General features: G+C 45.0%; 1 protein-coding gene and 1 non-coding gene across 2 annotated transcripts; both read right to left on the bottom strand.

Moving 5' to 3' along the window:
* Positions 1-27,761: 27,761 nt before the first annotated feature.
* Positions 27,762-30,368, bottom strand: MC3R (melanocortin 3 receptor). The gene has a single exon (XM_014832946.3). It carries the CDS (start codon positions 30,142-30,144, stop codon positions 29,173-29,175), a length of 972 nt encoding a protein of 323 aa, XP_014688432.1. The 5' UTR covers positions 30,145-30,368; the 3' UTR covers positions 27,762-29,172.
* An 11,891-nt stretch (positions 30,369-42,259) lies between these two features.
* Positions 42,260-42,362, bottom strand: LOC123277474 (U6 spliceosomal RNA). Its single transcript, XR_006514425.1, has one exon. It is a non-coding gene; the product is annotated as a U6 spliceosomal RNA (small nuclear RNA).
* Between the last annotated feature and the right edge of the window lie 29,727 nt (positions 42,363-72,089).

Here is a 72,089-nt window from a genome sequence, read left to right as displayed (position 1 = left end):
TCATCCTACCATGTGTAACCTGAGAAATAAGGCAGTTTATTGAGATGGAGAGAAACCAAATTTCTATGACAATGTCTGAATTACCAAATTGAACCTAAAGCCAGATCTACCCTTTTCAGTTACACAGCAATAAAAATCGCTTTGTACTTTAGCTGATTTCTTCCTCTGACTTGTAACCAAAAAGAATCCTAATAGATAGATAACATGTGCTAAGTTATTGAGGTAAAATACTCTGAATTTTTATAGCTTGTACAAATAAAACCATAATGGAGATGTAGCTGGATAATCTTTTGAGATGTTGAGTTTATAATTTTTTTCTTCCCTTTTTTCTCCCATTCAGATAGGGAGGCGGTTGTGTGTACTCTGTGGGCGGTCTGTGGTCCTGTGGGAAGCAGGGGTTGCCTGAAGGACGCTTTTCTCTCCGGAATTCTCTTTTCAAAGCCTAAGTTAGCCAGAGGTCCCAAATTGTCCTTCAAAGGGCCCGTTGTAGCCTGGAAGGCATTTTAAGTTGACCTGAATAGTATTTAAAAAATTGGACAATTTCACCTAAACATCTGGATTTCTGAGATCTCCAGGAAAATCAGATTGTCTGGCAACTCTGGTCCTAAAATTCTGATATGGCAACTGTTGGCTGGTGCCATGTAGCAGCTCCCTTCTTTGGATGGACCATGAGATCTCCAGTTTGCCACAGCCTCACCACTCCCTTTTGCCTTATACCCTGCTGATTTCACTCATTTACGTGCCTTCCTGGTCCCTGAAGCCATTTGCCTTCATGGCTTCTGGCCTAAGTCCATGAAGAAGAATGGGGTTTGAGAGAGAAGGAATGACGATGGGAGGAGTATTAAAAGGGATGAAAGAATTTCCCCAGATTTAAGAAGAAATTCCATAGCCTCCAGCAAGAGAAAGAAATCTTTGGGTCTCAGTGGGATCCTGAGCCTTGCTCCCTGGAAAAACCCCAAATATGGCAGGACGTTACAGAGCATCTGAGAGAGGATGGCCACTCCAGGGAGAGTACATGCCAGGCAGGGGCCATCGTGTCCCCAGAGGTTCCTGGCTCTGTGCTTGGCATGGGAGAAGCAGAGCGAGTGAACCTGGAGGCAGTGAACACCAGGAATGGTCTCAGCTGCTGCTACTGTGCACAGACGCCCAGACTCCGGGCAGCTTCCCAGTTGGTGCTAGAAAGTTCCTAGCACCTGTGCAGGGCTCTAAAGGAGCAAGTAACGGATGTGATTTTCCTGAACCACTAAGAGTAACCGGGGCTCAATTTCTTACCAGTGCAACAGAATGAGGGCTTGGATTCAAAATTCATATACGGCAAATAAAGAGAGACTGCACAATGTGTTTTGCATATCTGAATTTTTGGAGGGTGAGAATCACTCTGGAAATTAAAATAATCCCTTTCTGGGCCAGGTTTGAGCGTCAGACTTGTGTTGAGATCTTGGTTCTTCCAGTACCAAGCTATACAGTGTGGGCTGGTTTTTAATCCTGCTGTGACTCAGTCCCCTCGTTTGTCATCTGGAGTTTGTAGTACCTGGTGTGTGGTAATTCTGAGGGTTAAATGACACAATGAAACTGAAAGCACTTAGCTTAATTTTTTTGGCTTTTTTTTGGTGAGGAAGATTGGCCCTGAGCTAACCTCTGTTGCCAATCTTCCTCTTTTTGCTTGAGGAAGATTGTTGCTGAGCTAACATCGGTGCCTATCTTCCTCTATTTTATGTTGGGTCCTGCCACAGCACGGCTTGCTGAGTGGTGTGTAGGTCCACGCCTGGGATACAAACCTGCAAACCCTGGGCTGCTGAAGCAGAGCGTATGAATTCAACCACCACGCCACCGGGCTGGCCCCTCAGCACAATTTTTAAAATAAAAATTGCATATATTTAAAGTGTGTAATGTGATATTTTGTTTTATGTATACATTGTGAAACAATTATTGTAGTCAAGCTAATACATATCCATCACCTCACATAGTTACAATTTTTTTCCGGTGAAAACACTTAAGACCTACTCTCAGCAAATTTCAAGTATACAATACAATATTATTAACTATAGTCAGTGATCTGTACATTAGGTCTCTAGAACTTATTCATTCTCTGTAACTGAAACTTAGTGCCCTTTGGCCAACATCTCATTTTCCCAAACCCTAGCCCCCGGCAGCCACCATTCTACTCTTTGCTTCTGAGTTTGACTGTTTTAGATTCCACATATAAATGAGATCAAACAGAATTCGTCTTCCTGTGTCTGGCTTATTTCACTTAGCATAACGCCCTTGAGGTATATTTGGGTTGTTGCAAATGGTAGGATTCCCTTCTTCTTGAAGGCTGAATAATTTTCCATACTCATATACACATTTTGATGACATAATTATCTCACAGTGACATTTTTCCAGTTTGCATTGTTTTCAGTTAATATTTGAGTTTCTCTATGTTGCTGCACAGTCTTCATAATTATCACAGTAATATTTGCACAGTGCTTCTCTGAATAGATATAATAGTAATAATAATAATCGTTAAAGTGATGGAATTACTCCTCTTAGTCTTAAGCAATGAGCGAGGCACTTTAAATATATCATCTCCATTTAATCTTTAAAATACTTCTGGTTCATTTTCATTGTATTTATTTTTAGAATTACCGTCCTTTGTGGCATGTGAGAGAGGATATCCTGCTGGTGTTTCTTCAGCACTTCTCTATCTCTGGCTCATCTCCCTTTGACAGGCAACGGCGTCTAGCTAGAATTTAATAACGCTGCTCATTCCTATTTTATTTTTGGGTTACTGTCCTCTCGGAACGTACATGGGTAGACATTTCCGCTACTCGCTAATGTCTGATTCTCTTCTGCTTCTGAACACACAGGATGATTGCATTCCTCTGTCCTCTTGAAGTTAAGCGTGGTCATATGACCTGCTTTGGCCAAGGGAATGTGAGCAGAGTCATAGTTGTCACTTAGAGGTGAAAGCGTTCAATTAGCGGTGCTCAGCTCTCCAGTTGGCGATTATATAGTCATATGTTGATTCGAGGCATAGGCGGATGCAGCCTGGAGTTCAGGTCTGCTGCACTGCGCGCAGTTGCCTGGACTGTGGTGGACTTGGGCAATCATGACATGAATTTCTGATGTGTAATGTCACTGAGAATTGAGGATTGTTCGTTTCTGCCACAAAACCCAGCACATCCTGAGTAATACAGCAAATGATAGTGTTTTTGCATGTTTAGGATAGATATCCATTTCCCATGAAAAATATTTATTTAAATTTAAAAAGATATCCTATTAAAAATATTAGGACACCAATTTTAGGACAAACTGTAAACCAATTTGGTGATCACCATGAAGATGATTAAAAAATAACTGACATTTGGGAAAGACAGGTTTAATGTAAATAGCAGACAGTATAGAACGCCTGAGGAAGTCTTGGCTTAGGCGAGACATGGGTTATCTTCAAGTGATTTTTGTATGTTGTGCTTAAGCTGGGTTGGGTGTGTGGGAGGCAGTTGGTGTAAACAATGACGGGGAGAAAAGTGTCTGAGTCTGGTGACAGGTTTAAGGAAAGAAGAGAAGCTGCAGGTGAAGTCTGATGGAATGTGATTTCATTGAAAATACTGAGGAATGGGCTAGATGGATGGGCATAGAGATAAATATGACTCTTTTGGCAAATGCTTCCAGACAGCCACCCACTGGGCTTTTCTATTATTCAAAATTGTACTTGATGTAGTTTTTTTACATGCATTTGGATGCCATTTTCAAAATGGCCTCCCCCATGTGCAGAACGCAGGCAGGGTCTCGAGTGCCTGGCTGGCGGAACTGAACACGACCATAGTGACAAGTGTAAACTTTTTAAATGAGAAAGTGAAGATTTATCCAAACATTCTGGATATAGGCAACGTGGGACGATATTAAGCAAAATGACCCACAAGGGGCTCTGTTCTTTTCCCCCTTGCCCGGTAACTGTTTTGCGTGAATCATTCCTGCTTGCGTAGGTTTTAGACAAGTTGCCATAGGTAATTTTTACATAATATTTATAAAACCTTCCTGTAATTGTGACTCATGGTCATGCTTCTGCTCAGAAACTTGTCAAAGCTGAGCATTTCAGGGAGAAAAATGCCTGAGTGATGTTGAAGGCTTTCAGGGAATTCAGTTAGAGGAGGCAGGACGAGCAAGGCCGTCATTTGCTGCAAATGCCCTTAGTCACTGAAGCCCCAGTGACAGAGGCTAATTACATTTCTTTCGTATTTCTCCTTCATATTTTGGAATTAAAAAGCAATAACATATACACGCTTGTGAAAATATTCAAATATTACACAAATGCATAAAACAAAAAGTACAAGTTTCCTTACCTCCTCCCACTCCCACCCCAACATTCCTACTCTGTAGATGAGACGACTCTTAACTCTTTGGTGTGTATCCTTCTAGGCTTTTCTATACGAACACATACACGTTTTATATATTTAGCTGATTACAATTACATTTTTCCTAAAGTAATACATAGTTGATATGGAAAATACACAGAAGCATTTTTTTAAACAGACATATTGTTAGCTTTTTTTCTTGTGTATTTACCCTTAAAAAAAAATTGTATCAGGGGCTGGCCCCATGGCATAGTGGTTAAGTGCTGTGTGTTTCACTTTGGTGGCCCAGGCTTGAGGGCTCAGATCCAGGGTGTGGACCTACACCACTCATCAGCCATGCTGTGGAGGCAACCCATATATACAGTGGAGGAAGATTGGCACAGATATTAGCTCAGGGCTAATCTTCCTCAAGCAAAAAAAAAAAAAAGTGATATCATAAAATGGCCCTATAGACTATAATACTATTATTATCATTTTCAGATAAAGACAGTTGGGCTTAACTCACCTGAGGTCACACAGCCTACAAGTGGCATAGCTGGAATTTGGATCCAGACTCATCTGATTTCAAAGCCTGTGTTGTTGACAACTACACCAGACTGTTGCCCTTTCTATGTCCACAAACTGATCCACTCCATTTTTAAAGGCTGCAGCGAATTATCTGGTATAAGAAATGCAGATCAAAACCACTATGAGATATCACCTCACATCTGTTACGATGGTTATTATTTTAAAAAACCAAAAGATAACCAGTGTTGGCGAGGACGTGGAGAAAAGGGAAGCCTTGTGTGCTATTGGCAGGAATGTAAATTGGTATAGCCACTATGGAAAACAGTATGGAGCTCCTCAAAAAATTGAAAATAGAGCTATCATATGATTCAGCAATTCCACTTTTGGGTATTTATTCAAAGGAATTGAAATCAAAATCTTGAGATATCTGCACTCCTATGTTCTTTAGAGCATTGTTCACAATAGCCAAGATGCAGAAACAATCTAAGTGTCCACTGACAGATGAATGGGTAAGAAAATGAAGAAAACGTGATAGATATATTATATACATTATAATATATATTTTATATATATGATACAATATTATTCAGCCTTAAAAAAGAAGAAAAGATTGCCATTTGCAACAACATGGATGGGCCTGGAGGACGTTATGCTAAGTGAAATAAGCCAGACATGGAAAGACGAATACTGTATGATCTTATTTACATGTGGAATCTAAAATAGTCAAAGTCAGGGAAGCAGAGAGTAGAATGGTGCCTGCCATGGGCTGGAGCAAGGGGGAAATGGAGCAATGATGATGAGAAGGTACAAGTTTCAGTTATACAGGATGGGTAAGTTCTAGAGATCTCAGGCACTGCACAGTGCCTATAGCTAACAAGATGTATTGTGTCCTTGAAATTTGGTGCAGGGTGGATCTTATGTAAGGGTTCTTATCACACACACACACACACAATAATAATGAAGGGAGTGAGAGGAAACTGTGGGAGGTGATGGATATGTTTATGACCTTGATGATGGTGATAGTTTCACGGATATATACTTATCCCCAAACTCTTGGAGTTGTATACATTAAATATGTACAGCTTTTTACATGTCAATCATTCTTCAATCAAGTGGTTTAAAAAAAATAGAAAGGCTCTCTTGTTGATGGTTTTTAGTTTAACTTAAAGTGAATGTTTGGCGGCTTCAGTTTCTGTATCTTGTTTGAAGAGCTATTGTGTCCTGATGCCAGGTGTTCAGGGTAAGACACCTCAGCTACTGCTAGTAGATTGGCCTCAGTTTCCTACAGAGCCTTGTGTTCGGCTCTCCCTTGGGAAAGTGACGATGACAACTTGCACGGTGATCTTCATGTTGGAGAGTGTGGTTTGTGACCACCTGATCCCGACATTGGTTTTCTCTTCACCTCTTTCATCCTCCCTTTTCCATCAATCCCACTACGGCTGCATCTGCTGATGGGAGGAAGGTGTTTTTAACAACATGCCCCCGACATCCTGAGGGCTGCGATCACCAGCAGCTGCGTCTAACTCGAGACGGCCTGGAGAATGTCATCGCATCACTCTCCACTTTGTTTCCGTCATGGTGACTGTATAATTTATTGTGCAAATTGGGACACTTTTAAACATCGATGCACGACTGTCATCTCATTTTAATCTAGTCTTTCATCTAATGTAATCCATATTTCAGTCGTGTCAATCAACCCAATACCGCCCCCTAGAGCCTTTCCCCCTTCACCACAGGAGTCAGCCTACAATCCCACGTGGCCTTTAGGTTCGCTGCCTCTTTAGTGTCCTTTAGTCGGGAACATTTCCTCAGCCTTTCTTTGTCTTTCAGGAGTTGATGTTTTGAATAAATTAGGCCCCCTGCTTCCACAAAGTGGTCACCTTTTTTGGGTTTGTTGCTATTTTCTCATGGTTAGATTCAGGTTTTTCATTCCCAGTCGGGTTATTCCACAAGTGAAGTCGGGTCCTCCTGCGGGCATCTGTCTGCAGACACGCCGTGTCCGTCCCCTCCCTTAAGAGATGCTGATTTTATCACCCCGTCTAGTTGTGGTCTGATTCCTCCACTGTATAGGAACTATTTTTTTTCTTGTATCTAAGAGGCAAGTGGGGTGGAGACACCTTAAAATCACAGAAATGTCCCTTTCTTCATCTACATTTCCCCTTAGACTTTACATTCTTTAGTGATTTTTGCCTGAACCAGGCTTTTCTTTGAAGGTTGCAAAATGGTGATTTTTGCAAATCTGCCTCTTCCTCCACATTTACCAGTAGGCAGTTAACATTCTCCTGTAAATAAGAACCCCTTCTTTATTTTTAAAAATTTATTTATCTATCTCTCTATTTCTTATCAGTATGGACTCATAGATTCCCATCTTTTCCAGTGGTTTATAATTCATTACTATCCTTAATCATTCTGGTGCTCAAATTGTCCTAGATTTGGCCAACGAGAATTCCTTCTTCTGACATTCCCCATCATTGTTTCCAGCACGTCCTTATTTTCTGGCCTAGCAAGATGTTCCAGATTGATCTGGTACCTTCCCTGCTCCAGGCCTGAAATCAGTCACTTCTCTGCGGAGCTCTGGCTCCTTTTTGTGGGAATGGTTTGAGAGACCAAGATTTGGGCTCGAGATGTGTGAATTGCTTCTGGGCTGTTTTTGCTTCTAGGTCCTTTCAGCAGATACACATACGCACGCGCGCACACACACACCCACACACGCTTTAGAAATCATGAGTTCATATGGATACCTCCAATTCCAGTGCGCCCCATATAGTTCTTCCTTGACTCCCCTCATTTGTATTTATGCTTCAAACTGGGACACTTTCTAGAGTGAAAGGGGGTGCTATTAATAATTACACTGGTACAGAAGGGAAAACTGAGATGATCCGAGAGAAACAGACGTGTGGTCACCTTAGTTCACTGACTCAAGCTCTGCCTTGGCCATTAACATGCCCTGTAACCTTGTTGAAGTTCCTTAGATGTTCCTGAGGCTCAGTTCCTTGTCTTTAAAATGGGAGTATCATCTTACCCTTTGTAATTCATTTCGGGAGGCTCAGGACAAGAAAAATGTAAATGGCCCTTTTAAAACTTGTCTTTTGCAAAAGTGCCCACCAACATTAGGAATTCTCATGCTCTGTCCCCTGGGCCACCATTGTAGCTGCCCAGTGGTCTCCCTGCATTGGCTCTCGGTCCTCCTACAGTCCATTTTCCCAGAAGTTCTTCACAAAACCCTCCAATGGCTTCCCATTGTCAGACTGTCACCTAAGTCCCTTTCCACCATCTACATGGCTCCGCGTGGTCTGGCCTCTGCCTCCCCTCAAGGGCCACTTGTCCGTACACCTCACCCTCCTGCGTCATGCTCTAGCCCAACTGGCCTCCTCTCCCTTTCACCTGAAGGCCCTTTTCACATCAGGATCTTCGCACAGCTGGCTCCTTCCCTTCTCTGTGGTCTCATCTTAAAAGTCACTTGCTCAGAAGGGCCCTTCCTGATCTCCTCGTTAAAGTGGTTGTTGCAGCTTGCTTATCTGGCTCAAGGGAGCTGATTGTTAAATTTTCAAGAATCTTGCAAGCTGTTTATCAAGTATAGTCATTAATAAAAATAAATAAACATGATTAAGCAAATTGTATTGAAAACAAAGGTAATAAATACTCAAGACATTGCTTCTCAATTATTTTACCATATTTTAACATTATCTGTGCTCTTGAGGTTCTGTACATCTCCTCTCTGTATGGGGGAACTCCCGTCTAATGGTGGATGGCGGCACATCTCTTCCTGAGTCCATGTTCCATGGTACCATGCTGGTACCTTGAAATCAACCATGGCGGGAGTATTTACACCAAAGAAATGGGCAAACACTCTAAATTGGGCAGCCTCCCCATCCTCCCCCAAGAGAGTTGGCTGTTAAACATTTACCCTCACCCCAGTCACTGTCAATGATATCATCTGGTTTGTTTCCACCATAACTCTTATCACAATAGGCAACGTCTTGTGTATTTACTTGGTTGTGTAACATTGATGAGAGCCAGGGCCCTCCTCTGTCGTCCTTGTGCTCTATTCCCTGCACTTAGCACAGTAATTGGTGTGGGTAAGTGCTCAAAAAATTGTTTGTTTGATGCAAGTACTAGGAGCTGTGTGTAATAAATGCTAAAGGCATTCAGGAGGCATTGATGACCTGGTGCAGTCCACGCAGGCTTCCTGTAGGAGGGGGCCTTTCAGCAGAAAAATCAGTTCTTAATTAAGAAAGAGAATGGAGTTCAAAACTATTTTTATAGTTCCAAATCACCTCCAAGATTGGGGGAAACGAGTTCTGCTGGGAAGCACAGACTGTTTGAAAATGTATTTTGGTTTTCAAGGCAGATTTGACTTTTTACTACCTCCTACAAGAGGAATTGGATGTGTTAAGCAGCCGGATTTTCACCTTGCATTAAAACACAAATACCAATAATTATAAATAGAAATTCCTTTTAAAATATGCCCTTTTAATGCACCTATTGAGCTGTCACTTTCTTTTATAGCACATAAAAACACTTTGTCCATTTCATTTTAAATGGTAAGGAACACCGTGGGGGTTACTAAATGAGTCATTAACTTGCTTCTTACAGGGTCTGGAGCCACGAATGTGGCACCTGATAGATGTTTCTATCAGTGCTTATAAAAGAAAACATGCTGATAGCTGTTGTGATCCATTAGCAGAGTGGAGGCATTTTTGTGTTAAAACCATAAGGTAGTTCTCAGCTGTATTTGTCTTAGCGCTTTCACCCACAGTGGTTTACTCTGTGCCCTGCAGTGTGGGAAAACCACAGGCTTAGGATGCAGAAAGATCTGGATTCAGATCCTGACTCCAGTTTGCTGGGTGGCCCTGGGGTATCTACCTAAGCTTTCAGAGGCTCAGTTTCTCACCTATTGAAGGTAGGAAGTAACAACTATCATGCAGAATTGTGGGCATTTGGCGAGATGTACACTTAAGGCTTCCCATCCAGTGCCCAGAGATTCCCTTCCGCCTTTCCCTCTTCTCTTTAAGGTTATCGGCTCCTGCTGCATTCCGAGTTTTTATTGTTATTGTTTGGTTACCAAGCAATGTGAGTTACAAAAGCATCTTGTTCCCACGTTTTCTCAGGGCCCCGAAAAGGACAGTCAGGCAGAGGAGTTCTGAGTTTTCTCCTGCTAGATAATAATCTGCCCCCAGATCTACTTGGTTCCACTGGTCTTTTATTCATTCAACAGTTTTTATCTAGTGCCTTTCTCGGCCAGGCTCTGCACCAGGCCGTGGGATACAAGGGGGAACAAGGCCGCCAGGTCTGTACTCAGTGGGGTGTACCAGCTAGGGTTCCTGGTGTCTGGGCTGGGTATTTTCTGTTTGCCCTCCAGATCCAGCTTCACCTCTTTCCACCTGCTCCCTGCCCTTGAAGCCTGGCCACATCACACGCTCCCTTGGTCTCTGTGTCTGATGGGTCTCAGCCACTGTGTCACTGCTAAGAGATAAGAGAGAGAGAGATGAGTGAGGCTGAAGGTGGGAATTCTTCTGGCTGCCTCTTTGTGTCCGCGTCCTCCAATAGAAGGCCACAGCTCTTTCTAAGTCAGCTTCCTCTAACTCCTCTCTCCTCCAATTTTGACCATTTGCTCTTCATGGTCTCTGGGTTTAGGGCCTTGAGTTGTTGCACCATCATTTGTGGTTCCCCCACATCTATACTTATGAATAATACCTTTGTGAATAAATCTTACTTGAATTATCTTAATTTGAATGGTCCATCTGTTTTCTGCTGGGGGCCCGGCTCAGCTGAAAATAGTAAACAGTCACTGTAGCCTTGAAGTACATCACCAGAGTAGAATTGCCCACACTCAAAACATTCGTCGGGTTTTTTTCTGTATGAAATCCATGATGGCGTCTATTGAGGGATGAATTACAGTTAAGGGTTTCTCCACGCTCATTACATCCAAGAGGATTTTTTTTCAGTATGAGATCTTTGATGTACAATGATGCTTATTTTTTTAAAAAAGATTTCCCACAGTGATTACATTCAGATGACTTCTCCCCTTATGAATTTTATGACACCCAATGAGATGTGAACTTCTAGCTGCAGGCTTTCCCACTTTGACTGCCTCCATAGGGCTTCTCACTCGGTATGGATTCTTTTCTTGGGTAGGAGATGAGGTACCATTGACTTTTCCCCTCAGATTCATTGCTTTCATAGCAGTGGTCTGCACTAGGGTTCGTACAGTGTAGGATGGAGGTTGACTTTGCGTTAAGGCTTTCACACATGATGGCACTCATGAGGTTTCACTCCCATATGGAGGAGCTGTGGCCGAACCATCTTCCGTCTTTATTTCTGTCAGATGACTTCGTTCTTTTACACTTTCCTTCATGTTGAATCAAGTCTGGATTACATTTCAAATTCATCCTAAATAAGTCACATCGATGGGAATTTTATTTCTTGGAGAAATAAGTGGGGAGGTTAAACCAACATTTTTTCCAACATTATCACACTCACTGTGGGTCACCTCGGTCTGGGGTTTCCTATAAGCAGGCGTCACTTGGGTATAAAGACTTGCCTGTTTTCCTATTGCTGGTTTGTCAGGTCATCATCTTTCCATATTTTTTTCCCCCAGATAGAATATAATAAACTGTTCTTTGTGAATCTTTCTACTTTATGTAAGGAATAAACACATCTTCAAAAATATTTTTCCATGGGATTTCTCTTTGGTTTTAGTTTTCTTTTTAGTATTACAAATATCCTCTCTCTCGGGTTGTGGGAAGGAACCTGCTGATGAGTACCTCCTTGGCATTTCTCCCTCCTGCATCCATGGCTTTCCTCCTTGTTCCAACTCACAGTTCACATCTGCTTTGTTGTCTTGCTGCCTGTGGAGACTAGGATCCATGACACTCTAGCATCAGTGTCTCTGAGCTGTTCCCGCTGCCCCCAAGGGAAATCTATAGCCCTTTTGTGAATGTTGCTGATGCCTGGTACTTGGTCTTTCAAAGTCTTATTGGGAAAGAGGAGAGAAAGTGCAGCCGGCTCATCCAACATTTTGGTTGAACCCCCTATCGTTATATAGTCTCCTACGCTCTCGGGAATGGGAGACATCATGGAAGTTGTCTTTTCTTTGGGCATGAGGATCAAGGAAAGATTCAGGCCCCAAGTTCTTGAGATACTTCTTGGGAGTCTAGGCTGTCTCCTGAAATCCTGTTGTAGGTCTCAGGGCAGAGGCGTCTTCTCTCCAGACAGACTCCTGCTCCTGACCTCATAAGAGTCATGGTTTTTTCTCTTGGGCTGGGACCGCCACTCCCTTCAGGCCCTGAGCCTAGCAGAGGAGTTTTCCCTTGTACCTCACTCCACAGCCCACCCCGTGCGTGTGTTCTGCAGTGCTCTCCTGCAACGAGGCCGGGAAAGAGATGGCCCTTAGGCATATTTTCTATCTTCTGACTTATTGCAGGTGAAGATGTTGCTAAACTTTCTGCCACTATACAACATGGCTTGTCTTCTCTTCAGCCTTCAGTAATGCTTTTTTCACAGTTCTTCCAGACTCTTCCTCCTTGAAGCCTTTCTGGCCTTCACTTGCCACCTGGTCCCAAAGCTAATACCATAGGTTTTGGGTTTTGTTATGGAAGCGTTCTGCTTCCAGGGACCGATTCTGACCCAGATTATCTACTGCTGTGTAACGGATCACCCCAATTATTAATGAGAGAAAACAACACTTTAGTACCATATCTCATGATGGCTTGGGTTGGCTCGGCATCCTTGGGTGGATCTTCTGCTGGTCTCACTTTGGGTTTCTCATGCAGTTGCTGTCAGATGGGAGCCGGAGCTGGAGTCAGAGAGGCTTGGTTGGACTGGAATGTCCAAAATGGTTTCTCCTCAGTGGTCTTCCTTGTGGTCTCTCCAGCAGGGTAGTCAGACTTTTTACTTGGCATCTGAGTTCCGAAGAGCACAAAAGCAGAAGCTGGAAGGCTCTCCTAGGTCTTAGGACTGGAACTGGCACAGCATCACTTTCTCCAGATTCTACTGGTTAAACTGAGTCACAGGACCAGCCTGGATTCAAGGGTGATGGCAGTTCACAAAGGCATGAGGACCAGGAGCCAGGGCTCTTTGGAGCTGTCTTTGAAGATGAGCGACAGTATGAGAAGGCTTACAATGAACAAATGGCTGTCCTGTGACCCTTTGCTCCTCGCTTTCAAGTTCTCACAGAAACACTCACTTTTAAGTTTTTTTAACTTTCCCCCTTGGCATTTATTTCCGTGTTTCTAAATCCCATGCCTTATATTACAATTTTTGATTTTTTATTAGATGTTATCTATGGACTTCCCACTGTGGAAGATGAGGATTTAACTCTCTTATTGTTCTTCATGACCCCATTACAAAATAGTTGTCACAAATTTTAACGAAAACTTTATTCAGTGTGTGTATTATTATGATTATATTAATATTATTCACATTGGAAGGACATACTGTGCCTTTCTGTACAATTTTTCTCTCTGAGGTAAATAATCGTCTCTTTTTATTTGCTTACTTTTCTACGTACTTCCACAAATGCCCCCCAAAACTCTCTGGTAGAACCATGATACCCCTTCTTAACACTGTCAATCAAGCCCATTAGGTAATCTAGGTCTTGGGCAGCTTGTGCTGCAGTAAGAAACAAGCCCAACACTTCCGTGGTTTACAACAGTCTGTATTTCTTCCCTTCTGTGTTCAAGAGTCTGTTTAATCTCTCTTTGGGAGGTGACACCTCCTATTCTCTTTAGAGCAGGTCTCACCCAGGCCACTCCTGGTCCTCCCCCATCTAAGTGGGTCCTGGATGATCTGTCTTTGCTCTTTTGGATATGCCCAGATCCCATGGCGGGCACCCAGTTTAGGTGACTAACCAGGGATCTCTGTTGCATAAATCTGTCCCTGCACAGGGACACTCAGCCTGCTTGCACCTAGGTCACTCCGCCCCCCCTTGCACCTGCTGATTGGGCTTGAGCAGAATTCTGTCTTTGATAGGTTGTATTTGATAGGTTGTGAATGTTGTGTGACTTCAGATGTCACATAACCTTGGTGGCTTTTTGTCTACTTTAGGGAGAGGTCATGATACCTCAAGGATACGCAGTAAGGATCAGGGAGAAAATCATTGCCTCATTATGCAGACACCGTAGACAGTGGAGTTGGAAGCCACGTGGGCCCATCAATACAATTTCATATGATATTCAAAACAAGATGAACAAAGCAAAGTCCTCTCTTGGCCATCTCAGGAGTAATTATTCTAATTAGCACAGTGCATATCTTTTTAGACCTTTTTTACTAGTTTTCATAGTCATAAAACATACAGAAGCACTCAGTTTTCATTTGTGTGTATGTGTTTAACATAAATATGATAATACTGTAGATCTTATTCTGCAGCTTGATTTTTTTTCACTTATCTTGTTCTTTCCGTGTTCGTTCACATTTGTTACTGAAGACTATCGGGTATTTCATAGCACTCATATGCCACAGTTTATTCAAGCTCTCCCTTGTGGTTCATATGTAAGTTTCTTCCAAATTTTCACTGCTATGAGCATGGCTCATTTCCTGTGTGTCTCTTTGCACACATGGATGAGTATTTCTCTAGGGTAGATACAAAGGTAGCCACACTTACATTTTAACAGATGGAGCCACACTCTCCTCCCAGAATGCTTTATCAGTTCAAACTACCACCCACAGAGGGTCCCTGTGACCCTGTGCTGGCAACGTTGGATGTTGTCCATCTTTTCAGTTTTGGCCAATCTGATGGGTAGAAACAGTGTTTTGTTGTACTTTGTTTAGTGGTTTAAAAATTTTTCAAAAATCTGGTACAAACTTTTCTTTGCATGAAACGTAATGTTTCACAATGGGCAGAATGGCAGGGGTTAGGAGCCAAGATTGGAGCGAGGACGCCCGCTCTTCTGGTCCTCCATTCACTCACTCAGTTTTCTTATCTGTCCATGGAGACACTGACAGTAACTTACCTTCTGAATTGCTGTGAGTATGACATGAGTTACGACACACAAAGTCCTCAGGACACTCCTGGCAGGTAGTCAGTGCTATGTAGGTGTTAGGTCTAGTTTCAGCCCAGCAGGTAGGAGAGAATTGGTGCAGAGATGGGGCTCTGATGAGCTCACTTTTGTGGGCCCCGGAGCGCCTCAGAACTCAGCTTAAGAGCCAACGATGAAGCTCAACTTTTTCACTTTACAGACAGAGAAACTGAGACCCCACAAAGGTCATTCACCTGCCCAAGTCCACGCAGCCCGATGCTGCCTGATCCAGGACAAGAACACAGCCTTCCGTTCCTAGTTCTGCGTTCTGTCTCCCCTCATTCCTGCACCCCTCAACTCAGCCAGTTTCGTTTGCCGATAAATCCCAGGAGAAGAACCTTTGCCTCTAATAAATGAAGAAATTCAGCAAAAGCTTTCAGAGAAAAGCACAAAAATGGAGACTTGCTAAACAAAAGCCCAGGGATCCCCAAGGATGGCTCCCATACAAGCTACAGGTGGATCCTGAGAGTGGCGTTAGCTCTTTCAGGCCGTACGTTTTGCTTGGGCAGCTGTCTTTGGGCGCTCGACAAGAGGGAGGAGCTGCAGGTTCCAAATGACAAACGGACAGTGTGTCTCAGATTTAGCGTCTTTGCTCTTAAAGGACTTGCGTACCTGGCTCGGGTGGGTCTGTTCCCTTCACAGCATGCACAGGATGTGGGGAAGGGAGCTGCTGGGCCGCAGAGCAGCTTTTGAAATCAATCAAAACACTGAAGACAGAACTTCACTGGCTTAATGGCTAATGGCTTGTGTGACAGTTTCACTGGGAGGACAGCCTGACCTTTCATTTTGGAGGATGTATCATTATTAAGATTTTTTTTTCCCCAGGCAGCAACAATCACTTCTTGTCCCATTTAATTAATTATTTTATCTTTTTTTTTGGTGTTCTGGACATGTAATCATTATCTGGTCATAGAAATGTAAAGCCAGACAGATTTTGGTCTTTTTCTCTTCAGAAGTTCAGATTTACCCATTAAAGGGTGTGTATATCTTGTTAGAATTGCTCTTGGATATCAGGCAACCATTGTAGACTTTGAGGTTTGGTAATTTTCTTTTTTAAACGAACGTTAGTTTTCCCTTTTTAAAATGGTTTAAAATTTCAAATCCTTTAACAGTTTATTTTTTTTTATTATTGATTAAGATATTTTCTTACGAATTGCGTTATTGTGCTGTAGTGGAAACAGATCAGGTTCCAGCTCCGACCTGGGCGTTCGTGCTGGCGTTGCCACTTTCTAGCTGTGTGACTCTGGCTAAGCTACTTACCTCTCTGAGCCTCACTGTCAGCACCGATGAAGTGAGGATGATTTCTACGTTGTTTTGAAGATGAAATAAAATTAAAGGAGAAAATGACATCATCGTTTCAGATCTGCGTGGATACTTTTAGCATAGTGACTGGCGCAGAGTCAGTTCCTAGTAGGAGTGGCCACTTTGGATGATGTTTTGGGTGATGGTTAGTGGGCAGTAGACTCGGTCTAAGTGCCCCACCATGTGATCCTTTAACACAAGCTTTTTACTAAGGACGACGGAGGTTTCCTGGACCCGTTTTCAATCAGTGGTTGATTCTTAGAACTTGTGTCATTAAGAAAAGGGTAAAAGCGTGCATATGTATGTGATGGATAAAAGCTAGACTATTGGTGGTGAACACGATGCAGTTTATGCAGAAACTGGTATATAGTAATGCACCCCTGAAATTTACACAGTGTTATAAGCCAATGTGACCTCAATAAAATAATTAAAAAAAAAAAGAGTGTGACCATTCTCTAGTGGCCTGTCTTTGGCATGGTGGCTTACCCATTTTACGCCTCAGTTTTCTTATCTGTGAAAGGGGGACGATAAACAGTTCCTACTTTCAGGGTGTGAGTGGGATGAAATAAGCATTAAGTTAGATAAATTAGTGCATTTAAAGCACTTGGAACAGAGCCTGGAAAGCTCTCAGTAAATATTAACTCTGTGTCACTGTGATCATCACTGTGTGCCATGGTCCCTGACTTCACAGCCTGGCACAACACAGGTGCTTTAGAAATTGTCAATATTAGCGCTAAGAGGCACTTCCTGAGCCAAGTGCTAGCCCTTTGCAAAGGTAGAGTGTATGTTAATATTTCTTTTCAGCAAGGGAAGCTGCCAGTGGGTCTCTACATAGATAAAAAGTTACAGATGCTCTTTGCAGATCCTCTGAGCTATACCAGTGTGAGGTAAGGAGGTGTCCCCTGCTCAAGGGAAAATGACAAAGCGCAGTTTTTCTTGGACTTAGCAAGGCTGCCCCGACATTTGCAATGTAGAGCTTGGGGGAAGGAGGACTGACCAGCACAAGAAGCCCTGGAAACTTCTGGAAGGGAAAAGATTGCTCACACGACTACTTCTCCCTGGGATTTAACTGAGGAAGACCTGCCGTCTGCATGGATTGGGGCTCCCACAAAGATCCAGGAGCAGGGAAGGGAAAAGTCCCAGGAAGTGAAATAGTTGTGGTGGTAGGGTTGCCATATTTAGTAAATAAAAATATATCTCATTCGAATCATCTCATTTGTTCCCTAGGTAGCATTGTAAGATGAACTAAATGACAATTTTTCATTTTAACTATGTCTCATTCATATTTGAGGTATGCTAATATTGAAAAATTATAGGTTGTTTATCTGAAATTCAAATTGAACTGGACATCCTCTATTTTCGCTGGCAACCTACATAGCAGAGGAGTGAGAGAACCCCTGGGGTTGGGTCTGACGCGGAACTGGGAGTAGATTGAAGTGGTGGGCTTAGGTTGCTGTAAAGCAGACGAAGCTGTGGAGGTCTACGCCCTGGGAATCTGCAGCTTGAGTCAGGTTAAGTGATCTGGTCCATGGTGTAGTGGGGGTTTGGATGGCTTTGGGGTGTGGTGTGGTGTTGGGGAGTGGGGTTCCACATTGTGGTTATCCCTGGTCTTAAAGAGCATACATCTAATCTGTTCTTGGTGATAGGTATAAACAGACTGACCCCTCCCTCTCTGAAACCAATAAACTATAATGTATTGGAGTATGTTCTGGGGGTTGTCTGGACATCCTGCTAATACAGGTGACTGCTTACTGAACACTGCATTCTGGGACAGCATGCCCAGCATCTCATTTGCCCATTTCTTTTGCAGGTTTACCTTTTTAAACAAATTTATTGAGATACAATTTACATACCATAAAGTTTACCCATTTTAATGTACTGTCAATGATTTTTAGTAACGTTACTGAGTTGTGCAATGAGCTGTTTTTACTCACAACACTCCTGACACCAAATGTATGGGATTTTTCCCCACACCAACCAATTTTCCAACTCTCTGGACACCATCTGGGTGTCCTACAATCCAATTCTATTCTGATACTAACTACCCAGAGTTAGTGCAGACCCCACAGATTGAAAGGTTCAGTCCCACAAGACTGCCCACCAGTCACAAGTCTCAGGTCATCACCTGTGCTTCTGACTGACCAGCTATAAATTGGGGGTTCCCATAACCCCCACCTCAGGTTAGATAAGTCACTGGGACGGCTCACAGAACTCAAGAAAACACTTTACTTACTTACTGTTATCGGTTTATTATAGAGGAAACAACTTAGGAACTGCCAGGTGGAAGAGATGCACAGGGCAAGGGATGTGGGAAGGAGCAGGCGGCTTCCATGCCCTCTCCAGGTCTACTACCCTCCCAGCTCCTTGATGTGTTCACCAACCTGGAAGTGCCCCGGACTCCATTGTTTTCATGGAGGTTCCACTGCATTGACTTGCTTGAGTAAATCATTGGTCATTGGTGATTAACTCGACCTCCAGGCCCTTTCCCCTTCTTGGGGGCCAAAGTTGGGGCTGACAGTTCCGACCCTCTAACCATGTCCTTAGTCTTTCCGGCCACCAGCTCCCTTCCTGAAGCTATCGCAGGGCCCCCCCACCAGCTCATCTCATTAGCGTGCAAAAATCACTCATCACTCTAGAGATTCCAAGGGTTTTAGGAGCCTGTACTAGGAACCTGGGAAAAAGACCAAATACTGATTTTTTAAAATTATATCACATACAGTCACACCACAATCCAGTTTTAGGGTGTCCCTGTCACCGCAATAAGATCTCTTGTGCCTATTTACAGTTAATCCCTGTTCCCAGCCCCAGCTGCAGGCAACCAATAACCTACTTTCCATCTCTATGCCTTTTCTAGGTATTTCTCATGCATGGAATCATACAAAATCTAGTCTTTTGTGTCTGGCTTCTTTCACTTAGCATAATGTTTTTGAGATCATCCTGTTGTAAATGCAGTTCTTTCCTTTTATGACTGAGTAATATTTCATTGTATGGATACGCCACATTTTGTTTATCCTTCTTCAGTCAATGGACATTGGCTTTTTCCACTTTTTGGCTATTTTGAATAATGCTGCTAGAACATTTGCACGAATAACGTATTTATTTTTAATAATAATCTGTGTGTGTGAGTTGGGGTGGAGAAAGAGAGTTTCAAAATGGAAGTGATATTTGAGGAAATGATCCACTAATTTTTACTTGAAACTGCTGTTTGAAAAGTTAAAATACTGTTTACTTATATTTCTTTCTGATTCATAACACACACCCACTTGATTAGTTCTGAGAAGTACTGTGGCTCAGAAAAATCAAAGCTTCCCTCTAGTGGCATTGTGAAACCAAGGACAAGACTAGGGATGAGGAACAAACCATTTAGCAAACTAGCTTAGGTAAGGCCTTGAGTGTTAGAAACAAAGAACCAGAAAACCAGGCTTGTAGGACCACCCACTTCAAAACCAAGTATCTTTTCTATCATGTATATTTGTGTTTTTGCATAGAATCTTTTAAGGATAGTTCAGGAGCTTAAAATGAATGTACTGAAGAGTTACCTAGAAATGACCAGGTATATTTTAAGGGAAGCAAAAGAACGCCCAAATGTGACAAGAATGAGTAGAATATGCAAATCAAGCCTACCAAGGAGCCGTATTACAAGGATTTGGGGCAAGGCAGTAGACTGAGGAGGGAGAAATGGACAGTGACTGATTTGCCTGCCTTGTTTTGGAACAGCACCCAATTCTCTTGAGTGGGGCCTCGCCTCCATCTCTCGTGGTCCATGTGGCTTGGGTGTGGCTGATGCCCCCGTCCTGGGTCCAAGGTGGGAGTTTTATCTCGGCCTGAGCCAATGCGCTGCCCGTAGCGGTTGGTTCAGAGACTGCATATGATTTAAGTTAGTTGGCCTGAAGTTCGTTTTCTTCTTTCTTCGTTGGTGGGATATGGGTAGGGAGACTACGGGGAAAGTGAAGCTGGTTTTCTACCGGTGTTGGAGAGCTGATAGAAGTCTAAGGCTGTTGGGTCCACCATGTGAAAAAAACCTGCCCAAGAAAGAAGCCAAAGGAGAGGAAATTAGTCTGAAGAGACAGGGATTTCTGCTGACATCATTTCAGTACCTAGATAAATTCCTCCCTCATTGTTTTTCTTTGCTTAAGCCAGTTTGAGATGGATTTTTGTTGCTTGCAATTGAAAAAGTCTTGACTGTTCTCGTGTTTGGAATAAATTGAGGTCATCAAAATTTGATTTAAAAAAATCAGAGTGACATGCTGTCTCCTGTTTCTAAGTGTTGGGAGCCAATCCTTCCCTTTCCACGGCTCCCCGCTGAGCTCTGGAACACGCCGGACAAGCCGTTGGCCTTCACCCTGGGTGGCTGCTTGCTTGCTTCTCTCTCCTGTCGGGGAAATGAGCTGAGATTGGGAAGGAGGTCTTGAGCAAGTTAAAATCTGCTTGGTGAAGTGTTCCTTATTGCCTCCTTAGCCTTCCTGCCCCCTCAGGGCTGCTGGTGAGAACAAGAGCCTCATTCATGTTACAGATGAGAAAACTAAGGCACAGAAAGGCCAAGCGATTGGGTCAAGGAGACAGTGAAGCGGTCACCCTGCCTGGAGCTGTCTGTTCCTTTCCCTGCTCTTTCATTTTGAAAGGGAATCCAGACCTTGCTTGTCCAAGGTCTTTACCTGCCCACTAGGCTTCCTAAGGACAGGGCTGTCTTGTTCATTGTTGCATCCCCAGCACCTGGCGCGGTCTCTGGTCCATATTAAAAACTCAACAGATATTTGTGATGACAGAAGAGAAGAAGGCTCCGACCTGGAGAAGAGGAGAGGTGGGCTCTGATGAGAGTACGCACTTTATGTGCTGACGGGGATAGTTGAAGCCTAGCATCAAATAGGCAATACCAAAGTTGACAACTGCTAAATTGGCTTGGGATTTTAGGTAAGATAGAAGAGAAAGAGGATGAGGTCTTATTCTGACAAGAAAATGCATAGGAATGACTACCACATACCGAGTAGATCTTTGCACTTTTCATCTGTGGCTCACCGTTATCCTGAAGCTAGCTATTATTTCCATAGATGGAATTTCACACATGGAAAACTCTAGGCTTGGAGGGGTGGGCATCACCCAGCACTGACAGTGTTCTGCTCCTGACCTGACTGATTCCAAATATCCATAGCCTCACGTCAGAGCTTTAAAAACCAATCCCAGCTATGGGGCTGCGCTGCTTACCAATGAAATCCAATTTTCTGAACGGGAGGACCTGGAATCAGAATTTTTAAAGTTTCTCAGGTGCCTCCAGATTTGAGAACCACTGCTCTAAGTGCTTCTGGCTCACCTAGGACCGGCAATGATGGTTCCAGAAGTCTTCATCAGCCTTACTAACCTTTCTCTCTCCCGAGGCTCCATGCCTTCCTTGCTTCTCAGCCTGTTTTGCGCTGTTCGGAGTTTCCTGCTGGGACTTCGTATTGATGGAATCGTCTCGGTCGCGGGTGACTGGGGGACTCAGAGGGTGGCCTGTCTGCTGGGTGATTCACGCCCAAGTCTGCAATGTCGATAACTCACCTGCTTGTTTCATTTCATCCCAAGTAAGTGGCTGCTGTGTGGAGAGGCTGCCTGTGCCAGAAGCAGGAAATGGAAAGCAATTCCTTAAGAAGAAAAACTCAAGAGGATTTCATCTCCTTGCAACTCCTTTTTATTTCTTGGGCTTTTCCTTTGGCCTCTTGTGATGGAGTAAATGTAATTGCTTTGCCGGGAAGTCACAGTAACCACAACTTTCAGCGGGGGAAAATTGTCTTGTCCTCAGTTTTGATGTTTTGGTCATGGGAGGCCTCTCTGCGCCATGTGTGGTTCTCAGACCAGTGGCATTGGCATCAACGTGGCACCTGTCAGAAATGCAGAGGCCCGGGCCCTGCCTCAGCCCTGTGAATCAGAATCTGCATTTTGACAAGACCTTCAGAGTGGTTTGGGTGCACGTCCTGTTTGAGAAGCCCCAGAACATAATAAGGTGACCCACTAAAATACTTTAATGGTAATACTAGCAAATAGGGATAATGTTAATGGGGCCCAGGCACTATGCTCACAAGTCCTTTATGTGTTATTGAAACCTCTCAACAAGCCTTAACCTAGGTGCTAGTGTGACTCCCATTTTTCTTGGTGAGGAAACAGAAACAAACTACTGGTGTTAGGGAGAGGCAGTGGGAAGCAGGGTCCGGGACTGAATTCAGGTCTTGTCTGCGTCTAAAGTTCATGACCATGGGCTCTGTGCTACGATGTTAATCCATCTGAATGAATTAAAGATGAGGTCCCAAGTTGCTCACCTTTGTTCCTTTGCTCACTGCTCAGACGTCTTCTGTGTGTCTGCTTTGGACCAGGCCCCAGGATGGACTTGGAGAGGAATAAGATGGAGCTCGCCACCTCACAGCACTCCCAGTTTGGAGGGGTTGCGAGAAGAGGGGAGGGGAGGAGCAGCAGACATAAATGAATATTGAACCTCTCCCGCTCCCTACAGGACCCTGGGTTTATACCCTGGGCCAGCTTTGAGGTGGCACTCAGCACTTATTGCTCCTCTGAAGGGTAAATCCACTGCTCCAAGCACCAGTGACCACATATATGTTAGATTTTGTCCCCACTAGACTTCTGGACCCTCCTTGTTCCCTCTGCAGAGACTCAGCTCTCTGCCAGCTTGTCTACAGGCCCCGGAGATCCAGCCACCTACTGAGATTCTCGGAGCATCTAACCGACAAAGGTGTGTCTTTCTCTCAGGAAAGCTGCCGAGAGAACCCAGGTTGTGTTAAGATCATTGTACTCTATAGTTAGGAGAGTATGCGAGAAGTGCTCCATACAGGTCCATCTAAAGATGGAGGGGTCATCTAAAGAGGAGGGGGTGAGTGGCTCACCACGCTGGAAGCGTTGGCTTTGCCGTCCAGTTTTCTGCTTTCCTTTTCATACCTTAATTAGAAACGTTTCCATGGAGTTCTGCCCTTAGTATAATAGGACAGCAGATCCGAAGTTTCCTTGAATCATCTACTCCAGTGGTTTGTTTTTGTTTTTAGCTAATTCTTTTTGCAAATCTAATCTTACGTGTAAACCCAATACGCAAGCCAGCTCACAACAGAGCCGGTCTCGCCGAGCTTGGAGTCCTTTGCTCTTCTGGTCTCGGCCCCTCCATTCTCCCCCATCCACCTGGCTTCTCCTCTCGCCTTTCCCACAGCCCACATTGGCCTCTGTACTTGTCAGAACACAGTTGCTTACAAATGACAGTAGTATCTCTGGAACAGAAAGCCCAGGTTTAGGGTCAGCTTCAGGCATAGCTGGACGCAGGCACTCAAGTGATAACGGCAGGAATGTTCTCTCTTTCTTCTGCCTGCTGGCTTCATCCTCAGACGGACTGGTCCCTCCCTCCCACAGCCCCAGGCAGATGGTACCCAGATGTCCAGGGGAAGGAAGGCCTCTTTCTCAGGAGCTCAAGTAGAGGAATCGAGCCTTCCTGGGCTGCCTTGGGTCACCAATGTGGCTGCTGTGCCCAAAACGTGAAGGACCCCAGTTGGTCAGGTGTGGGCCAGATACATGCCTTGTGGCTGGTGTTGAGCTGAACCTTAGCGATGAGGAAGTAGTCACCTGGGACCACCATGGACAGGAACAAGGGTAGAAAACCACCCACTGAGCCAGCTCTGCCGGTCGCACAGATGTGTGACTGAAGCCCAGAGACCACGATGGACTTGCTCAGGGCCACACGAGCCTTGAGCTGTGCCTGGTCCCAGGCTTTCCTGAATTTGAGCTCAGAGTTTCCTCCATTTTGCCCTTTAATCTTTTCAGGGTGGGGCAAACAGCGGTGCCTTTCCTAATAAGCAGAGTGCTCCAAAGCAGCTCTCATGTCACTCACCCTGAAGGACCATCTGTGCCATTGTTCTCGTGTTCCCTCTGATGCCGAGTGAGTGTGCCAAGCTTTTCAAAACAGCACGTGTCACGGCAGAAACAGGATAAACATGAGGAAGGCTCTTTCCCCCTACAATTAAAAACGAACAAAGAAAACATTGCCAGGACTGTGCACGTGTCTATTGCTAAGGTCAGACCTGTGCTCTGTAAAGTGTTTAGAGAAATGAGCTAATTATCCAGATATGTCATGGGCAATGCATTTCTTTGGTTTGCAAACTCACATATTAACTGCTTCTCCACTTCCACTCAGCGTCTGGCTCTGGGGCTGACATGCTTTCTGTATGGCCTGATGAACAACATGGCGAAAAGGAGAATTTGTAAGAACTTGTCTGTATGTTTATTAAACTTCAGTTAAGAAGTACACAGATAATAAAGCTTGAGGAATTTTCACAATTGACAAATAGACTGTTTCCAACACTCTAGAGAGCCCCCCCTCATGCCAAAAAAGAAGAACTTAATTATGAAATAAAATCGCAGGTTAGTGGCTGCCACATTTCTGCTTGGTTTATGAGAATTTACGTTCGTTGTGCAGCAAGTAGATGATGCAGGATTCGAACACAGGTCTGCCTGATCTCAGAGACTGGAAAACAGAATCAGGCAGCAATACTGGGAGCAGGGTTTTCTTACGTCTGTGCAGTTCATGCAAACTCCTGTGTCAGAGGTCCATGCTTATATTTGTTGAGTTTGCTGGCTCCCTGTCTGCCTTGGTATTTTCAGTTAACTCGCAGCCTGGTAGAAAAGAGAGAGAAATTAACAGAAAAATTAAGCAATGTGGTAAATTCTCTGTTGGGGAAGCCTGTGGGGCTGGAGAGCTTTGCTGAAGGCCGTTTAGCCCTGGGAAGCATTGCTGGCGCCATGGTGCCCTGTGGCAGAGGGCTGGCTCTGTGGACGGCGTGGACTGTGGAGCCGGACTGTAGCTTAGGTCCCGGCTCTGCCTCTCACATCCTGAGTCGCCTGAGTCAAGATGACCAACCTGCTTCATGATCCAAAGCTTCCTTTTCTATAGGACATGATGTGAAATTGCCTACCTCATTGAGTTTTAGTGAGAATTCAGTGAGTTAATAAATCAAAGTGCTCAGCACCTGTCTGGCACATAGTAATCCCAAGCCATACCTTTCGTTACTATTATTTTTATCGATTTGGCTCTCAGATAAGTATTCTTAGATGAGAAAGGTTGAGTTCTTTGGTGGAAAGTTTTGTTTTGCTTCTGCATTTCATCATTTGGTTCTTTCTAATTTCTGGATTTCCATTGGTTCTTTGATGGCCCAACATAATTGCAGGTGCCTGACATCCTGACGGGAAATGGCGATGGGAGAGAAATGGAAGCTCCTGGGGGTGTTGGTTGTTGTTATTCTTGAGAAGTAGCCAGTGCCTGTTGGTTTCGGTGGTTCCCCGGGGTTGGTGTGCATCCTGAGAGCTGTGGAGTTGGAGAACTTCAGATGCCTGGCATCACCTCTGATCTACCGATCATAAGTTTCGGAGAACAGGTTGCTTTTTCTCACACTCCACATTCAGTACTGATATTAGCCAAATTTGAGGATCACCAGTGTATTCTATTCTCTTTGGTTAGACTTGAACGCATATTTAAGTGTATTAATAAAGTCACTTATTTATTCAACATGTACTTATTATTGGCAAGTTTTACACGCTAGGTACTGCTTTTTAGTGGGAGAGATGATAATTAAACAAATAAATTAACAAGAAAATATAAAATAGCAATAAAATCTGTGATAAAACAATATTTCATGTGAATGACTTGGGAAAGCGTAGTCAAGGAAGTCATCTTTGAGGATTAGGCTGGAACCTGAATGATAAGAAGGTGACAATCATGGGAAGATATGTGGGAAGAGATTTCAGGCAGAGGAAACAGCAGGTGCAAAGGCCCTGGCACAGGAATGAGTATGGTGAGTTTGAGTCCAGTAGGGGAAGAGTATGGGTGAGGAGGGTAGTGTTGGGGCCTTACCAGAAGAGATCAGATCATTAGGGTTTTGTAGGGCTGGGTAAGGACGTGGAATTTTATTCAAAGCCACTGAAGAGTTTTAAGCAGGAGTGTGATATGATCTGATTTATATTTGTAAATGATTGCGCTGGCTGCTGTGTGGAAAATGGATTTTAGTGGAGGGGAGGATGGGTAAATGTTTTCAGCCAAGGGCGCTCGAGTGTGCTGTAGCCGCCAGCCCTACAGAAAAACACCAAGATTAAGTTCAAACGTTCACCTTAAATAAGGACAACAGGCAACAATTTCTAGGAACCCAGGGAGTCAACCATGGCCGTGATTCTGCCCTGGGCAAGGGGGAAAGAGTGAACGTAACTTAACAACTCAATTAAAATCACGACATGCTTTTATTTCCAAAAATTAAGCATTTTCAAACCTGACTGTCCAGCTGCTTAAAGCGTTCAGCGGGTTCCCACGTGAACATCTGGGAAAGTGGTCGTGGAGAAGACAGTGTCAACCTACCACTCACAGTTGTTCCCCCCAGAAGTGGATCCCAGGGCTCCCCACAGACTTCGGAAAAGTATAGCCAGTAAGTGATTAATTGTGCTTCTTGGTTTTTATGACATCTCTGTCATGAACATCTGGACTCATGAGCTGTAGGAATATGCGTTAAAATCTCCCTCCACGGCAGCACCTGCCTCTGGTGTCGTCGGGTCACGGCTCAACTAGCCATCCTGCTTCCACGAGGGGTGCTAAGGCATCCGGGTTGGACTTAGGGGTGAGCGTTGGGCAGCCTGAGTTTGAATCTCTGCTTCTCCTTGTAGCTGAGTTTTCAAAGGCAAGCTCCTTAATTTCTCTGAGTTTCAGACACCTCGTCTGTAGAATAAGGACGATCATAGTGTCTACCTCATGGGGTTATTGTTAAGGATCCAAGAAGTGAATGCCTGTAAAGTACTTAGCACAGTTCCTGGCATGGGCTCAGCACTCCACACAGACGCAGACGAGTACTTTTGGCTTTGATTACACTCATTTGAGCATCCTCCATACCCTTGCTATTTAAAAGGTGGTTCCCAGACCAGCAGCCGCATCCCCTAGGGGATTGTTCTGGTCAGAAATGCAGAACCTTAGGCTTCACTCCAGACCCGCTAAATCAGATTTTGCCCTTGAACAGGATCCAGTTGATTCCTGTGGGCGTTTCTGTTGGGAGCACTGCTCTAAGCTGGAGTGTCTACAGGGAGGAGAGCTGGGGCAGCTTTGATTATGGAAACTTTTTGGCAGCATCATGGTGGTGCAAAAAGACATCAACACCTGGACACAAAACATCCTGTGACCCTAGCTATCTGGGCATTCTTGGACAACCACAAGACCCCTCTGGGACTGTTTCTTCATCTGTAAAATGACTCATCTATTTCAAAGAATTTGTTTCCCCGTTTTCCATATTTACTTGCCAAGTGGCAATGGATGAGACCTATTATTTGGCATCACGATTAAAATAATGGAGAGTGACAGTGGTCCAGGAACTACAGCTTAGTATTTTTGGAAACTAAATGGGAGAGTTTTATAGTTTGGCTAAAAGGCATTGCCCTAGAAAAGACTAGCACTGTGGTCAAAAGGGATGTTTATGCCATTTATAAAATTGTCAGAATTGCAGTGTAACATAACGTACGATGACCATGTGCAGAAGTCACCAGCACGGCTCCAGGGTGTGTATTTTAATGTGACACACGTTTAGCAGCCGCAAAAGCCTTTTATTATTTCCAAGCATCACAATCAAAGCAAGAAACACATGATATTGCTTACACTGGCAGGATATCTTCAAATACAAAAAAACTCCAATATATTCCAGCACAGGAAAAATACGCAATTGTACACCAAAGACAGAGCAACACAATTGTACACCAAAGACAGAGCATAACACAAGAATTCATGAAAAGGGGAATTCAGTGGCAGCCGGAAAGCACAACCTGAGGTTATATAGGGCAGGAAAGGGTCTGATGGGTACATACAGCACATAGCCATCGAAAGCACTAGTCAACAAATCTCGCCCTAGGCTCACAGGAATGAATTGCCTTCGGATAAGGTACAGACGTTGGTAACAGGGTCACCCCAACTTTCACACCATGTCCAGGAAAAGGAGCAGCGAGCCAAAAACATTGTCTTTCATAAATTATACTCAGAAAATCATGTGATAGAGACACAGTTACTATGAGCAAAACAGCTTCAAAGAAAGCCACACGCAGCTCCACAATTTCTCAAACTCTCTGAAATGATGGTCAAGCAATTTCTTGAGACGGATGCCCTCCCACCTATGATTCCCTCTCTTGTTTTAAAGACAGAAAAGGAGTAATAAGAAAAATACTTTTTTTTTTAAATAGGGAAATTTATACTTTAAAATAACAGAGTATCAAGATACTTTGTACACACTTCTGTTGCGATTTTCCAAAGCACTTTATCCCTCTTTCATTAGAATTTTGAAGGCTACCTCAAATTTAATGCATAAAACCACAACAACAACAGCAAAAATAGAAGTGGGGTACGTTCCCAGGCTATTTTCAGGGGGAGGTTGGTTGGGGGTGTGGGTTGAAGTGGGGCAAACAGCAAGCACTGCTTCTTTCACGGAGTCCCTTGTTCTCAGGAAACTGCTTTACTGTAAATAGAGTAATAGAAGAGAAACTCAATCCCTTATGAAATAGGGGCACAGGCGCCTGAGCAGCTGGCAGTTGGAGGTTGGTAGGTGTAACAGGTTTTCTTGGGGGAGCTTCGAACCAGCCTACTGTTCACGAGAATCCTTCAGTCAGCTCTGACCCGAAGCGTGAAGACGTGGTGGGAAGCAGGTGAGCAGGCAGGCACTGCAAACCCTGGGAGTGTGATAATGAATGCAGATGCCACCCAGAGTGGCCCTCGCTGAGTTCTGACAGTGACTATTTGGGAAATCAGAGTTTTTGACTTACCCACATTGGAATCCTTTCAGAGAGCCTGTTACATACCATTTTCCCTTTCAAAAGGCTTTGCAAGCTTGAAAACAAAAGATGTACAATCATGGCTGTTAACACATTTTTATGTCTTCTAAGTACTTTTTTTCCCCTTCTTCTTTCTAAACACCTTGGCTGCACGGTGGGCCCAAAGTGATGAGACCGATTGCCATTTCCCCGGCCCTGGCATCCTAGCCCAAGTTCATGCCATGGCAGCTGCAGAGAATCTCCTTAAACGTGTTGCGCAGTTCCAGGCTGCGGAAGGCGTAGATGAGGGGGTCGATGACGGAGTTGCACATGATGAGGACCAGATAGGTGTTGAAGTGGGCGGTGTAGCAGACGCAGTAGGGGTTCCTGGGGCAGGTTATGATGAGGATGAGGTGGAGGAAGAAGGGGGCCCAGCAGAAGATGAATACCCCCAGCAGGATGGTGATGGTGACAGCCCCCTTCATGCATGAGTGCTGTTGTGGGGCCGCTCCATCAGCAGGGGGCAGTGCTGCGATGCGCTTGACGTGCAGCCGCGCAAAGAGGAACATGTGCATGTAGAGAGTACCCATGAGGAGCAGCATGGCGAAGAACATGGTGATGAGACACACGATGACCATCTTGCTCTCAGAGTAGATGATGAACACCACGCCACAGATGCCGCAGCACACCCAGATGGCCACGATCAAGGCGAGGGCCTTCCTCACGGTCATGATGCTGTGGTAGCGGAGCGCATAGAAGATGGTGACGTACCTGTCCACGGCGATGGCCAAGAGGTTGCAGATGGAGGCCACCAGGGAGATGCAGATCATAGAGTCGAAGATGTTGTCCATGTGCTGGATGAACCGGTCCTCGAAGGTCAGGTAGTTGCTGTTGACGATGGCGATCATGATGGTCTCCAGGGCATTGGACACGCTCACCAGCATGTCGGCCACGGCCAGGCTGCAGAGGAAGAAGTACATGGGAGAGTGCAGGTTGCCATTCTTGACCACAGCCAGGATGACCAGGATATTTTCCATCAGGCTGATGATGCCCAGCGCCAGGAAGACCTCCGGCTTGATGAAGACCTGCTCGCAGAACCCGCTGCTGCTCTGGTTGCTGAAGGAAGAGGCTGCAAGGTGCTCTGAGCTGTTGGGCAGTGTTGGCTGAGCAGAGAGCAGACAGCACGAGGCATTCATCGCTAACAGACTGGCTGATCTGAACTGGGGCTCCAGCAGGGTCCAGGGGATGCTGCTGCTGCTTACAGAAAAGAAAAAAAATCTCCCTCCAGATGCTGATTTGGATGCTACCAGTCTTTACTTAGATTTCATTTTCCCCAGAATAAAAGGAGGGAGAGAGAGAGAGAGAGAGAGAGAAGGCATCTTGGTGACATACAGAGAACTTTCCTCTGCTTCTCCAGGACAAGCGATTTCGTAGATATTCTTATCAGCTTTCTTCCTTCTCACTCTCACTCTCTCTTACCCCCTCACAGCCCCACATGGGAATAGAAAACCTACCACTGGTTGCTGCAGTTATAGCTGTTTTCATGGCAAGACAGGGGATGTGGTACCTGTTGTTAGAAGTGAGGGGTGAACCCTCAGCTTTTATACATTGGCTGCAGGCAAACAACTCCTACTCAATCTTCAGCGCAGCGAAATGACCACTGAGGATCGGCTGCCTCTCTGACTGACAGCAGGTACCGGCTCTTGGAGCTTGGCAGGGAGATTAAGAAGCAGTCTGGTGCCCTCTGCAGGCCAGACTGCTCATCTGTTTGCTGGCTTGGCTGAGCAGTTTTTTGTCATAGAAACTGTTGCAGGCATCCATTCTTCCGTTTATTCGTTCATTTATTTATTTATTTTTTTTGGTAGCAAATGTCTATTGGGCACCTACTGTGTGTCAGGTCTCTGCTGGGTGCAGGAAATATAGTGGTGAGCAAGAATGACACACCGTCCCTGTTTCCTCCAAACTCAGAGTCTGGGATGGGAGTGAGAAATTAGGCAATTACATTACAGTGTGATGAATGCTTGAATCAGGGAAGGTCAGGGAGCTGGCAGAGCATAGGGGGCCCTAATCTGGATGGTCATGGAAAGTGCCTGGAGGAAGGAGCATCTAAAATTTGACCTAAAGGAAGAGGAGGCAATATCCAGTGGTGAGGTGGGGGGGCTGGGGCTGAAGGGGTTGAAGAGGATTCCAGACAGAGGGGACAACATACTCACAACCGGGAGGCAAAAAATAGTGGCTCTCCACCTTGGCTGGCTGTGGGAGTCATCCAGAGAATGTGGGTGTAGGGGTCCCTCCTGCCTCCTGAATCAGAAGCGCCCAGGGGCAGGACCTGGCCAGTGTGTTTTCAATTTCTGGCAGTGAGCTGGGGCATAGCCAGGGTTGAGATCTACTGACAGGGAAGCTTGGTGTTTTTGAGGAACTGAAAGTAGTTTGCTCTGGCCAGAGTGTGGAGCTGGGAGGCACTTTGAGAAATGAGACTGCAAAGGTGGTTTTTTTGTTTTGTTTTTTTAAAAAAGGGAGAAGTGCCTGGTTCCTGAAGGATGATATCAGCCGTATGTGGGAGTTTGGACTGTCTCCTGAGGGCAGTGCAGGGCTGTGGAAGGAAGGGTTTTAGACACGGCAGGGACGAGATGGGGTCTGTATTTTAGAAAGATCCCTGGTTGCAGGGTGAGGACTGGTTTAGGAGGGGATGAGCGAGGAGCCAGGAGACCAGGGCTGCGCAGACAGTTGCCTGGGCGAGGAGGCAGCCATGGGGCGTGGGAGGAGTGGACAGAGGTAGTTAGGAGGTGGGATCATGGAGATCGGACTGGGGGGTGACACTGAGGAGATCATGGAGACTGGGTGGATATGGGACTGTGGAAGAGGGAACAGCCGGGGAGCACTTCCATTTCCTTCTTAAGTAAAGGGAGGATGGAGACGCCATTTGAGCTGGAAAATGTAAAAGGTAGAATTTACCAGTTGATTTGAATCCTTGGTTCATGTCAGGTTTGATGCTGCACACAAGGATCATATAAACTCTGGAAACACTAAGTCCCCTTGCACCACCGCACCCCCCCCCCCCACATATTCCAGATGGATTAATGATCCATCTAACTATCATATCACTTTGTGAGTGTGTGAGTGTGTGTGTGTATGAGGTGAAAGAAATATGCATAAGGAAATAGAAGAAAATTTAAAATATTTATAAAACGCTTGAGTGGAGAGATCTTAACAAGATGGGCAATCCAAAATTTAGTATGGAGAAAAGCACCAGAGCAAAGTCAAAAGGCAAACAAGAAGAAAACATTCGCCATAAACAAAGGTTACTATTTCTTATATACAAAGAATACTTCCACATTAATTAGAAAAGGATGAATTACCTCTTAGAGAGTTGGGCAAAAGATATGAATAGAAATTCACTGAAGAGGAAATTCAAATGGATAATGAACATATGAGATGTTCAACCTTCTGAGGAGTCAGGGAGATGCAAATCAAAGGGAGACTTCAATACCGGTTTTTCCAGTTAGATTGGCAAGAATTAAAAAGATCGCAAATTCAGGAGAGAATGTTGAGAGAAGAATATTCAAATGCACTCTTCGTGTTTCTGAATAGTTTCAACATTTGGCCGTTTCTAGTAAAATAAAACATGCCCCTGGGTATGGATCTCAGTCTGTGAACTGAGTGGCATGAGAAATACCACTTCTATTTATTTTCAACAGAGCAACTTAATTTCTGATGCTAAACCAGCATCTTCTAGGTTGGGGAAAAATGCAATCTTAATCCTTTTGGGGGCTTCTCCTCCTCACCCTTAGGGTCACATCCAGAGCTGTATTTTAACTGTGTTGGTCTGTGGTTTCAGGGACACTGGTCTTATCTGCAAAGCTAGATTATAAGGCAGGGACCGTTCACTATCTGCTGGGTTTTTCTCCGCTCTGTGCTTGGCTTGGGCTGAGCACGGACTATCTTTCTTTGCTTCCATCCTCTGGTTATGTGCATCCTTCAGAGAGAGCAGATGGGGCCTGGTACTTCAAACTGGCATCCTCAGAGGTACCCTTGTTGCTAATAAGTGTTGATTTAGTCTTCTCTAAACACTACTTCCCACCTTCCTAGGGGAGCTGTACAGCAGCATGGCTTTTTAGTTGAATCTTCTATGAATGAATTGGCTTTGTTAATAACAATTGCAAGACATGACAGCCTCCGTCAGTATTTCCTTATGTTGTGGGCACATGGAGGGGTGCCTGTTTTGAATCTGTTATAATAAACTGTAAACAAGGAGATTCTTGTCCTAAGAGATAATCCATTTGGGGTTCTCTGTGCCCAAAAAGTGCTTCCTCAACTTTGGGGCTGGAATGTTCCCCTTAGCCTTCAAGACCCAGCTCAAATGTGAACTATATTTTACAGCTTTCCTTGAATTTCATGCGGCGGTTTATTCTTCTTTCAACCACTCCCCCCTCCACAAACCGACAGAGTTCAGCACTCCGTCCCCACTCTCATGACACATAGAATGTTACATAATTAGAAGTCATCCCATGCCACTAAAAAGGGACAGCATTGGCCAGAGGTCATATTAGAAACAATGATTCAATTTTATCATTAATCCTAATTGTTTCTGAGGAGGAGATGCCTCTGATGCCTGTGTCCCCACCCCCCAGCCCACTTCTGATTTCAGCCACCTCCTGCTGGACAGTTCCCTGCGAGCTCAGTTTCAAGTCACCCTGCCAGGTCCCTGTCCAGGGCTCCACCCACATGGTGCCCCAGGATCTTCCCTGGTGTAGAGGTGGGGTAGTGGCCCTCCTAGCCTGATCAAGTTCTGCTTGGAAGTGAGGGGGAGTGAACACCACCCTGGGCAACCCTCAGCTAAGGAGAGCTGGAGTCCATGGGTACATTCTCCTGCCTCCTGTCCTTCAGGGGAACGACCTGAGATGCCTCGTATGCTGCCCAGATGTCTTGGGACATTGAGCCCTCATCCGGTACAGCAGCAACCTTATAAAGTATCTTTTCCTCCTCACTCATCTCATTCTTCCTTCTCCCACAGGCCTGTTTCCTGGGTCATGTCCCAAATAAGTCACCTGCTTCCAGGTCCCTGTCACAGGTTCAGCTTGTGGGGAGAGGCTCCAAACCAGGCACACAGAACACCTGCTGTGTGCCAGGTGTCGCTGGGCGTGCTCCTTCCCTCGCTTGATAATTTACCCCAGGAAGGCAGGACTGTTGGTTGCCCACCCAATACCTATTCTCCCCTTCTTCCTCCCTAATGAACTCCTGATTTATTGGAGACAGCAGCATGCCCAGCTAAAACACTCATTTCCCAGCCTCCTTTGCAGAAAATGTGACCCAATTCTGGCCAATGGGATGTAAGTCTTGTGTGGGACTTCCAGGGAGGTGACTTAAGTAGCCCAACTGGCAGACTCAACTAGTACAACTAGTCTTTTACTCTTGGCAGTTTTTCCCATTTGCTGCCTGGAATGATGACATGAAGGCTGGAGCTCTATCTCCTATTTTGTAAGTCTGAGGACAAGGGCCAGATCCTATGAATGGGGGAGCTGAAACCTGGATGGGGCCTGAATCCCCAATGACTTTATGAAGGGGCAGTCAAAACCCTGAACTGCTTGCCTGTAGGTTTCTAGTCATGTGAGAGAAAAATAACCCTTTATTTATTTAAGTTCTAGTAATGTGAGGTTTTCTGTTCCACACAGCTGAATGAAATCCCTAAAACGAGACTATATTTAGTCATCTCTGATTTTTGTCAGAAACATATCAGGTGCTTGATAAATGTTTGAAAGGAAGAAACGCTTAGCCTTTTCTTTTTCTACTCCAGACAATCATAATCGTATAAGACCCAGACAGGCTCTACTTTTTAGGTACTATTAGGACATGACTCCATTTGTCTGTAATTTTATCCATAATTTTCTCTCCTATCAGAACATATGCTGCTTGCGGTTAGGACCTGTCCTCATCTGTATACGCCAGTATATGGCACAATCGATAGCCTTGAAGTATTATTACAGTAGAGCCACTTTGGGACATAGTTGGCAATTTTTTAAAAAGTTAAACATAAATTTACCATGTGACCCTTATAATTCCTCTCCTAGATATCTATCCAAGAGAAATGAAATATATATTCACATAAATACTTGAATGTGAATGTTCATAGCGACATTATTCATAAAAGCCAAACAGTGGAGACAACCGAATGTCCATCAGCTGGTGACCAGATGGACAAAATGTAGTCTGTCTACACAATGGGACACTGTTCAACAATAGGAAGGAGTGACACACTGACACACGCACAACATGAATGAACCTCAAAAACATTATGCTAAGTGAAAGAAGTCAGACACAAAAGACTACATTCTGTATCCTTCTACTTAGATGAAGTGTCCAGAGAAGGCAAGTCTATGAAGACAGCAAGTAGATTAGTGGTTGCCTAGAGCTGGGGGTGGCAATGGGGATTAACCATACGTGGGCACAGCTGGGGTGATGAAAATGTTTGAAAACTGGATTATGGTGATGATTGCACAACTCGATAAACTTATTAAAAATCATTCATTTGTACACTTAAAATGGGTGAATTTTATGGTATATGAGTATACTCTAACAAGTTAAAAATATCGTTGCAATAGTGTTCCCTGTGTCTCCAATGGATTACAGTCATGTCAAGAATTGCTAACGATGGATCCCTTCACAGTGCTGACTGAAACGATCTTTTCGGAAAGCACATAATGTTCACACTCGTGAAAGACACATTACATGACCCCCATTTCCAGCCTTCGGGCTCTTCCTTATCCCCTAGAAGTTCCAAGAACCACCTAAAGCTAATGGCTCTTCTTACTCTAGGTGGGCAACTTGGGGTCCATTACTGAGCTTCTCTTTCAGCTGTCATAGGCATCTTTGATTACATCCTTAACTTGGACTGACATTTTATTTTTATAATCACTAGCTTCGACTTTATTCCCTTTCTTTGAAGCCTCTCTTATAATTTTTATTCTGTTGCTTGCTCTCACCACCCATCCAAGAAAAAGTTTCTATTTTCTTTTATTTTCGTTTTCTGTTCTGGGAGACAGAGATGTTAATTAAACGCTATTTAAAAATTTTCTTCCTTTACCTTTTTGAGGCTACCATCTTGAAATTATTGGAAGAAGGGATTGTGCCACAGTCTCGGGGGCTTCCTGATAAATTCTGTCCGTCCTAAATGGACATTAATCAAGTAAACCATTTGCAAAGCTCAAGCCGCTTAATGGATTTCCCCCCTCTCAATCACTCAATGGATTTGTTGTGTCCTTAAAATGCTGCTGTCTGGGAAAAGGGTGGGATGAAGTCTTGAGCTACAAATGCTTATGTCCCTTTCATCGAAAACCTCACTGCTTTTTGGTTTCATATATTCTTGCAGCTCCTCCCAACTCTCTCCCTCCCGTCACAGCTAAAGTTCTGGAAAGAATTGTCCATACTGGTTTTCTCCATCCTTTTCCATCTTACTCTTCAACCCATTCACTCTTGGCTTCCGCCTCAGTCGCTCCATGAGAACAGGTTTTGCAAAGGGCCTGCACCATCTTTAAACTGGCCCCTTTGTCATTAGACCCAGTGCACATTTTCAACCCTTGTCTGAATCCATCTGGCACGGTCGACCGCTCCTTGCTTCTGGATCCCTCTTCTGCTCCCGGCTCTGATTGCACCACATTCTCCTGGTTTCTTTCCTATTCCTGTGGCCTCTTGTCCTGCTGTTCAAGCTCCTTCTCCTCTACTGCCACTAAATATTGAGGCTCCTCACTGCTGACCCTGACTGCCTTCTCTTCTCGCTCAGTCTTGTCTCCCCAGGTGGTCTCATCCTGCCACCACTCCACTGTCCAGCTGTATACATTGCCTCCAAATTTACGCCTCTAGTGCAGCCTTCTCGGAGCTCCAGACCACTTCTCTAACTGACATCTCCTCGCCGGTGGCTCGCACTTGCATGTCCAGTACTGAGTTTGTGTTCTGCTCCCTCAGAGCTGCTCACCTTCCAGTGTTTCTGTCCCTGTGAATGGCCTCACTATCGAGCCAAGTGTGCCAACCAGAAACCGTCCATTGTCTCTGCATCCCCAGCAACCATCTCCCTTTCTTCTGGTACTAGCGTCTCTAGCTTCCTTTCTTTTTCTCACGCCATGCGGTTGGAGTAGGCATGTGCCCCATGCCTGATGTTTTAGAGATGCTCTGCCCAATATGGTGGCCAATATCCACCTGTGGCTATTTTAATTTAAATGAATTAATATTAAATAAAATTTAATTTTCACATCCTCGGCTGCACTTGCCACATTTCCAGTGCTCGGTGCCCACATGTGGCTATGGGCATCCATATTGGACAGCACAGATATAGAACACTTCCGTCACTGCAGAAAGTTCTATCAGACAGCCCGAGTCTAAAGCATTCGACCTCTCTAGCCGTAGCGATGGGCCAGGTGCCCATTTGGGAACCAAAGTTGTGCTGATGAAGGCCCTGACCAGGAAGTCCCTGTGGGAGTAAGTGATCGGAGGAGGAGGGTCAGCCCGAGCATGAAGCCAAACAGGAAAGCGTGGAGCAGAGGAACAGAAAGAGAGAGATTCGCGTCTCCTTTGAGTGTTTGATGCAGCCGTGTCTGAAACTGACACTCCTTAACTTGTCAGTCACATGTGTCAATAAGTCCCACCGCCCCAATTTTTTTTCGTATTGCTTAAGAGAGTTTGAATTGTCCATCTGACGTTTGCAGCTGGTAAATAAATTAATACCCTGACAGTAAAAAGGACTATTGAAGGTGAAGGTGGAGGCTTTAATTGTCATCTTGAGTTTGTAATCAGCGCACCAAGGGGAGAAGAGAGCCTGTCTTATGTCCATGGAATCAGCTAATTTTTTCCTTCCAAATCTTGGTTTTTTGAAATCCATAATTAAGGCGGAGGGTAGGAGACGAGTGCCGCTAAGAGACAGAGAAGAAGACAAGGGGAGGAATTTTATGATTCCGATTTGTCTGAACATTGCGCTAAGAGAGCAGTCGAAGCTCTTTCTCTGCGATTTCCTGCTGCAGATGATGAAACGGTAACTAGCTGGGACTCTTGAAGAAGGGCAAAGTATTTGCAGTGCTGGCAGCTTCTAATTGCATCTCGTTCTTGGAGCTTTCATCGTCAGTTGGTCTGAAGACTGCTCTCTTTTATTGAAACGTGTGCTATTTCTGTGACTGAAATTTTCCTGAGGAGACTGAATTAATAGGCCTTGCTTCTCATCAAAATATTTGTTTTAGGCTCTGGCCTGGTGGCGTAGTGGTTAAGTTTGTGCACTCTGCTTGTGAGGCCTGGGGTTTGCAGGTTTGGATCCTGGGCATGGACATATACCACTCATCAAGCCATGCTTTGGTGGCATCCCACATACAAAATAGAGGAAGACAGGCACAGATGTTAGCTCAAGGCCAATCTTCATCACCAAAAAAAAAAAAAAAAGGAAAAAAAGTATTTGTTTTACTTTTGCTAAGTTTACAGGTCCTTCTCACTTTACAAACACCTGTCAGATCCAAGATTAGGCCAACGTCAAGATGAAGTGGGCCAGGCGGGAACATGGGTTGCAGATGGACCTAATATTTACTGACAGGTTGAAGTTTGAGGCCCCAGAACACTGTTCAGAAAGATAATGAGCAGAAGTCTCCACAGGCAGGCAGTACCCTGGTGGCCAGTCAGAGGTCCCAGGGCCCTGTTTGGTGACATAGAAACAAGTGGAAGCAAGAATACAGAGAGGTCCAAAAGTCGTCCCATTCACAACAACATGGATGAACCTTGAGGGTATTATGTTGAGTGAAATAAGCCAGACAGAGAACGACGAACTCTGTATGACTCCACTCACAGGTGGTAGTTAGCATATAGACAAAGAGAACTGATCGGTGGTTACCAGGGGAAAGGCAGGGTGGGGGGTGGGCACAAAGGGTGAAGTGGTGCACCTACAACATGACTAACAATAATGTACAAGTGAAATTTCACAAGGTTGTTAACTATCACAATCTTAATTAAAAAAAAAAAAGAATACAGAGAGGTCCAGGCCAGCACGTATTGTCTGAGTGTGGATGAACTATAAGTAAAAGCAACAACTAACTAACATATTCTGAGGGCTTCTTGTGTGCGAGGCCCTATGCTAAACTCTCCACAGGTGAGGATTAAAATGAGTTGCTACAACAACCTTACAAATGACACCGCTATTGCCACTTTACAGATGAGGACACTGAGGCACAGAGAGATTATGTAATTTGCCGAAAGTCACACAGCTAGAAAATGATAAACTCATGTCTGGCTGTGGAGCTGACGTGCTCAACCCCAATGTTACAATGCTTCTCTAGGTATTGAAAATAGCTTTTTGGAACCCAGCTGTGGGCCAGGGATTTGGGAGAGGGAACTCCAGTCTCTAGGGTAAGTGGCGAGAACAAGACAGGACCGCAGGCCTGTACAGAGCAGGGTTTGGGGTGGTCGTAGAGATGAGGGCATGTACACCGAGGCTTAGAGTTATTCCACAGTGGAGGGGTTTGGTGATGGAGAAAAGCTGCAAGTGTGTCTTAAGTTATTTTAGAAGTTCTGTAAGAAGTGCACGCTTGGCCTAAATCCATACGTAGTATGATGACCAGTGTTCATTCTCTGCTTATTTTCACAGCAGAAATCCCAACAATAGTTTGAATCAGGCTCATGGCTACCCAGTCAGCAGCTGCATTTCTCAGCATCCCTCGCAGCTAGATGGCCGTGTGGCTCCAGCTATGAGCAGTAAGCGAGAGCGTCTGTGCTTCTGTGCTGTGCTGTCCAAAGGCGGGAGCATATTCTTCCTTGCTCCCTACAGGCTGTGATAAGGGTAGGATGGGGGAACAACAGCCCACTTTTGACCCAGGAGAGGAAACCTTACGTTATAGATGGCTGAACTCCCTCACTAGCCTTGAGCCTCTTCCTTCGGGACCTTTACATGAAAGAGAAATAAACTTCTATCTTGTTAAAGTCACCGAAATTTGGGTCTTTTTGTTACGGCCCTTTAAACTGTTCCCTAACTAATACACAACTATTGAATAGTGATGCAATTTTATTTTCTCCACTGGAAAGAAGGTTAAAGAGGAAGCTATTCTTTCGTATATCCACTCCTTAGACAATTATGGAGCGACATCTATGTGCTTGCTACTGTGTTAGGTGTTGGGCATACAGAGATGAACAAGACACAGTTCCTGCCTTCATGGAACTCACAATCTGGCTGGAAGGATTGAGATGATGTGGAAGCGTGTGAGAGAGACGTATAGAAAACATTAGAGGAGGAAGGAATACTTAACTAGGCCGGGCGTGACTTGTTAGAGGAGATGCGAAACTCTAAGGCACATGGGATTGCATATATCTCATTCGGCCAGTATGGATATTGCCTGCACTCAGCTGGCATGAAATAGTCAAACAATAAGACTGCAGTTGGCTGTACTTGTGAGGGAGGACTTCCATAGTAAACCAGAAAGTATCCATCATGTGTACTCTGGGGTCCTTTTTGGAGATGCTGAACAGGCTTCTGTTCTTATTAAAAGCCGTAGAGGCTGCATGGCTCCTTCCCTCAGAAACTGTGTGGAGCCTTCCTCCCAAGGAGCTTACATGCCCTGCAGGTGGGAGGAACTTCTCTCAATGAATCCAAGATGGTTTGAGTGAAAAAAAAAGCGATTTCCTTTTTGTCTCACACAATGGAAATTTCAGGGAGTTGATGGATTCTGGAACAGCTGGATTTAAGGCTCAGGGGATGCAACGAGGACCCGCACTGTGTTAGCTCAGGCTGCCATTACAAAATACCATAGACTGGATGGATTAAACAATGAAAATTTATTTTGTCACCGTTCTGGTGGCTGGAAAGTCCAAGAGTAAGGCCTGGCCCGGTTCATTTTCTGGCAAGAGCTCTCTTCTTGGCTTGCAGATGTGGCTTCTCGCTGTGTCCTCACATAATGGAGAGAGAGAGAGAGCAAGAAAGCTCTCTGGTGTCTCCTTTCATAAGGGCACTAACCCCATCATGAGGGCCGCCCCCTCATGGCCTCATCTAAACTTAATGATCTCCGAGGGCCCCATCTCCACGTACCATACGTTAGGGGTTAGGGCTTCAATATATGAATTTTGGGGAGGCACAATTCAATTCACAGCATACAGCCCCTCCATAGGCTGGCCCTGTCCTCCTTCCTGTTAGGCTCCATGTGGGGTCAAGGCGGCTGCCAGCAGCTCTAGACCCACATGCTCTGAATTCAAGTCCACCAGAAAGGCGCGAGGGCCTCTCTCTCAACTGATGCAAGACTCCCAGATCACGTCTTCCTGAATGTGACTGGGCCAGGGGCACATCCCTGAGCCGATCGCTCTGGACATGGGAATAAAAGACCTGGATTGGCAAGAGCTGAGTCATGTGCAACTCTGGAGCCAGGGGGAAGTTAGATCGACTTGAATCCCATAAACTGAGATCAGAAGGTGATTCCACTGAGGAAAGTGTGGTACTGCTCCCTGAAGATGCTGGACATCAGACCCCACCCAGGGTCACTACAATAGTGAAAACCAGTAATTAACTCTCTTCACGCTTTTCTCATTGCATTGACTAGACAAGAGTTTTAGGAGAATCAAAGAAGGGAGTGAGTGACAGTGGCTCACAGATGAAATTGTGTTTGAATTTAAAGGAAGCAAAGGAATTTTGTGGGAGTTTGAAGGAAGTTTGGATGAATCGTTGCCTTTTCTGCTTTTGGAAACCAGCTTTGCCACAGTTTAGCTGTGTGACTTTGGGTTGGTTACTACAGCTCTCCAGGCTTCAGCTTTCTCATCTGTAAAATGTGTATAATTATGGTGCCTACTTCATGTGGCTGCTATGAGAATTAAATGATATCCTGCGTACAGCACGGTGAGCACATGATGGTTGCTGGTCGATGATAACATTACATGGGAGGGGAAGTAATTTTGTTGTTGTTGTTGCTGCTGACATGAAAACTTTTGTTGTTAATTTGGTTGACACATGTTTGACAAAATACTTTAGAATGAAAGAATTCATGAATCCATGAAAGAATCCTTGGTATTTACAGTAACAGAACTGTGAAAAACATAAAACTGACATATTCTGACATATTTACAGTAACAGAACTGTGAAAAACATAAAACTGACATATTCTCAAGCAGAAATGTCTATTTATAAAATTTTCCATTGTGAATCTGAAAGACTTTCAGTTCCTACTCATTACCCTGCTCTGAAGCCCCAACAGGTGGCACGAGGCCCAGGAGTAGGAGGTACAAACTCTAACATATTTGGTAAGTAAGGATCATCTATTGGTGTGAGCTCACAGGAAATTGAAGGGCCAGATCTTGGGGTGAGATACAGAACCAAATAGGGAATGCTTCTCAAATTTGTGTGTCAGCCTTGTGCAGGGGCCACGCTTACCTTCCGTGTATCTTTCCAATTTCAGCGTATGTGCTGCAGAAGCAAGCTCTGGAGGAAAGTAATTTAAGGAGACCTGAGAATATGTTGCATCCCCAATTCTTGGCAAAGTGTCTGGCACTCGATAAATACGTGTTGAATGGTTGAATAAGTGAACCATGTGCGAAGGGAGCACAGACTGGAAACATCTCTGCACGCTCTGGTCTTGCCTCGTTGGGTTGGTACCAGTAGAATTCAGAAGGGATCCATGCTTTCTCTAAGTGAAGCCTTTGACAAAAAGATGTTGGATTGTGTGCTACTAATTGTAGGGCATTTTTGGACTCTTTCCCAGTGCTTTTCAGCTGCTTTCTGTTTTGGGGGGCACAGGTCCTCGATGCACAAGTGGAAAGGAGTAATGTTCACCTGGCTAGAAAAAACCCGTTATACCTGGGTGTTTTGGGACATGACTGCTTTCCTAAACTGGTAGCCAGAATTAGAAACATCTAGGTGGGCCTTTTCCTAAGTGAAAACCAAGCAAAATAATTTGTATTTCAAAGGGCTCAGGTGATAGGGTGTCCTGCCCTCCTAACGCATTTCTGTGCTTTGAGATCTCTCTAATCAAGGACTGTTGGTGTTTCAAAAGCTGTCAGGCAGGAGTGGATAGACAGAGGGGCGTGGGTTGGTGTCAGATGCCCTTTCCCCATCCTAATGTACAGGACATATGTTGGTGCTCTTGTGCATGTGCTTGTCATGGCCACATGTCTGGGACAGGCCCTTGGCTCAGCTTGGAGCCCATGATCTCCAGGTTCAAGGTCCAAGGCCAGGTGACTAGGTGTGATATGGTTTCCCTGTGCTTGGGCAAGGATGAATCAACAGTCTGGGCAGGACTGGGCAAGCCCCCAACATGTGTTTTTATGAAGCTCCTGTGGACATTAAATGAGATGGTGAGAAAGTGCCCAGTCCTGGGCTAGAATGTGCCAGGCTCTCAGTAGATGCTGGCTTCCGTTTTCTTCACTCTGTTAGGGATGTACTCTGTTGCACGTAACAGAAGACGGCAGTTCTGTAACAAATGGGGGTTTACTTCTCTCACATACCATGAGGTCTGGGGGCGCATGGTGGCTGTCTCGGTTTGGAGGCTCAGCAGGTCAGGGTTGCTGTCTCTACAACTCTCTTGCTGTTTCTCTCGTTTTGCCACCTGGTAGTCACAAGATGGCAGCAGCTCCAGATGTCACATCTACGACAAGAAGGAAATGGAAGCCAGCAGGATTTGTCCCCCTTTACGAAGAAAGAGACACCTTTCTTCACAAATGTCCCTCTGTCTCCCAATAGAGTTATGATTATGCCTCATCGGCTAGAACTGGGTCACATGCTCTACCCTAACTGCAAAGGAGGCTGAGAAATCAGAATAAAAGATTGTCCAACTGGTCATCTTGAAGCTATTGTTTCCCTACCCCCACCCCAAGAAAGATGTCACAGATTTTCTCCAGAAGCAGATGCTGAGAGGTGCATGCGGGATGTTTATTAGGGATCGACACCCGCGGAGGGGAAGGGGCGAAAGCAGGACTGGGCAGAGAAACTGAACGGCAGCGCAGGCCTAACAAGGCCTCAGCCCACCCTGGGGAGCCCTGGAGCATCCAGGATCCATCAAAGTCATCCCTGTTGGGCTGAGATGGTTCGGCCTTTATGTGGGCCCACCATGGGATCAGTCATCAGATGTGGGCTGGATGGGAGAGGGTGCTCTTGGGCAAGACGGTGTGTGCAGCTGAGGCAGATCCTGAAGGAGCTGCAGCTGGAGGCTGCTTGCCGACGACTGGGGCAACAAGTCTTTCTTTTAAGGGGGACCTAGGTGTCACAGCTCCTTGTTCACCCCAAAAGGAGAAGTGAATATGTGCCCACATAGAGATGTGACTGGCCAATATCGACAGGGGGTATTCCCACTGTGTGTACCCAGGAACCGAGTTTTACAGTGTTGCAGATATTGTGGGAGTGCTGCTGAGGGGATATTTTTGTTCCCAACACCCTCACAGAGTGACACATAACGGCTGCCTACCTGAGGGTATTGACCACAGCACTTCCTGTGACTGAAGTACCAGGTTAGGTGTGTGCTTGGCTGGAAGCTCATGCTGTTATAGGGAATGGTTCGTTAGAACGAGCAGAGGCAGCGTTACTCACTGCCCGAGGATGAGTTGACAGCAGGGGGGCCAGCTCTGGGGAAGGAACAGAGATAGCTCATCTCTAAGGGTTATGGGAAGGTTGGGCACATTTTGTTATATCTAAATTTAATCTGGGAGTTTATAATATCTATTGATGACACTTCCATAGTGGCCAGCCACTTTGCCATGAAATTGAGTTTTTAAAAATCATATTTGTGTATTTTATTTCAGAATACTTTTAGATTTACAGCGAAGTTGCAAAGACAGTACCAAGAGTTCCCATATACCCCTCATCCAATTTCCACCATTGTTAACGTCTTACGTCATCACGGTACCTTTGTCAAAACTAAGAAACAACATTGGTATGTTGCTACTCACTAAGCTCCACGTTTTATTTTGATGCCCCCAGTTTCCCATTCATGTTCCCCGTCTATGACACCACATTGCATTAAATTGTCATGTCTCCTTAGGGTCATCCAGTCTGTGACAGTTTTGGTCTTTCCTTGTTTTTCATGACTTTGACAGTTTTGAGGAGTACTGGTCAGAGGTTTTGCAGTGGGTCTCTCAATTTGGGTTTGTCTGATACTTTTTTTATGGTTAGACTGGGGTGATGGGTTTCTGGAAAGAATACCACAGAGCTGAGGTGGCTTCTCCTCACATCGTGTCGGGGCACGTGGTACCCACATGCCGCCGGGATGTTCGCCTTGGTCACTTGCTAACGGGGGTGTTATGTAATTGAGTTTTGGGCCTGAGGGGTCTTACCATTTCTATGTGCATTTCTTCTGGATCTTAAATCCCTGCTTGTACTAATGAGACATGAGTGACACACGAGTGTTAATTAGCTGTAATACTGAGGGGAGGGCAGTGCCTACATGGTTGTCCAGGGGTCTTCCTTCTGTTCCTTCCCACATTCTCTTTCCAGCTCTTTCTCTACCAGACCCAATACTGCCAAGTGCCAAAACACCCACTCTGCCATGGTAATGTCAGCAACCACCTACCGAATATTCCAGTGTTCCAGGCACTTTACTTCTTTCCTTTCTTTCTCTCTTTTCATTTATCTACAGATTTTAATTTTTATGTTTATGCATAAGGATATAAATACTGTATTTATTTGTTTAAATAGCAGGCAGAACAAAACTTGCTCTATTTTTTCAACTCAATGCCTAAATATTTTGATACTATTCATTGAATAAACTTTTATTTCCCGAGTAATTTTAAGATTTATTTTTACTCATACATTAGGTTCCTAACATTTATTATGCCTGTAAACTTCTCTTTACCTTTTTTAATTGAAATATATATACCATAAATTTCATGATTTTAAAATACACAACTCAGTAGTTTTTAGTATATTCACAAGGTTGTGGAAAAAACCTTCACTACTATCTAATTCCAGAATATTGTCATCGCCCCAAAAAGAAATCTCATACCCATTAGCAGTCTCATTCCCTTCTGCCCTCAGCCTCTGACAACCACGCGTCTACTTTCTGTCTCTATGTCACAGTAAAAATATGCTCATCTAGGCCGTGTTTAACTTTTGGATCACAAAACCCTCTCATTTTCTCACTTTCTCATTTTTCAAATTTCAAAGAAACAGAATCCAACAAAATATAAATTTTCCTGCTTAAAATTCGGTATTAAACTTGTAAGAACATTCAAAACCACACATCTCTTCCTCTTAATCTCTTGAATTTCAAGAGAGCTTATGCATAGAGAGCAAGTCATTTTGTTTTCTGAACACTTCGGTACCAGGAAGAGAACAGGTACTTTTTATGTCTTTTTCAAGAGAATGTTTTTCTTTGTGCTTGCAGGATCCTTTTTTGGAAATTTAGGGTAAAAACCAATTTACTTCTCCAAGTCCGTTTTCTTATGGTTGATTCACAAATTGCAGCAACTGAGTCAAATTAATGAAAAAAGGCAGGAGTTTCCTGTGTGTCGAAGACCAAATGATCCACGTTGCTCCAAGCTCTTCCAGATGCCACCAAGTCTAGTTGAAGGATCACATATAACGAATAAAAAACCCTCCATGGTGTCCAGACATAATCTCTGTACATTTTCTGTTAAAAAGAAAATCAATCTTAGCCCTATATAGTTGTATTTCTTTCATCAATCACAAAATTGAGTGCCCTTAACTTTCCTTTGCTCCTGTTTTCGTCTCCTCGTTAACACCTGAGTGCTCTGTTTTGCGTGTTGTGTTTCTGGGGCCATTACTCTGGTGAGGGGGAAGGGTCTGCACCACTGAGTTACCTCTCTCCAGGGTCGGGGTGTAGAGCAGGGCTTCTCAGCCTTGGCTGAGCACTCAACTCGCCCAGGGATCTTGTCAAAATGCAGAATCTGGTTCAGTAGGTCTGGAAGATCCAGTGCTGCTGATCCACAGACCATACTTGGAATAACAAGGAAAGAGACCCAGCCGCTTTTAGACTTTGACTCAGAAGCAGTACGATGAGGAGCAAAGCCAGTGTGGGAATGACTCTGATGACGGGGGGAGCAGAACACTGCCCTCAAAGACAGCAGCAGACGACCCAGCTGTGTGTCCAAAGCGGTGCTTCCAATGGCGACCAGTGATGGGGGCCAAGGCTCCACACTGGGGCTGCCTAGAAGGGTGATTTGGGCGTCGTTCCTGTTGTGTGGCCTCTAAGCCCCATGTTTTGCCCTTCCCAGAGAGTCTGGGAGCCACCTGATACCCTTTAGCAGATTCTTTTTCTGTTTAAATGAGGCAGAATGGGTCTTGTTTATAATCAAGAAGCTGACCCGTTCACACATACCAATTTGGGTCAGCAGGGATTGGCCACCTGGAGAGCTGGCTGGTGATGAAATTAACCTCCACGGGAGCAGGATTCTGCTCGCTCGAGCATCGCTGTCTCTCCAGCCGAGCACAGATGTAAGAGGTGTTCTGTGAAGTTCAGGAAATGATAAAATGCTTAGCCCAGATGGCCTCGGAAATGTGCCAGTTCAGCACTGCAGGCAGCCATGTTCACTGTGGACGCTTGAGAGGCCTTCTGCCTGCTGTCCTGACACTGGCATTAGGACTACTGGCGAGAACTGATGTTGTCTGCAGTATTTTAGGCACTGCAGTCCACGCTTGGCATAAGTTAACTCATTTTAGCCTCATGACAGCCCTCTTTACTGGATACCAACATCACCTCCATTTCAAAGACGAGGAAAGGAGGCACAGAGAGGCTTGGTAACTTCTCCAAGGCCACAGCCGGTGGGTGGTAGAGCTGGGACCCGAATGTAGTCTGGTCTCGGGCCCACACCCTGAGCGCTTGCTCTGCATGTATTTCCTCCTGACTGGGGTGAGGCTGGCAAGGCGCCGAGGGCACCACCCTTAAGGAGGTGCTCGCTCCCAGGTTCTTGTCTCATCCTAGTCCGGGCCCTACTTCACAATGACCGACGAGGCAGTATTGTTTTATCAACTGCCTTTTACAGAAGAGGAGCTAGAGAAATCCTGTGAGGAGAGCCAGGCTTGCGCCCCAGGGGTGCCTTTCTCCAAAGCCCCTGGCTTGGCCCACAACTTCTGGTGTGCGGACACCCTTTCTGACTCACAGGCCTCCTCGCCCTTCCACAAAAGCGGCTGGGTCTGGTATTGGTGAGACGGTAGCTGAACCAGGATTGTCCTCTGAGAGCCTTCGCTTCCGTGTTTAAAGAACAGAAATCAAATCCCCGTTGGCAGAATCGAAGAGGAGAGCGAGCCCCCGCTCTTGGCGACACCTGCAGAGTACAGAGCATGTCTCGCCTCTTCCCTGACACGAGTGGGCTGGGCTGGAGAATAGTGTCCATCCCCCGCTGACTCCCTTTTCTCTTCCTCTGCGGGAGGCTGGTACTTCAGGCAAATGCCTGCGGCTGTGACCTCTGCTCCTCATTTCTCTCAGCCAGAGGCCGAGATGGGATAAAACATCTACACAGTGCAGCCACTTCCTTCAGGGCCAGGTGCCAGGCTGCTGTGCCCAGAATTTCTGAAAGATAGTCCTCTGGGGGGGGTGGTGAATTTTGTCCCCAGTGCCAGGCGGGAGTTCCTTCAGAAGCTGTACAGTGGCCTCCTGGAGGTCAGGGTCGGGCTGAGAGTCAGTGCTTTAGGCATCAGCGGATGGACGGGGACTCACGGAGAGCCGGATGGAGGAGGCTCTGGAGGTGCGGGACAGCCGGTCCACGAGCTCCCGGAGCTCAGCTCCCAGGGGGACACTCCCAGAGTGGGAAGTGTTTCTTGGCAAGTGCTTCTCCCATTTTAAGGACTATCCCTGCTGAACATGGTGTCCAGCTTTGAACGGATGCCACTGGAGGGTGTGGGGTAGTTCTCTTTCAATCAGCTTGTACTCCATTCTGCAGGGCTGGGGAGAGAGCAGCGTCTCCAGTCTGTTGCCCATTCTCGCCTCTTCTCTAGAGTTGGGGTTTCCCACACAGAGCCCCTTGCAGTGTGTTCTCCAGGATGGAACTGGGCAGGCAGGAGATTATGGGGGCGTGCTCACGGGATCAACACCTGTGGGGGGTGAGCAGGGAAGCGGGATGGGGGGGCAGTTGATTTGCGTGCCAGTGACAATTGTATTCTCAGCCAGTCCCACAGCAGCCAGCAGCCCTGGAGCTGGGAAGGCCCTGCAGAGCTGTAAGGGGCCTGGTTTATACCCCAGCACCCAGCAGTCATTCTAGGTGGGATTCCGGGCTCCCTTACGTAGCCTCCGGCAAGATGTCTCTCCTCAGCTGAAGGCAAGCAGGCCTCAGGGAAGGACTCAGCTGACTGCTGCTCGCCATCAGCACTCCCCACAGCTGGGGAGAGAGGCTCTCAGTCCTGGAGGGGATCTGGCAGCACGCCAAAGCATCCATTGCAGCCCTCGTCCGTGGCATCTAAATGATGCAGGCGCGTGAGATCGCACACATTGATTCGTTTCCTTCACGCAAGTCTGCTAATGGCCGATCTCCTCTTGAAGTGGTCAAATTCTAAGACTAGACATGAAAAGAAAAGTATGAGGTATCAAAGTTACCCTCTCAAATCCTAGTGAGATGCTCCTGCCCAGAGAAGCCACGGGAATGGAAACCAACTGAAGGAACAGTGAGTTCATGTCTTTCATCTCAAGAGCACCTGGGCTTATATTTACTAAGAGTTGCGCATGGCAGAATCTCCTGCACTATTTGGCTGATTTCTCTCTCTGTTTCTGTGGAACGTTACAGAATGTAGGGAGTTTGTATATTTTAAGTGTCTGTATGATGTGACCCCAACACAGTACCAACGGCTCCTTTAACGTCATCCTGCCCCGGGCATTCCTTTGTTGTTGTAGAATACTAATCTTTGCGTGCTCTGCTCTTGAGGAGCCAGGAAGAGCTGCGTGTTCGAGGGGGAGATGGACACACGATAAACATGGAGCACGACAAATAACGATAAACACGGAGCAGTGGAGACCAGGTTAGTGGAATTAATTTTGATGATTTGACACGGTTTCTCTGCATTCCTCTGTTACTTTGGTTTGTTTTACTCTGTGGAAAGATGTTGCAAATGGCAGTAAGAGCCGTGGAAGCTTTCTTTTATTAAGGCACAAACCTTGAGTCTCCTCAGAGTCCCATGAAGTTGACCATGAAGGTTTTCTCATTTTGTTGAATTCATAATTCAAAGGAACACTGGTTGACAAAAATAGATACTGACATCTATTAAGAGGACATACAAAGTGGAATGGGACAGAAGAGCATTAAGAGCTCCAAGGACCATGGGTTAACTATTTTGTCTCTGGAACCTTTCTCCCTGAAGCAGAGGGAGAAAATAGCTCTCCAATATGGTAACCATGCTTTCCGAACCATGGTAACACGAGTGTTTTCTTTGCTGGGAATGGCTTTTTATTTTTTTCTAAGGCCAAGGCTTTTATGGAAAACATTCTTCTCAAAGAAAAAAAAAGATTGGGCCCCTGGTTGGTGACTAATAGCCTATGTTTTGCCTAAAATGTGCCCATACTTTTCTGAGAATTGAGATTTGCCTGGTGGTGAGTCCCTCACGTGGCAGCTACAATGACACCGGCTTGACTTAATGTCCAGGTGATGCATTCAGCTGAGCGCCGGATGACTAAGAACACAGTGTGATGACTGAACGTGCTTCTTGCCTGCTGTCCCGTCCTTGGGATGTTGCTGTGGGCTGGTGCCTGCACAACCTCTGCTCCGGACCTTTCTCTCTTCTCCAGTGCTTCTAGGCTCCTCCGCATTCATTAGTTTTTCTCCTTCGGTGATCAGGGGTATGTTTTGCTAGGAAATATGTCACAAATTGAGTGTGATGAAACACCAGTCATTCAATCACGTTCCTAAACGGAGAAAGTACATTTCCGGGAGATTTTCCAGAAGTCAAACTTCAGTAATCTTTCAAAGCACATATTTTGGCTCTATATTGAATTGCAAACTATTGACTTTGTGTGTAATGAAATATTACCTAAGTAACCCCCTGCCTCTGTTCATTTATTTGGTCATTCATTCACTCAGTTGTGCAAGCACTCATTCTCGGGCTGTGCAGGCACTCCTTCGTTGTGTCATTCAGTCAGTCACTGGATCATTCAGTAATTCATCGGGTCATTCAGTCATTCACTGGGTTATTAATTCATTCATTGGGTCATTCAGTCATTCATTGGGTCGTTCATTTGCTCACTTATTGATTCATTTGGTTTCTGCTATGAACTGAATTGCATTTCCCAAAATTTCAGATGTTGAAGCCCCAACCCCCAATGTGACTGTATCTGGAGATAGTCTTTGGGAGGCAATTAAGGTTAAATGAGATCATAAGAGTGGGGCCTAATCCAATAGGACTGTGGCCTTATAAGAAGAGGAAGATCTCTCTCTCTCTCTATCTTTCTCTCTCACTCTCTCTCAGTGTGTGAGGATATAGCAAGAGGGTGGCCATCAGCAAGCCAGAAAGAGGGCTCTCACCAGAAACCCACCGTGCTGGCTGCCTGATCTTGGACTTCCAGCCTCCAGAGCTGTGACGTAGTTAGTGTCTATTGTTTAAGTTACGCAGGCGGTGATCTTTTGTTACGGCAGCTGAACTGACTAATACTGTTTCTCATTGATTCCACAACGTTTTCTTGGTGTGTGTCCAGCCCCATGTGAGATACTAGAGATGAAATGACTGACATGTCATTGGGGCATTCTCTGCTGGTTTCCTTCCAACAACTGTGCCCTCTTGTTCCTGGTAGCAGAACCCAGACTTTGTGTTGATGGCAATGTGCCCAGTCCCAGGAATTAAATCAGGATTGTTCTAAGCCTGTCATGGCAATTATACTCCTCTTTCTTTATTAAAGATGAAGTGTGGGCATGTGACCCAGTTCCAGTCTATGAGTCAAAAGGGGAAGTTGTCTCAGGGCTACTGGTAATCATTTTCCTTCTGGAAAAGAGAAAAGCACATAAGGAGAAAGAATGTTTGCCTGCCCTAACTTGTTCTTTGCTTGAGATGCATTTTGGTGAAGATACAATATCTGGAGCTGGGGCAGCCACGTTGCAACCATGAAGGGGGAGAGAGAGAGAGAGAGAGAGAGAGAGAGAGAGAGAGAATGTTGACCCTCTATCGCTGAACCATTGAAGCTATAGACTTTTGTTAGGTAACAATCAATCTTTTTTTTGTCTAAGTCACTATTAGTATGCTATCCTGTCATTTCTAGCCAAAAGCATCTTTATTGGTACAGTCCCTACCATCAAGAGCTTATAGTCTGGTAAGGCAAACAGACTCTTAGACACTGACCATGTGCCATCATATGTATTTCAACAGAGGGATATAAAAAGTGGTATGTAAACACATTGTGTCATAAAACCAAGAGGTTCTTTTTATCCATTAGCTCTTTTGAGGAGTGACATTCAAAGGTATGCCATTTCTTATCTCTAATGTCGCTTCCCCAAGATGACCAAGATTTTCTTTTTAAAGAAAGACAGACCACATTCTACTTTGGGGGCAAAAGAGAAGGTCAATATTGCATAATGCTTGAAGATGGGGACTGGGAAGGAAGACGACCTGGATTCCAATCCTGGCTCCACCTTGTCCTACCTGTGGGATCTTGACCAAGTTACCTCAACCCCCGTTTCACCATCTGTAAAATGTGGATAGTGCTAGGACCGAGCCGAGGTACCCAGAACACGGCAATCTCCCAGTCAATGTTGGGCATGGTTCTTTGTCAGGTTTCATGGGTTTCTGAGAAAGCCCATCACTTGTGGGGTAGCTGTCGGGAAGAACTTTCTGTCTTCGATGAATCTATAGGTGAGTTTAAAGACGGCTGCCATCTTTATAATGTTCAGATTTCCCGTCTGCAAAGAAGATGCTTTACTGTTTTTTCCTTTATGAGTCTTAATGAAGTTAAACATCTCTGCATATTTCTTAAATTTGTGTCTGCATGTTATAGCTTTGGTGCTGCTGTTGCTGTGCTCGGTTAATTCCACCTCAGGTTGTCTGAGAACTCCGACAATGCAGCCACATTGTTAAAAATCAGAATCCTGAAATGACCTAAACCATCAACTCCAAGTTCGTGTGAGCTGACTCCTTCGCCACACCCAACTTCCAAGGACCCCTTTTCATGAAATGAAGCGTGAATCCTGACCCTCATTCTAGGAACAGCCTTCTTTACTCAGGGGCCGGGTGGGGAGGCAGAGCGAGCTGAGCTGGGCTTGCAGCCAGCCTCCACTTTACAGCCTCAGATTCTTTATCCGGAAAATGGGGCCAATAGTTCTGCCCTCTCAGGTTGTTGTGAGATAATAATGTTAAGTACCGACAGTAAACTGGGCACTAAGTTAGTGGCTAAAGGTGCAGCTTCTGGGCTCAGATCACACGAATTCAAATTCCCGCTACCAGACATTTCCTAGATGTGTGTCCTTGGGCAAGTGACGCGAACTTGCTGAGCCTTGGTTAGTTTATCTGTGAAATGAAGATAAGCATAGTATGGGCTTTAGGGGAAGCTGTGGGAGCGAGATGTGAGAATCTTTGGGCAGGGCTCGGAGAGACTCCAAGTGTGCTGAGTGCCAGGTGTGTAAGCTCCAAAGGACAGAGACCTCTGCCTTGGCCACTCCTGAATGAATGAACAAAGGAGTGAAAATATTAAACTGAAATAACATGATGGTCTCTGAATAAAATCCAAACCATAGTTATCAGTTCTGAGTCTCTGTTTCAAAACTCTAAAAAGAGGATCAAGACCAGTGGTTCTTAACTGAGTCTATTTTTCCCCCAGGGGACATCTGTCAATGTCTGGAGACATCTTTGGTTGTCACAACTGGAGGTGTTCCTGTCATCCAGCGGGTAGAGTCCAGGGTTGCTGCTAAACATCCTACAGTGCACCAGGACATCCCCTTGTCCCACAACAGGGAATTATCCAGCTCCAAATGCCAACGGCGCTGAGGTTGAGAAACCCTGGTCTGGGCATGGAATTACTTCTGATGGCTCAGGGTTTATCAAAGAGATCATCTGATATCAGGTGAAGTAATCTGACTCAGAAATTTCTGGTGATAACTAGCAATTTCTCAAACTAGAAAGCAGGTAGCTGGTGCCTATAGGTCCCCAAAGATGCCATGTTTCCTCTTTGACTTGCTAATTTTCCAGATGCCCTGGTGGTAATTTACCGGCGCAACTTCTCCTCGGATCACATACTCCTTAGGCATAGGATTTGCTGTAATTAAGACCCAAGGAGACTGAAACCTCCCCCTTTGAGAAGAAGCTCATGAGATGAATGAGTCTCTTTTTCCAGTGACCCACCGACCCCCTGTGATTTCTCCTCTCGCTTTTGCCAGCTTTGTGATTCCTCTCGTTCACTGCTTCTTTGCCCCTTTATTTTCCAGTCTCCATTGACCGCTACATTGAAGAGTGGCAGGCGAGGTGTCTCATGGCCTGGAGAATCCTTCTGGCTGTGGGGAACCTCAAGAGAAGGGGACTTTTGAAGTAGCCGGTGAGTGACACCATCAATAACAGCTCCTTACACCAGGGACTGGGAGGGAAACGGAATGTGAGAAATCACCTTTGCATTTTCCATGATGCTCACAATGCAGGGAATAAAGTAATGAGCACGTTTTAATTCATCAAATACTTTCTCGGTGGTAGTCTAAGATCAAACTGACACACTGTGGCAGAGACTGCTAGCTTGCCTTCCCCAACATCTACTCTCCATCAATCCATGATAATAGCAAAACTACACATGGACACCCAGAGCATATATTCTGTGTCTCGGCCTTCTTTGCAGCTACGTGTGTCTGTGTGGCTAAATTCTGGTCAGTAGGATGGGAATGGATGTTTTGTGGGGCAGCTTCCAGCAACACTCCTTAAAGGAGAGTTGGTGAATGTCCTTACCTCTGCCCTTTGCGCTTTCTTCCATCCTGCTGCCTGAAGATAACTGTGATGGCTGGAGCCCCAGCCAACATTTTGGACCATGAGGACTAGGGCTATGGTCCAAGGGTAATAATCTGGAAAAAACTTGGGTCCTGAGGACTTACTGGCACAGAGTCACATTACCAGCCCTAGACTGGCTGCCTCTGGAGTTTTGCCTGAGAGCGAGAAGAATTCTATTTTTTTAAAGCCACTCTCAGTCACCCTCAGTGAAATGGCATCTTAACTGATGCTGAGACCAAGAGAACACGGCTGCAGCTCTCGTCTTGATTTCTGCACTTGAGAATGTGTTTTCCTTCTTTTTTTTATTGAGTTAATGATAGGTTACAATCTTGTGAAATTTCAGTTGTACATTAATGTTTGTCATTCGTGTTGTAGGTGCACCACTTCACCCTTTGTGCCCACCCCCCACCCCACCTTTCCCCTGGTATCCACTAAACTGTTCTTAGTCCATAATTTTAAATTCCTCATATGAGTGGAGTCATACACAGATTATCCTTCTCTCGCTGGCTTATTTCACTTAACATAATTCTCTCAAGGTCCATCCATGTTATTGCAAATGGAATGATTTTGTTCTGTTTTGCAGCTGAGTAGTATTCCGTTGTATATATGTACCACATCTTCTTTATCCATTCGTCTGTTGATGGGCACTTAGGTTGCTTCCACGTCTTGGCTATTGTAAAGAGTGCTGCAATAAACATTGGGGTGCACAGGATTTTTGGGATTGCTGACTTCAGGCTCTTTGGATAAATACCCAGTAGTGGGATGGCTGGATCGTATGGTGGTTCTATTTTAATTTTTTGAGGAATCTCCATACTGTTTTCCATAGTGGCTACACCAGTTTGCATTCCCACCAGCAGTGTATGAGGGTTCCTTTTTCTCCACAACCTCTCCAACATTTGTTACTATTAGTTTTAGATATTTTTGTCATTCTGATGGGTGTAAGGTGATATCTTAGTGTAGTTTTGATTTGCATTTCCCTGATGATCAGCGATGATGAGCATCTTTTCATGTGCCTATTGGCCACCCGTATATCTTCTTTGGAGAAATGTCTGTTCATGTCTCCAGCCCATTTTTTGATTGGGTTGTTTGATGTTTTGTGGTTGAGTTGTTAGAGTTCATTATATATTATGGATATTAAGCCTTTGTCAGATATATGACTTGCAAGTATTTCTTCCCAGTTAGTGGGTTGTTTTTTTGTTTCAATCCTGTTTTCATTTGCCTTGAAGAAACTCTTTAGTCTGACGAAGTCCCGTTTGTTTATTCTTTCTATTGTTTCCCTTTTCTGAGAAGGCATGGTGTCCAAAAAGATCCTTTTAATACTGATGTCAAAGAGTGTACTGCCTACGTTTTCTTCCAGAAGCCTTATGGTTTCAGGTCTCACCTTTAGGTCTTTGATCCATTTTGAGTTTATTTTGGTGAATGGTGAAAAAGAATGGTCAATTTTCATTCTTTTACATGTGGCTTTCCCGTTTTCCCAGCACCATTTGTTGAAAAGACTTTCTTTTCTCCATTGTATGCCCTCAGCTCCTTTGTCAAAGATAAGCTGTCCATAGATGTGTGGTTTTATTTCTGGGCTTTCAATTCTGTTCCATTGATCTGTGAACCTGTTTTTGTACCAGTACCATGCTGTTTTGATCACTGCAGCTTTGTAGTATGTTTTGAAGTCAGGGATTGTGATGCCTCCCGTTTTGTTCTTTTTTCTCAGGATTGCTTTAGAAATTCGGGGTCTTTTGTTGCCCCATATGAATTTTAGGATTCTTTGTTCTAATTCTGTAAAGAATGTCATTGGGATTCTGATTGGGATGGCGTTGAATCTGTAGATTGCTTTAGGTAGAATGGACATTTTAACTATGTTTATTCTTCCAACCCATGTACATGGAATGTCTTTCCATCTCCTCATGTCGTCATCCAATTCTCTCAGAAAGGCCTTGTAATTTTCATTATATAGGTCCTTCACTTCCTTAGTTAAATTTACCCCAAGGTATTTTATTCTTTTTGTTGCGATTGTGAATGGTATTGTGTTCTTGAGTTCTTTTTCTGTTAGTTTGTTATTGGAGTATAGAAATGCTACTGATTTATGCAAATTGATTTTGTACCCTGCAACTTTGCTGTAGTTGTTGATTACTTCTAAGAGTTTTCCAATGGATTCTTTGGGGTTTTCTACATATAAGATCATGTCATCTGCAAACAGCGAGAGTTTCACTTCTTCCCTCCCTATTTGGATTCCTTTTATTCCTCTTTCTTGCCTGATTGCTCTGGCCAGGACCTCCAGTACTATGTTAAATAAGAGTGGTGATAGAGGGCATCCTTGTCTCGTGCCTGTTTTCAGGGGGATGGCACTCAGGTTTTGCCCATTGAGTATGATGTTGGCTATGGGTTTGTCATATATGGCCTTTATTATGTAGAGGTAGTTTCCTTCTATGCCCATTTTGTTCAGAGTTTTTATCATAAATGGCTGTTGGATCTTGTCAAATGCCTTCTCTGCATCTATTGAGATGATCATGTGGTTTTTATTCCTCAGTTTGTTGATGTGGTGTATCACGTTGATTGATTTGTGGATGTTGAACCATCCCTGTGTCCCTGGTATGAATCCCACCTGATCATGATGTATGATCCTTTTGATGAATTGCTGAATTCTGGTTGCCAAAATTTTGTTTAGAATTTTTGCATCTATGTTCATCAGTGATATTGGCCTGTAGTTCTCTTTTTTCGTGGTCTCCTTGTCAGGTTTTGGTATCAGCGTGATGTTGGCCTCATAGAATGTGTTAGGAAGTGCTCCATCTTCCCTAATTTTTTGGAATAGCTTGAAAAGGATAGGTATTAAATCCTCTCTGAAAGTTTGGTAGAATTCCCCAGGAAAGCCATCTGGTCCTGGGGTTTTATTCTTTGGGATGCTTTTGATTGCTGTTTCAATCTCTTTCCTTGTGATTGGTCTGTTCAAATTGTCTGCCTCTTCTTGACTGAGCTTTGGGAGATTGTAGGAGTCCAAGAATTTATCCATTTCCTCTAGGTTATCCATTCTGTTGGCATATAGTTTTTTGTAGTATTCTCTTATAATCTGTTGTATTTCTGCAGAGTCTGTTGTTATTTCTCCTCGCTCATTTCTTATTTTGTTTATTTGAGCTTTCTCCCTTTTTTTCTTTGTAAGTCTGGCTAGTGGTTTGTCAATTTTATTTATCTTCTCAAAAAACCAGCTCTTTGTTTCATTGATCCTTTCTACTGCCTTTTTCGTTTCAATAGTATTTACTTCTGCTCTGATTTTTATTATTTCTCTCCTTCTGCTGACTTTGGGCTTTATTTGTTCTTTTTTCTCTAGTTCAGTTAGGTGTACTTTAAGATTGCTTATTTGGGATTTTTCTTATTTGTTAAGATGTGCCTGTATTGCGATGAATTTTCCTCTTAATACAGCTTTTGCTGTATCCCATATGAGTTGGTATGGCATGCTATCATTTTCATTTGTTTCCAGGTAGAGAATGTGTTTTCTTCCATGAAAACTCTTCTGACTTTGTGAAGTGGGTTTCAGAGAGGCTTGAGAATGTTGTCCAAGGACTGTGCTTGTGAAATGGCAGAGAATGGGGAGAGTGTAAGCTCTACACACAGTAGGTGCTCAAGAAATGTGTGAATCCAGTGAATGATGCGGGGTGAGGAAACTAAACATTTATGGGGCATCTGCCATGAACCTGGGACTCTGCTAGGCTCAGGCAGGGGCGGCAGGGAGGAAAAAGAGAAATTCACTGGCTTTAAGAACACACAGTTAAAGGGGAGAGAAGAATTTTTAAACAAAGAATCGCAATTTGGGATGACAGATGTGGCAGGATATTAAAAAATCTTTTTTCCCCCAGTTTTATTGAGATGTAACTGACATATAACATTGTTGAACTTTAAGTTGTACAACATTATGATTTGACATATATACATTGTGAAATGATCACCACAGTGGTTAGTTAACATCCATCACCTCACATAGTGACAATTTTTTTCCTTGTGATAAGACCTTTAAAGATCTATTCTCTTAGCAACTTTCAGATACACAGAACAGCATTGTCAGCTATGGTCATTATACTGTACATTACGTCCCAGAACTTGTTGGTCCTCTCACTGGAAGTCCGTACCTTTGCATCACCTGCACCCATTTCTCTCACCCCTGACCCCCGCCTCTGGCAACCACGAATCTGATCTCTGTTTGTATGAGTTTGGTTTTTTAAATTTATTTTTATTTACTTGTTTTTTTATTGAGGTATAACTGGCAGATAACATTATGTTAGTTTCAGGTGTACAGCATAATGATTCGATATTTATACATATTACGAATTGATCACCACAATAAGTCTAGTTAACATCCATCACCATGCACACTTATAGATTTTTTTTCTTGTGATGAGAACTTTAAGATCTACTCTCTTAGCAACTTTCAAATATGCAATGCAGTGTTGTCAGCTATAGTCACCATGATGCGTGCTACGTCCTGGGACTGACTTATTCTACAGTGAGATCTTTGTACCTTTTGACTCCTTTCACTGCCCCTCCCCCCCGCCCAGTGACAATCAATCTATTCTCTGCATCTCTGAGCTTGGGGTTTTTTTAGATTCTATATGTAAGTGAGATCACACAGTCTTTGTCTTTCTCTGTCTGACATTTCACTTAGCATCACGCCCTCAAGGTCCATCCATATTGCTGCAAATGGCAGGACTTCCTTCTCTTTTAGAGCTGAATAATATTTCACTGGCTCTATATACCACATGTTCTTTGTCCATTCCTCCGTTGATGGACACTCAGGTGGTCAGGATATTTGAGATCTTAATCGGCTCCTCTTTTTTCTCTCTCCTGTGCTCAACTAATGTGATGTCACTGTCTCGGGGGTTCCCCAACATCCATTCTGCCTTCCTACAGGACAGTAAACTTTGCAGCTGGACCCATGGCTTCCTAGTTAAAGATGTTTTCTGGCTTCCCTGGTGACTGCTGGAGGTCACATCACTATATTCTAGGCAATAGGATGAAAGTGGAAGTGATACCCAACTTCTAAATTGGATGCTTGAGAGAAACGCCCTCCCTCCCTTTCCTTCTTCCTGGGGACTGGAAGGAGGGACGGATGGTGGGAGCTCCCGACACTGTCTTGGACCACAAGTTGGAAGCTGTGTGTTGAGGTTGGCAAAACAACAAAGTAGGAATGGTCCAAACATTGCTCTGACGGCTGTGGAGGTACCATACCAGCCCCGAGGGCTGTTTATTTATATTTTATTCAAGTATTTATATTCTAGGCCTCTTTCCCGAAAAGGATGGAGGTTGAGCCAACGTACGCTTGGATTAGTTTGCCTGGACTGCGATAGCAAAATATCACAGACTCGGGGGCTAGACAACAGAAATTTACCTCTCACAGTTCTGGAGGCTGGAAGTCCCAGACCAAGGCATTGGCGGGGGTGGGGGGGGGTCTCCTGGGGCCTCTCTCCTTGGCTTGCAGACGGCTGCCTCCTTGCTGTGTCTGCAAATGGCCTTTCCTCTGTGCGTGCGCCTCCCTGGTGTCTCTCTGTGTCCAAATTTCTTATAAGGCCCTAGTCACATGTGTCAGATCCCATTGCAATGACCTCGTTGGAACTTGATAACCTCGTCAAAGGCCTCATCTCCAAATACAGCCACGCTCTGAGGTACCGGGGGCTGGGGCTTCCACAGACGAATTTTGGGGGGACGCAATTCAGCCCATAGCACTTTTGTGACAATATTAAATGTGACTTTCTATTGTATCAAGGTCCGCCGATCCCCAGACTGAGCCGGATGCTAAGGTCACCTTAGGCATGTGAATTGGCTCCCCCACAGCGGCCCGTCATCCCCCCGCACCCTGCGGAAGAGCTGGTAAGAATTCTTTGGGAGGCGAAGAGACAGGTAGCAAGGATGTGTTTGGAGAAGGTCGTTGTGCTTCCATCTCATCTCAGATCAAGAGAAGCATTTTGGAGACTGACTTGAGTCTCTAGGAGTTTGAAGGATGCACGGACTGGTGTCTGCATCCTGCTTTGAAAATCCGAGAGCCCAAGCTGTGGTGGGCTGGGTGGTGGGTGGCGGGTGGAGGGCTGGGCTGGGACCTGCACTTGGAGATGAGAAGGGTTGTTTCCTGTTGATCATCTGTATGTCCCAGGGTTTCTAAATCTCAGCACTATGGACATTTGTGGCAGGATCATTCTTTGTGTGTGTGTGTGGGTTGAAGGGGTTTCTTGTGCATTGTAGGGTGTTTAGCAGCACCTGAGGCCTCTACCAAATAAATGCCAGTATCCTCTTCCCCTCCCCCATCCTGTTATGACAGCCAAAAATGTCCCCAGACATTGCCTAACGGGGCAGAATTGCTCAGGTTGAGAACACTGCTGTCTGCCCTGGAATTGAGCTAGACTGGGTGAACTTGAGATGGACTTGGCCAAGAGGACCACTTGGGAGGGGTGGCGAGGGGAGTCTACGAAGGGGAGGAGCACTATAGTTCACTAAAGCCTGGGAGGAGAGCTGTGTGGCCCACCAGATGGTGGGGAAGCAGCACTCATGCCGAGTGCAGTGCAGGGGAGAGACCCCCAGCGATGGGGTGGAATAGGGAGGGGGAGTCTCTGAAGACCCCACTTGATGAGTGAGAGACTCAGCGTCTGGCATCTGCCTCCCTCCGTGGGCACCCGGGACAGAATACACGGCGATAATCCTGTGAGCCTGTATGCAAGTACGGGGGAAGCTAGAGGGAGCAAATAGTGAGGTGCCGGATACAGTAAGTTCACTGCCCCCAGCTGCAGGCCCCGGGGCAGCGGGCAGGCCCAGCTGAGAGAGCAGACATCTTCATTGGCTTAGATTATTATTACTCTTTTTAAAGATTGGCCCTGAGCTAACATCTGTTGCCAATCTTTTTTTTTTCTTCTTCTCCCCAAAGCCCCCCAGTACATAGTTGTATATCCTAGCTGTAGGTCCTTCTAGTTCCTCTGTGTTGGACTTCGCCTCAGTGTGGCCTGACGAGCGGTGCCATGTACGCGCCTAGGATCCAAACCAGGGAAACTCCAGGCCAAAACGAGGCATGTGAACCTAACCCCTTGGCCATGTGGCCGGCCCCCTTCATTGACTTAGATTATAATTTGGAATTTGAACAGACTGGGCCTGTTATTATCTAAGAGGGACAGGAAGAGCTTTGGCACTCGCTTGAAGCTACATTTAGGAGCAGAGAGAACTTAGTCAACAGAAGGAATTTGAGAAGGAAAAGAGAAGACATTTGCTTCGCTGCCTGGACCCTGTTAAGGCCAGCTCATTCAATAAGCTGGGTCAGGAAAAATTGTGAAAGATTCTGAAGTGGATCAAAAAAACAAAAAAAAAGACTGGAACTTCTGTCTAGTGTACCCTTGTGGGTTATCTGTGCCTTGCATTGCCTTCAAGCTATTTTATAACTCTATAAGTTGGGGAAAATCGAGAGAAATGCAAATGAATTTTATCCAGTGGAATACAATTAATTATTGCCCTAAGGAGATAGACTATTTTTACACCTAGTTGTCAATTCATTTCAGCATTCCTGGTTGCCTCTCTGTGCGTTCTTTAAATGCTCCTTTGAAATAGTGGTAACATCTCACTGGTTCCCTCATTCATTAATGAGTTACATAGAATCTTTGGCACATATTTATTTTGTCTTTGTATCAAAGTCATGATTTTAGTTTTTGAACAAATGGTCCTTGACCACCTGGTGACACTTTAGGTTAAGGTGGCTCTGAGATTCCTGGCTCCACACCCATTGCCTTGGGCTGGAATCCGACATCCCTCAGTGGCTGTGCTTAGAAAGGTCTTTGAACCGTATCCTTCATGAATGCCATTGTTCTTGAGAAGGTGGCTCAGCGAGCGTCTTCCAGACCCCCCACTTGATTTACTCACCAATGACTTGCACAAGGAAGGATAAGTTGGCCAAAAGGCACCATAATTTGCTTTTGTCCCTGCCAACTTTTCCTTGAAATAAACATCGTTGCACAGGGCCTGTGAATTGTTCTAACTGGATCTCATCTCTTCGGCTCTTCCCAGGGGAGAGTGATGACACGAGGCTGAGGAGTGGGTCTTGGAAAATTGAGACAGAGCCTCCTGGACTCTTTGCCTCTGGAACAAGCAGGAGGAAACAGGAAAAATCCACCCCACGTCCTGCTCAGACCTTAGGTTCACCTCATGCCTTAGATGCCAGCCATTGGTGTGTCTTGCGAAAGCCCAAGAACTCAGCAACTTGGAATGGGTAGTGGGAATTTTTGTTCTAGGTAGCCAGTTATCGCAGTAAATCATGCTGAGTCCATTGTAACAACAGCCTCAATTTTATTGGAATGGCCTATAATTTGTGCATTATTTTTAAAGGGAGAGACATGCATGAGTTGGCAGGTTTCTTTCTCTTTCAATTACCATGTAAGCCCTCTTCTTTTTCTTTAAAAGCCCAAACACTCTAGCAGGAAATAGATTGAATGAATAAATTCCAGTGCACTGAGAAGACACTAGACAACTTTTTCGAGCAATCTGGCCAGCCTCTCAGTGAATGCAATTGACCTGTGCCCGCTATCTAAAAAGTTGTTATTCAGTTCTGCTGAGTGGTCCAGTTTTTCATCTTCTTTTTGCATTTATTTTGCATCTATATGTCTTGTCCACATGTGTATACTCTATTAACAAGTCCTTAATTTTTTTCTTGTCTGTAGCTTGAATTATAGTCATGTAGAAAAACAATAACGCAGAGAAGTTTAAAGAAGAGACTAAAAATGTTATACTTCTGCTACCTAGAGTTTAATTATATTTTCCTTTAGTCTTGATTTTATGAAAAACAAGATATATTTTTGAATAGAATTTATGCTCCCTCCTTGAATTTTTCTCCTGATTTTCCCTCCGTAAAGCAGCTATGGGCCCTGATCTTCCCTAATGGGGTGAGGAGCTTGTGGCAAGGCCCTTCCTTCCTTTGTGGTCATTGAAGGAAGTGAAGGTTCTGGGTGAGACCCAGAGCCCTGACAAAACCCTGGAGGGTAGGAGAAGGGAGACCCGAGCCTGACCAAGGCTGAATTTCTCAGCAACTCTCCAGGAATGGGCTTAGAGGTAAAATTAAGTTGATTTATGAAAAATAAAGTAGTATACCCTTTCTTATGTGCATGAATTTGTGGACTGAAATTTTTCACACTATATTTATAAATGCATTTAAATAAATTTGCAGCATATTACATGCACATTTTTATCCCATTTTCCTTCTGCTTATGATATCATGAACATTTTCCAACTCATGAAATATTCCCTGAAAATAACACATTTGATAACTGCGTTCCAGGATAGTGAGGACGTGGCCCATTGCAGTCAGCGCCGTGTTCGATACTTACAGCACCTGACACACGGCAGAAGCTCAAGAATTATTTGTTGATTCACTCAAGTGCGGATGTCCCCTGGCGAACGATTTCTCTGCCATTGGCCACTTAGATGGCTTTCGGTTTCGTAAATAGTGCTGTGGTGGACATCCCGATGGAAGCCTTTGTCCACACTCTTGACAATTTCCTTAGATATCTGCGGAATTGGATTTACTGAGTCAGAGAACATGCACAGTTAAAATATTCTGGATATTCACTGAAAAATTGCCCTTTAGAAATATCACACCAGTTTACACGTTGATCGGCAGTGCCTGCAAGTGCCTGTTTCATCGTGCTCTTGCTCATGCTTGTATAGTCATTCATAAAAACAACTCCTGCTAGGTCTAACTTGTAACTTATTTTTGTTTTAATGAACATTTCTCCGATTACTAGTGAAGCTGAGCAATTATTTTTTGAGTGTGCATATTGCTCTTTGTATCTCTTCTTTACTAAATAAGCTTCTTGGTCTTTTGTCTGGTTTTCTGTTGGCTATTCCAGCTTATTTTAATTGGAGAGGTGAATTTGGTTCATCTTTCAATTTCCCATCTGATAACCCTTGCTTGCTGCTCTTCTAAAAAACACAGAATAGAGACATAAACTTAACTTAGTATGCAGCAGATTCTTCTTGAAACCTTCTCAAAGGATTAATCCACTGAAATACTTGAATTACAGCTGTTAAATTCCTGTACGGCCGCTCTTCGTGCTGTCTTAGCTGTTGGGAAGATGAATGATTTTTCTCTATTACGTGGCGCCATCTAGTGGTTCCTGAAGACAGTACAGGAGCAAAACCTGCGTTTGGGATTAAAATGGAGCTCTTTTAATCTTGCTGTCTCGTCAGGGGTGCCCTCAGTTTTCACCTGATTATTGATACAGCCTCCCAACTGGACTCCCCATCTTTGTTCTTTCCCTCCTCGTTGCGTCCTTTACGCTGCGGTCAGACTGACGGTTTTAAAACTGTAGATCTGTGTCGGTTCTAGGTTTAAACCCATCCAGTAGCTCATTGTTGTCTTCACAATAAAGCTTTCTCCCTTAATCTGGTTGACGAAGTCTTCCACGATCTAGCCCAGGTTTGGCAAGCTTTTTCTGTAAAGGGTCACACAGTAAATGTTTTGGATTTTCCGGGACTCACGGTTTTTGTTGTGACCTCTCAGCTCTGCCTAGGGGCTCTTCACTCCCTCTGGGCCACCGGCTTTTCCTCCTCACCCCTTATATTCTGGTTGCTCTGAAGCTCATGTTGCTTCCTATTGAGGCTTTAAAAGACCCAGTCCTCGGTCAGCCACGAGCCAGAGAGGGGCAATGAGCTGGTGTGGGGATAAGAGCTAAAAAAAAATGGTGCAGTCTGTGGAGGCTTACCTAGGTGACAGATAGCTAGAGTTCTGCAACGGCAAGCTTTGCTCTCTATTCCTCTGTGTGCGCATGTGCAGACCTGCTAATGCCAGTGGCATCTAGGCCCAGAGCACAGATGGAGGCCCACCTACCAGATGTCTCAATATTGAAAGTGCAGAAACCAAGCTGACACCTGCTAACTGGGATAGGCTCTCTCCTGCCACCTTGTCATATACACCTTCATAGCAACAATTATAAACAAATATAAAACTAATCTTCAACAATAAAAACCAAAATTCAGGTTTTATATGACCGACTTGGCAAATTATTAAAGCTGATGAAATTTTATCATTGTTGTGCTTGTCTGGATAGTCTCTGCAGGGACTGACAATGTTTGCGGATTGAGTAATAAAGATAGATGTAACTCATAAATTATTTCACAAAATTTATCTTTGCCTTGTTTTCAGCCAAACTATTTATTAATTAGGTTGTTGAAATTAAGATTTTCACACAACTTCTTTTTTTTTCTTTTTTGTTTTTGGTGAGGAAGATTGGCCCTGAGCTAACATCTGTGCCAATCTTCCTCTATTTCGTATGTGGGATGCCTCCACAGCATGGCTTGATGAGCGGTATGTAGGTCCGTGTCCAGGATCCAAACCTGCAAATCCCAGGCTGCCTAAGTGGAGTGCATGAACTTAACTGCTACGCCACCAGGCAGGCCCCACACGTAACTTATATTTTATTGACGGTAATGACATGCAGTGCTATTCAAAGCGTGATCCCAGGCCCCCAGTGGAGAGACTTACCTTTAAACGGTTCCCAGTGGGCGATGATGTAAGATAAATAAGACAAATGCTCACTCCCAGTTTCTGTGACAACCTTCCCCACTTGCTCTAACAAACAATACAGACTGGCCACACCCACACTTTGAGAATCACAAAAAGAAGTTTTAAAAAGTACTTGGAAACCAAAGTGCAGCAAAGTTGAATATAGTTTCATAAAACTATCAATTGAAATAAGCAAAGCTTAAGAATTTCACATATACTCTAAAAGTTATTTTCCTTCCAAAACATTAAAAAATATCTACTCAAAGTAAAATCAAAATCAAAATGATAATTAATGACTACGAAGATTTTACACAAAATGATTTAAATAAAGCTAACATTTTTAATTTGAGGATTTAATATTAATTATTTTTACGTAAATAGCTTTTAAATAACTCTTTTTGTACAACTAAATCTATTGGCAGTTCTTGGATTAGGTGTCCATCCAGGCGCCAGTTCCAAGGAGAGGAATAACTCTTCGCTCATGTTGTGTCTAGACACACATGTGGGCGCGCACAGACACGCTTAAGATCCTGTGAGAGTGCTCATCTTGCCAAATGTTCTTCAGTCACCATGTGTAGCTGTTGTGATCACCATGGTAATTGACGAGTCTATCTGGAATGGACGATACAGAGATGCAAGGAAATGGGTGCTGGACGCTCCCAGGAATGGCCCGTTGGTATTTCGGTATGTGGAAACGTACGGAGGAGAAGCGCTGGATGAGATCGTTAATTTCCTGTTTCTCTTCCCTAAGCACCTCTGTTGCTCGAACCCTCTCTACACTCCTTCGCCGAGGCTGCATAGCCCCCAGATCTTCACAATGTTTTGATGCAGTTACCTTTTGAACTAAGGACCAGGGCAAGAGACGCGGGGAAGAGTTTCCCAGGGGCTCGAATGGTGTTGGTCACGGAGCCGACGTCCAGAGTGATGGGTGTGTTGTCAGTCTGAGCACCGGGTCCTGAGTGACAGGATTCACTCAGGCACCTGCGTGATGATGACTATTTATTTACTTACGACTTACTCATGTGATATGCAGGGCCTGCAGAGCTGAGAGCAGAGACCCTGTTGCTTGGGTCTGAGCCTGAAACAGATGATATGCATGAAAGGTTCCTTTTTTGAGCTGCTTTTCTTTTTGGCTCCAGGAGAAGAATGATCTAGAGTCTCCCTAAAGAAAGGAGAAGAAGAAGGAGGACACAGAAAGGATGGTTTGAGACCAGTGTCCTGCCTCGCCTTGTCCCTTGGACCAGTTTATAGCGCTGATGCAGGAGGGCACAGCTTGAAGCTGAGGGAGCTGTTTTCCTGAGCTCCACAGCGCTGCTTGGGGATTCAGAGGACCAGGGAAGCACCGAGCGGTGTGCTTTCTTCTTGCACTCGTAGGGCTTCCCTGATCCATCAAGAACCGGTCGTGTTGACAGCCCCACTGTCACAGACATTGGGCTTTTCTTGGAGGACACCAGCCACAGTGGCAGCAAAGAAGCACTTCCCAAAGGACAGCAGCTCCCTTCAGTTGGAGGTTGTTGAAGACATGCAAGCCTTATCTCAGAGCCTTCAAGGACTCCCAGACAGAGGGCTAGTGTGGGTGGGTTTTGTAGGGGAACCCGGAGGTCCTAAGGTGGGGCAGCTCACTAGCGACATTTGTATTATTAATTTCAATGTGACCATATCCCCGGGATGGTGAAGTGAGGGCCATTCAGATGATATTGACTAATAGAACGTTCAGCAGGCGCTGCTTTAAGCATCTTAAGAAGCAGATGTCCGCCCCGCATGCGGGGAGCCGTGACTATCCCTTCCCTTTGGAGATCCAGGAGTGGGATTTGCATTGGAGATTAATGTTTGTACCATTCACTTGAAGCCTTGGGTGACACCTGAAAAAAAAAGGTTAGGTCTGTGAGTTGGAGGCCAATTTTCCAAGAAAAGATACTGGTTGCACAAGGGGAAAACTCAGCTCAGGAGAATGACTGTGAGGAGCAAAAAGGTCAAATAGTGAGAGAAAAAATGACATTTTAGTTCCAGGAAGAACCTTACAGAAACAGGGAGAGAAAGAGTTGTCTTCGGGGAGTGAAGGTATCTTGAGGGGTGTGGTAGGCAGAATAATGGCCCCAGAGAGGTCCTCGTCCTAATCCTCAGGCCCTGTGAATATTGTAGTTTGCATGGCAAAGGGGACTTGAAGTTACAGATGGAGTTAAAAGAGGGAGATGATCCTGGATTATCGAGTTACACCCAGTGTAATCACAATAGTTCTTAAAAGTGGCGAGGGAGGCAGAAGGCAGTGTCAGAGAAAGAGATGTGGCCACGGAAGCAGGGTCAGAGAGATGTGGCACAGTTAGCTTTGAAGATGAGCTCTGGGCTCTGGAAGCTGGAAGAGGCGAAGAAATGGATTTCCCACAGGACCTCCAGAAAGGAGGGCAGCTTGATCTTAGCCCGGTGGGACCCATTCTGACCTGCAGAACTGTAAAAGATAATAAACTTTGTTGTTTTAAACCCCCGAGTTTGTGGTAATTTGTTACAGCAGCAATGGGAAGCTAATACTGATAAAATCCTGCTTCTCTGGGATTGCCTACATTCAGACCGTTTCTGCCTTTGGGGGTACATTTGAGGGTTCTTTGGATGCTCTGAGACCCTTCATAGTCCCCCGACATGGGTGACACACTCAGACTCACTGCCAGCGACCCCCTTACCTCAGTTTCTGCTCTGGTGGGCATGTCCTGTAGCCTCATCTGGTTGTGTCTCCTTGCCACCTGGGCCACGTTGTTGACAGGGATCCTTCCAGATGGTTCCAGGACCTCTGGGGGAACCACGTGGCTTTTGGAAAGTACACATTCTTGTCACCTCAGGGGATAGAGGTGCAGCCCCTTCTGCTGCCCTCTCCGCTTGCTCTAACATGCAGACAGCTACACCTCTCCCCTCTAAAGCTCTCCAGTCTCAGTGCCCACACTTCCCAGAGCACTTGGGGTGAGCTGTCTGGATGGTTCCCTAAAGCCTCTGTCCCAGGCTGGAGGTGAGAGAGGGGCACCTGCCTCAGCTCCCCTGGGGCAGCATCAGAAAGGGCCTCCAGGTCCCAGGATCGGTTTCTAGAGGCCTCGCTATCTCTCCCTTGGACTCTTCCATTGGACCTTTTCAGTCTCAAGTAGGAGTTGGGCAAATGGTTTTGTTGACCCCTTTTCAAGACTGCTGGCGGTCTAGCCCCTGTATTTGCTTCTTGGTGTCTTATTATTGACTTTTTAGGAACTCCACCAAAATAGAGACTGAAAGTTTCATTCGGACATCCTGTTACATTAAGAAGACCTTATTTCACACTCTGGACACTGCATGGTTTCCTCCTCCGTCCTTGGTGAGGGTGTGTGCCCTGGTATATTTACACGGACCAAGGCACTGGGGAGGGAGGGAGCATTTTGTTCTCTTTAGGACGAAAGAAAATATCGAGGACCCCAAGACAATGCCCCAGAGAAGCCCCCGAGGTAGCAGGCTGCAGTCTCTGTGCTTGACTGCCATGTTGATGAGATCCAGAAAGTTGAGTGGTCAGATGTGGGTCCTTCCAGGGAGGACAGATGCAGAGGGAAAGGGATGTTGTAGAGACTTCATAACCCAACAGGAGAGTGAGGACAGCAGGCTGGGAGGGTTTGCAAACAAACGGCTGTTGAAGGGGAGAAGAGGAGAGAGAATAGAAAAGTCATAAGATGGAGCAAGAGGCTGGGCCAGGATCACCTGGAGTCATAGTCTTTTTGCGCTGCTATAACAGAATACTATAGACTGGGTGACTTATCAGTAACAGAGGTGTCTTTCTCATAGTTCTGGAGCCTGGGGAGTCCAAAATCAAGGCCCTGGCAGATTCAGCGTCTGGTAAGGCCCCACTTTCTGGTTCATGGATGGCCGTCTCCTCCCTCTGTGCTCATATGGTGGAGGGGCAGTGAAGGAGCTCTCTGGGGCCTCGTTTATACGGACTGTAATCCATTCATGAGGCTCCACCCCCACGAGCTAGTCACCTCCCAAAGGCTCCACCTCCAAATATTATCGCCGCCATGGGGGTTAGGTGTCAACATATGAATTCTGAGAGGACACGATGGTTCATTCTACAGCGCCCGGTCGCAGACCAAGACTGTTAGACCAAGGCCGTGCTTCTCTGACTGGGGCCACCAGATACTAAGATCTGTGAAAAAGCTCTAGGCTCGTAATGTTCTTATAATAACATTTATTTGATACTTATTTAATTTATAACATATTTTTTAAAAACCCCAAAAGACAAAGTCCAAGATTTACAAATTGTCTTGGACATACAACTGTATTATTATTACTTTTGGTGAGGAAGATTGGCCCTGAGCTAACATCTGTGCCAATCTCCCTCTGTTTTATGTGAGATGCTGCCACAGCATGGCTTGGTGAGTGATGTGTAGGTCTGTGCCCAGGATCTGAACCTGTGAACCTGGGGCTGCCAAAGCAGCATGCAAACTTAACCACTATGCCACCAGGCTGGCCCCTATATTTTTGTGTTTTCAATGACTGAATAACTCTTGTCATGAGCTTCCATTGGCACAAACACTGAAACGTGCCTTTGCAGGCTGCTCTGTTTCACAACAGTATCCTTCTGGATAGCTGTTCCCCTGCCTGGTGGGACTGCTTCTCTCCTCTAAAGGGCTCCCCCTTCCTCGTCCTTCCCAGGGTGGCTTCTGAGAAGCTCATGGATCTGTGGGGGGCTCGGGGGTCCCCACAGGACCTCTGCACACCTCCTGTGGGCTCTGGCTGAGATGGAGTCATCTTGCCTGCGCTCTGTGTGTGCTGGACTCTGAGCATCCATCTCTGAACTGTCTGGGGGACCATGGGTCCTGGTCTCCCAGCTCCCTGGGGCCTGGTGGTCCCCTCCCTTTCCCTCCTGATGGCTCTGCCTTTCCTCAGCTTTCTCTCTCGAATTCCTGCTGGTCTGTTCACGCCTGGCCTTTGTCATGAGCTAACCTCGCCCTTGCCTTGGCAAATGCTCTCAGGCTCTGTCTCTGCCTGGGTGTGTCACGCCTCCATTTCCCCAGTGGGAGCTGCCCTATCAGTGCCGGGAACTTCGTGAGCCAGGCTCTCCCAGCGTTGCGTCGAGAAGCACGCACAAGTGCTTATGCTCTCAGTGTCCCCTTAGTCTATCTGTGGCTCTTATTTTTCTTGGTCTCCCTGCTTTCTAAGGTCTGGAGAGGTAGGGGCGCTGGGCTCCTGAGGCATCCGGGCTCTCGCTCCACTCTTCTCCCGTCTCTCTCTCTCTTTGCCTTGCTGGAAGGGCTTCTCTTTTCCCCTGGAAGGTTCTGGAAAGATCTTCCTGTCTGTGACATATCATCTCTCCTACTCTGTGACAAAAAGGTCACTACAAACATCAATTCCATTCAAGCTACACTCATTATTTTCTCTTTCTGTCTACCAAATCCTATACTATATGCTAAAATAAGACAGTCCCCATTCTTGAGGAGTTTCCAGGTTATCAGTACAGGTTCACGGGAAAAACAATGCCACCTGCCCCGGGACTGCCAGGCTGGGTTCTGCTATGTTAAGGGGAATGTTTAGAAACACCTTTGTATTTTTTTTTTAATTTTAGCAAAACCTGGCTTTCAAGGTTTGCAAGGGACATAAATCTCAAATTCAAAGCGAAGCAATGGCTTCTTCATTCTCTGGGTGGGGAGCCACAAGACAATTTATTCAAAGAAACAAAAAAATTACATTGATTTAATATTTTCAAAATATTGTTGCAATCACCACATGTTTACAACTGTTCTTATTATGCAATAGTCTACTTTTAAGAAATAACATGCCACACCCCAGATACCAGCCAATTATAGGTGACATTACGTGAC

The sequence above is a fragment of the Equus asinus genome, chromosome 15 (assembly GCF_041296235.1).
Source record: "Equus asinus isolate D_3611 breed Donkey chromosome 15, EquAss-T2T_v2, whole genome shotgun sequence".
Lineage (NCBI taxonomy): Eukaryota > Metazoa > Chordata > Mammalia > Perissodactyla > Equidae > Equus > Equus asinus.
The sequence above is the reverse complement of the archived record's forward strand: the minus strand, read 5'-3'. Positions and strand labels throughout refer to the sequence as shown.

Coding starts and splice junctions, on each gene's coding strand:
- MC3R (XM_014832946.3), bottom strand. CDS start 30,144: ATGAATGCCTCGTGCTGTCTGCTCTCTGCTCAGCCAACACTGCCCAAC.